The 60,828-nt window shown below is 28.3% G+C and overlaps 9 protein-coding genes across 9 annotated transcripts in view; 6 read left to right on the forward strand and 3 right to left on the reverse strand.

Moving 5' to 3' along the window:
• The first annotated feature begins 6,671 nt into the window (after positions 1 to 6,671).
• LOC105364141 (proline-rich protein PRCC) lies at positions 6,672 to 8,496 on the forward strand. The gene is made up of 3 exons (XM_011502005.1): positions 6,672 to 7,283; positions 7,387 to 7,443; positions 7,527 to 8,496. The coding sequence occupies exons 1-3, from the start codon at positions 6,912 to 6,914 to the stop codon at positions 8,391 to 8,393; spliced, it is 1,296 nt and encodes a 431-aa protein (XP_011500307.1). The 5' UTR covers positions 6,672 to 6,911; the 3' UTR covers positions 8,394 to 8,496.
• A 991-nt stretch (positions 8,497 to 9,487) lies between these two features.
• On the reverse strand, positions 9,488 to 10,774 carry LOC105364142 (uncharacterized). The gene is made up of 2 exons (XM_011502006.1): positions 10,634 to 10,774; positions 9,488 to 10,256 (listed from the first exon to the last, which is right to left on the reverse strand). Exons 1-2 carry the CDS (start codon positions 10,649 to 10,651, stop codon positions 9,498 to 9,500), a joined length of 777 nt encoding a protein of 258 aa, XP_011500308.1. The 5' UTR covers positions 10,652 to 10,774; the 3' UTR covers positions 9,488 to 9,497.
• Positions 10,775 to 10,841: 67 nt separating this feature from the next.
• wuho (tRNA (guanine-N(7)-)-methyltransferase non-catalytic subunit wuho) lies at positions 10,842 to 12,205 on the forward strand. Its single transcript, XM_011502008.1, has one exon. The coding sequence runs from the start codon at positions 10,984 to 10,986 to the stop codon at positions 12,139 to 12,141; it is 1,158 nt and encodes a 385-aa protein (XP_011500310.1). The 5' UTR covers positions 10,842 to 10,983; the 3' UTR covers positions 12,142 to 12,205.
• On the reverse strand, positions 12,189 to 14,795 carry Rpt4 (Regulatory particle triple-A ATPase 4). The gene is made up of 7 exons (XM_011502007.1): positions 14,644 to 14,795; positions 14,334 to 14,413; positions 14,201 to 14,240; positions 13,981 to 14,117; positions 13,077 to 13,449; positions 12,705 to 12,968; positions 12,189 to 12,439 (listed from the first exon to the last, which is right to left on the reverse strand). The coding sequence occupies exons 1-7, from the start codon at positions 14,738 to 14,740 to the stop codon at positions 12,249 to 12,251; spliced, it is 1,182 nt and encodes a 393-aa protein (XP_011500309.1). The 5' UTR covers positions 14,741 to 14,795; the 3' UTR covers positions 12,189 to 12,248.
• Positions 14,796 to 17,466: 2,671 nt separating this feature from the next.
• Positions 17,467 to 19,941, forward strand: LOC105364145 (uridine diphosphate glucose pyrophosphatase-like). Its single transcript, XM_011502009.1, has 3 exons — positions 17,467 to 17,959; positions 19,528 to 19,601; positions 19,716 to 19,941. The coding sequence occupies exons 1-3, from the start codon at positions 17,511 to 17,513 to the stop codon at positions 19,889 to 19,891; spliced, it is 699 nt and encodes a 232-aa protein (XP_011500311.1). The 5' UTR covers positions 17,467 to 17,510; the 3' UTR covers positions 19,892 to 19,941.
• Positions 19,942 to 21,257: 1,316 nt separating this feature from the next.
• On the forward strand, positions 21,258 to 23,007 carry RpLP1 (ribosomal protein LP1). The gene is made up of 4 exons (XM_011502010.1): positions 21,258 to 21,501; positions 22,189 to 22,339; positions 22,642 to 22,740; positions 22,927 to 23,007. Exons 1-4 carry the CDS (start codon positions 21,430 to 21,432, stop codon positions 22,938 to 22,940), a joined length of 336 nt encoding a protein of 111 aa, XP_011500312.1. The 5' UTR covers positions 21,258 to 21,429; the 3' UTR covers positions 22,941 to 23,007.
• Positions 23,008 to 23,464: 457 nt separating this feature from the next.
• Positions 23,465 to 34,104, reverse strand: LOC105364148 (synaptotagmin-5). The gene is made up of 6 exons (XM_011502011.1): positions 33,918 to 34,104; positions 30,993 to 31,162; positions 27,246 to 27,544; positions 25,356 to 25,476; positions 24,485 to 24,834; positions 23,465 to 23,964 (listed from the first exon to the last, which is right to left on the reverse strand). Exons 1-6 carry the CDS (start codon positions 34,061 to 34,063, stop codon positions 23,653 to 23,655), a joined length of 1,398 nt encoding a protein of 465 aa, XP_011500313.1. The 5' UTR covers positions 34,064 to 34,104; the 3' UTR covers positions 23,465 to 23,652.
• Positions 34,105 to 57,454: 23,350 nt separating this feature from the next.
• On the forward strand, positions 57,455 to 59,458 carry bonsai (28S ribosomal protein S15, mitochondrial). Its single transcript, XM_011502125.1, has 4 exons — positions 57,455 to 57,725; positions 58,092 to 58,225; positions 58,883 to 59,078; positions 59,174 to 59,458. Exons 1-4 carry the CDS (start codon positions 57,505 to 57,507, stop codon positions 59,418 to 59,420), a joined length of 798 nt encoding a protein of 265 aa, XP_011500427.1. The 5' UTR covers positions 57,455 to 57,504; the 3' UTR covers positions 59,421 to 59,458.
• Positions 59,459 to 59,958: 500 nt separating this feature from the next.
• Positions 59,959 to 60,828, forward strand: part of LOC105364149 (uncharacterized) — a 3,074-nt gene continuing 2,204 nt past the window's right edge. Inside the window, exon 1 of the mRNA XM_011502012.1 lies at positions 59,959 to 60,075. Within this exon, the coding sequence (XP_011500314.1) occupies positions 60,058 to 60,075 (18 nt within the window). The 5' untranslated portion in view covers positions 59,959 to 60,057. The remainder of the gene's footprint in view (positions 60,076 to 60,828) is intronic.

Below are 60,828 nucleotides of genomic sequence, written 5' to 3' on the forward strand. Positions count from 1 at the left end.
AGGGATCAAAAAAAGAATGAGGAGACGTTGGTGCGGGAGTGAGAGAATACCTCGAATCCAGTGGGTGGAGCGAAAGTGTATGTAGGAAAGACGGGATAACCCGATGCGCGCGCATGAAATTTCCAGCCGAGTTGGAAATCGGCGGCAATTCTGCGATTCGTGCACAGTCCGTCCGTCTCGAAAAGCTTGCTCTTTTACGCAATTTTGCGCGCTTATTAAAGTTTGCTCGCAAATGAAACGAAGCCCATATAACCTACCTAATTTAGCGAGTAGCGTTTTCGAGTGGTGACGGGCTGTACACCGCTTAGCACCGCTTCGTCCACTCTCTCTCTCTCTCTCTCTCTCTCTCTCTCTCTCTTGTGTGTGTGCGCGCGCGCGGGTGTGTGTTTGTGTGTGAGTGAGAGTGAGAGTGAGAGAGAGAGAGAGAGAGAGAGAGAGAGAGAGAAGCGTGAGTGGGAGCGAGTGAGAAGGTCGTCGGAAGGTGGAGGGTCGGAGAGGAGGGTGGGGGTGGACCAAGGAGGCACGGCTCTATTGACAGCGGTTATTGCCTAACTGCGTACGCCATCCACCTAATATGCGACCGCAACCCTGGGATTTCCGCATAGCGCGGCCCAGGCCAACACGAATAAAACCGGCAAATACACTCGCGAATCTTTAATCCGCGCCTACTACCCCTTTCTCGTTTTTGCTTTATTTCGTTGGCAGAAGGTACGCCCTTACTCCCACTTATTGAGGTTTAAATGTGCGCGCGGGCACTTCTTTTTTATTTCCAACAGATGCATATTCTGTTATATTCGATTCCGTTCTATCCCTTTCGCTCGTTGAACTTGTGGCTCGATGTGTCCTTCTCTTTCGTCTCCTTTATACTTTGTTTATTCGTGTTATGTGCATTGGGTGCACTCGTAGAATATTTATTCGGCGTTAAGAATGCGCAAAATTGAGGTGATCGAGAAAATGCCGAATATTCCATATTTCATTATCGAAACGGCCGTGATGCATACCTTAATCATTGAATAAATTAAATCTTGATATTTAATTATTGTACAGCCTATATTGTAAGTACAAGGTACTTTATCGAATGATGTCATTGGCATTTAAATACTATATCCGTCGTTGAAATTACATCTGTCCATATAAAAATATCCATTGTATTTTCAACAAGATAATTCCACGCGTTCATTATTCTTAATGATTTAATTTTCTACGTTAAATTAAGATTTAATTAAAGGTGGACTAAATTTTAATCGTATGCATGAAATTCTATGTGGCTTGAGTATTATTATGGTAATAATTTGATACAATTTCCAAAAAGTTCCAAACGATTTTTTTTTTAAATTAACCTTGATGGTCTTACAGTGCCTTAATATTAATTGCTTTAAGCATTGAAATAAATATCTTTTGCATGAAGATTTTTACAAATTATTGTTATTTTTATCATTATGTGTTTAGAAAGTAAAATAAAAATGTATTGACATACAATAGCTTATGCGATATAATGCACAATTGTACGAATAAACTGGAATTACTTTTGTCCTCGGTATTCAATTATAATTCTTATATTTATTTCATTCAGTCACAAATCTATAGGATATTTTCTTTAAACTTCTTATAATAATTCATGAAAATTTAAAAACTGAACTTTAAACTAATTTTCATCGCTACTTAATATTCGTTATGTATTGGTAAATTATTAGCTCATCTAACATATTCTTCGCGTGCAAATACATTTCACATAGAATATTTTTCTCATTGATAAATTTAAAAATAACAATCATATTAATTACAAATGTTTGTTAAAAATTATTTATTTAGAAAATTAAATTACTTTTTTCGGCATGCTTTCATTATAAAAGAAAGTAAGTTTAGCAAATGGAAAATTTAATAGATGAAATAATAAGATAAGATGAAATAATAAGATTTAAAACAAAACAAAAAACAAAACAAAAAGAAAAGAGAGTATTAGGATAGTTTGTGCATATATAAATACAATTTCTTTCTAATGGTATCGATAAACTTGTTTGAATAAAATAAGTAATCGTAGCTGGATAAACCAAGTATAAAACTAACTTAACTATGACTGGACTACATATGAGACAATTATATTTATATTTTCATTAAATTAAGTTTCGTCAATTAACCATGAATAATATAATATTAAGAAGATACGCAAAGAAAATTTAGAAAGTTTATTAATATGTGTTTTGATGATTAAATTTTGATTTTTAAATAAATTTTATTTAAAAAAAAAATCATACTACACATAATTGGAAACTTAAATATTACTATTTTATCAATGTAATTTTCAAATTTGGTATTTCATCTTGGACTATTGTGACTATCAAGCTTTTATTAACATTTAAAATTGTTCTTTTAACATCCTTTATTTTATTATTATTATTATTTTATTGCGCAAATTGACCTTTGGAAGGGGGGGGGGGCAATTTTCAATTATTGTACAATAAATACAATGCTCGATTAAAATATGCGAAAGTAAATAAGTAAATACATAAATTCACAATTCTGAGCTAAGGTTCGATGGTTGAATTTGAGCTCTTGGTAATAAAGTGATAAGCTCCCAACTAAATGTTCTAAATTAATTAATAATCACAAACGACTGTTTCACGCCAGTGATGAAAACGGTCGCAGAACGACGTGGTCGATCCAACGCTGGAAACCGCTGGAACCAGGAACCGGGGAAACTCGGCCTACATGTCGACGCGCGCCGTCGAATCGTCAATGAAAAAAGACAAAAAAAAAAAAAAAAAAAAAAAAAAAAAAAAAAAAAAAAAAAAAAAAAAAAAAAAAAAAGACTATGCAGACGAATAGAAGAAAAAGAAAGTAAAGGAAGAAAAAAAGTTGGGCGCTCCGACGTGGAGTTGGTTGAGAGTCCGTAATACATAGGGCGAGGCAGGCGCGAGTGAAAGAAGCGGATTCGACGAGCCGTCCTATAGCGTGTGGAGATGGCGGTGGGATTAGTTGGCTCGGTGCAATTTACTTGTACACGTCGTGCACACACGAGCCTAGGCGCGACGCTGGGTCCGCGGGGGCGCGGGACTGGGGCGAGAAGCAGAAAGGACTCGACGTGCAACGGCAAAGCTGCGGCCGCATTCGAAACTCCGTTAACTCTTCGAATATTAGCTCGTCGAGCGAGATTGACTACATTGTGCACCGTCGAGAATGATGACATCACTATTAAACTCCCGTCGGCTTACGGAAATTGATTAAACTATCAAATTAGCAGCGCCAATATCGAGGCAAACGCGGGCCCCACGACGTCACCAAAGTCTCAATCTCGCGACGTAATATTAGCATCGTCGAGCGAGCGCCGTGGGCTCGCGACGTTTGAATGTGAAGTCGGCGATATGCGCGTGACGAGTGTCGAAGGGCCTCTCCGCCCTCAGTCCCGCCCGCGATGTTTAACGACACGTGGGACCGAATGAGAAGGAGAATCGGATACGGAGACGCGCACCACAGAAACGAGAATTCGCGCTATCGCGAAACTATCTGCCGAGCGCCAGCGGCTAATGCAAATAAATATTGGAAGGGACGTATTTCGATGCTGAGCGTGGCTCGCTGAATGATAATCCACTAATGCGAGCTAAATTTTCCAAGGACTCGAGCACCTTGGTAATCAGCGCAACGACTCGTAAGGACTCTAGAGCCGAGGACGATGTTGACAACGACGACAATCGACGTATTATTGCCCCGTGTCGTATAGTGCGACACTCACGATGGAAATTGCACGTGACGCGTCGAACGGTTTATTAAAATCGTGTCTGCCTGGAACAATTAAATGAAACTCCAAGAATAACAATAAAAATCATAGTGTTCGGCGGGTTAGTAAATTTACGGAAGAGATTCGTAAAAGGGAGCAAAATTAATGAGTCGGGGAACGTGAAAATTGTCGAATTTTCTGAACGGATGTTAGGATTTTTAAGAGCTAAATTAAGAGATAAATAAGTAGTGACAGGGAATGTGGAAATAAGAGGAGCGAGTATAAGAGACGATAGGAAAATAAGAAAATGTGGGTTACGGGAAGTAGCTGACCGTTTACGTTTAAGAGTGAATGTCACCTAGGAGTAAATGCCCAGATTGTCGTTGGAAAATGGCTTTTACGTAAGCAGCATACTAGTAGTATCCTACTGGTTCTTTTCTTCCTACCGTCACTTTTCAGTCGCACATACAACACGCCCAACAATATGCCAAGCAGTGCACGACCTATCAATTGTCGAGTAAGGCGCGAGTGGGAATGCCGTGTGTCTACATTGAGAAAAATCGCTGGCGAAGTATCGGATATCGGAAGCGAGATTTTTTAAGTCGTGGGATCGATAATTACGCTTTACCGGGGCGCACGGGAGCCCCGTGGAAGACGCGGAATACACGATCGAGGTATTTAGCGGCACCTTAGACGCGGCCCGCTCCATTATGAGCATTTTCAATTCCGTCTGATTTAATTCCGCGAGATTTGAATTTAATTATTTACCCGTTTCGGTGCCCTTTGATGCGCGGCTCCCAAAGCGGATGTTCATTGAAAGCGTCCGTACCGAGAGTCTCTTTATTTTCGGTGCGTCTACATTTTTTGACTTCACTTTTTATTCTTTATAGTCCAAAGGGTTGTAATAATGCCGGCTCTGTTAAGCTTTCACACACTGCTCGATGATCTTTTATTAAGAGGCCTGAATCTCTTTTTTATCTTGAAATGAATAATAATTTATTATTAGTAGGATATTTTTTTGTTTTTTTTGTTTTTCTCTTTCTCTCTCTCTCTCTCTCTCTCTCTCTCTCTCTCACTCTCTCTTTTTCCCTATGATTTTGTTTTTGTTTTTGCTGCTGTTTTTTGTTTAATGGTAATCAATTAGCCTTTGTCGTTAAATAATTAGACTCGCACGACTTATGTAATTGCGCTATTAAATCGTTCGTTTAAACGTGCTATAAACACTTATCGTGCCGACCTTTATTAAGATTCATTTTTTACACTTTTAAAAATTTAATATTAATGCATTTTTGCTCATTTGACAAATCGATTTGGAGATACATGTTTACATTATAAAAGGATTTATATCAAATGGTAAAGCTTATTGAGAATACCAAGTTTTATATTTTCATCGCATATTGCGTCATTTTATCTATCATTATTGGAAATTAAAAATAAATTACAGCTAAAAGAATCAAAAAGAGCAAATAATTTACAAATAAACGTGAATTTATTTTAATATTAATAAAATAAATGTTTGGCGATTTAAAAAAAAAAAAAAAAAAAAAAAAAAAAATATATATATTTATATATAACGTAATTGAAAATCTGTCGGTCCGATAATACTGTCGATAGTACTTATACATAAAATAGCATTAAATATTTTCAGAAATTTATTAAACATTTAGTGAATATTTTTCATAGCGCATTACAATTGTCAGATTAAAAAATTATTAGATTTAAAAAATATAAAATTCTGTAATTTGAATAGATTATTAACAGTCGGTTTGAAAAACGTTAGTTTAAAAACTTTTACTAGGTTGAGAAATTAATAAGTGTAAGAGTCTTTATAATATCATAGGCAGAATATAATAAAATTAAATATAAAATTGTTTGAATCGTTGAATTAGTGTTAGTGCGCCGCTCTAATTATTTAACAATGAAATCAGCCTTTTCCATTTTCTTTAAATGCTTTACGCAATAGGGGGAAGAATGAAAATTTAGAAGGTATGCTTTTTATAATTAAAGATTTTTAATAAACTTTGTAATCAAATTGAAAGTTTTACAAATCGACATAATAGTAAATTTTATAAAACATTTCAATTAACTGTTTGTAAAATGATATTATTATTTTATTAAGAGCATTTCGGTAAATTCATATAGAATTAGAAATACACTATAAGGAAATTAATATAAGCCGAATAAATATATTTTTTATTTGAAATCGGGGAAGCAGCTACGTAAAATTCATTTTTTCTTTTAAATAAAAATCCTATTTTATGAATGTATGTATGTCATATATATATATATATATATATATATATATATATATATATATATATATGTATGTATGTGTGTGTGCGTGTGCGTGTGTACATTCATAAAATAGGATTATTAAATTAAATCTTTTCCAATAAAATCATTTTTCATAAAATTTTTAATCTAAATTTAATTTATAATATACTTTTATTATTATTATTCACCTTCATTCGCTTCGAATATGATGTACCAAGTTTTTATCATTACTATTATTTTTTAATCATTTAGGATAATCAACTTTTACATATTAAAGTTGATAAATTTTTCACTTTTTTGGTGTCTTTTGTGATTTTACTGAACTTATTTATTTATTTTTATTTTCTATTTTTCATCCCGATGAATGCAGCGATAAGAGTCGACGATATAACACGTGAATTATGGCTATTATTATGTCTTAATGTTTCGCAATGTTTCGCAATGTTCAACTATTGTCGTAAAATGTAGCAATAGATATTTATTTACCTTTGACGTTTAATAACTTTTTATATTAAATAGATCAAAATTGATACATTTTATCATTTTTAAAATGGACAGTGTTACCAATAATAAGCCAAATTTTTTTTACAAATTAGATGCAAAGAGTAGGAGTGCGTCCGTTAGTAATCGCGTGTTAAATTTTCAAATAGCCGGACAGTTTATTTGCCATTTTAATCGAAAGAAAGAAGCCTTTAGGCTCGGTCGAGTGTCACCATCTAAACTTAAATTTTTGCAATCCTTATATCGTGTTGATGCCTTTTATGGTTTAACACGTAATCTATATTATCGACAATATAAAACGTAACCTAAAATATTGTAATATAAACAGAATTGAAAAAAACATTGTGATCGTTTGAAAAGTTGAGATTAAATTAAAATATTTTTGTCGGCTAATAATAGATTATTAATAAATATAATTAAAATGAGCCTCGTAGCTTATGGAAGTAGCGATGAAAGTGATAATGAGGAAGAAACTAGCGAGCAACCTCAAGTGGAAAGAAAAACTCAAAGTGCAGCTATTCAAAATGTAAATAAAACAAGTAAATTGCAATTACCCGTTCCAAAATTAGAAGAACCACATGAGTTAGAGGGTGAAAGTACAAATAATCATAAAGAACAGACATTGAATTTTGATGTAATACCAAAACCAAAATTAATCGAAGAAAATATCGAGATAAATCTACAGGAAATCGATAATGCACCAATGCCGAAAAAAATTGATTATGGACTTATCGAAAAGCCGCCCAAAAAGAAAAAAGGTCCTATAAAAATATCGATTCCATCTCTATCTGATGTAAGATTATAATAATTTTCCAATATAAATGTATAGAATTGGAATAGAAATCAATAATTATTACTTAATTATCATATATTTTAATTTTGATTTTTAATTTTAGTTTAAGGATGTTGACGAAGAATGTGAGCAAAACCATATGAAAAAGCAAACTTCACAGGTAATTCACATTTTTCAACGTTTCTTAAAAATTGTTTATATTAAAATTTTCACCCAATTGCAATCTTTCATAATTTGTTTTAGAAAACATCAGGACTTATTAATTTGTTACCGCCACCAAAAAGTTCGTTAGTTACTATGAAAACAAATGTCATGGTACCTCATGCATTAACCAAAAAGCCAATTGAAATAAAAAAACCCATTCAAACAAATGTGCCAAGCATTCAGCCAAAAAAAATGAATAATAAATCAATTGCTCAAAAGAAAGCCGAGTCCTCGAAGCTTATGTCTGTATTTAATTATACGTCGGATTCGGAAGATGAAGATAACGAAGTATCTTCATCTGGAATAGACTTTTTTTCCCTGTCTGCTCCTACAAGTATTCCTGATGAAATTTTACCAACTTCTGTTAGAAATGAAATCGATGCTATTACAGCCTTACCTTCTTCAAACGAATCTAATCGTGTTGAAGAGAATTCACTTAACGAAGCAAATAAAACAAATAAAGGATTAACTAGCAATATTATGAATCTTCCAAAAGAAGAAATACTTTTAAAAAATAAGGCAGAAGTTGGTCCAAAATTACCTATTCCTGAACAGGAATATAACGTTGATTCAGAAGGGAACGTAGCTTTTGATGAAAAAGCAATTGAATATTTATGTGGTAAAAGGGGAGTGAAGCGAAAAAATGAATTTGATAATGTAGACATCATTGAAATTAGTGGCGAAGACATAAAACCAGACGAGAGGGAGTGGATGATTAAAGCGCTTACGGATGAAGCTGCCCAAAGGCCTGTGTCTGTTGGCGCTGGCCCTAGTGGGCAATCAAAGAAGAAACATCAAATCACATATTTGGCTCATCAAGCTAAAGCCATGGAGTTAGAATTAAAAAATCAGTGGGCACAAAACAAAGCCAGTCGACAGCAGACACGATCAAAATATGGCTTTTAGCATCTATATAAGAAAAGTGGCAATTGCGTGATTGTTATGAATACGTGAAAGGTTTTATGATACAAGATTCACGTTTGTGAAAAGTTATACTAACGAATGATAAAGAATTTCTATATATAAGTATTTAATATTTATTGATATTATTACTTTTTAAATGAAATTTACTGTATTACTACATTATTTAATTTTTTTTAATGATTACTGACAATGTAGTAATACTGAGAATTATGTTACTGCATTACTATGTAATGCTAATGATTATTATGACAGTTATGTTATATATTTATTGTAGGGAAGAAAATATTCAGTTTACTAGTTTCATTACGATCTTGTTGTAGTAAATGCAATATTTTATGAATTTGTGTAAATAACTATAAATATTAGGGATGTAACTTTTTTTAAATACATATTGATATGCTATAAATTTATATAGAATTTATTAAATTTACTTTTTATTTCTTATGTAAAGTTACTTTTTGATTTGAGTAAAATGAATTTCCTATGTTTTAGGCAAATCATTTTTCTCATATGCTAAAATAACCAAAATGCATGTAAAGTATTAATATTTATTCCATATTGGTACTTTATTATTTTTAAAACAATTATGTATGTTATTTCAAATCTTTTTCACTTTATTAACATAATTAGCATTTATAATATTAGCTTTATTTCCAAGAATCGGTATTTTGGATGTGGTCATCTTAGTCGAAGTTTATATTTATATTTCAATAACTCTTTCTAAAAATTTATAAATATCAATTCAGTTTATTTAATGAATATAGAAATTGATTCATTTATATCTTGTACTTGCTTATATAACACTTGTCAAGCAACAAAAATATCATAAAGTAATACAAGAAATAATTATTCAGCAAATTATTAGGAATTTACTGTTCAATTAACATCAACTAAATTTAAGAAAACGCTGTGTTACTTTGCATTTTTCATTCCCAAGAATATTAATACAAAATGATTAGCTAGTTATATTTGAAAATATCAGTAAATAAAAATGAATTATTCAATTTGATAATAAATCATTTATAAAATATAGCCATATCGTATGAAGCATTTATTATAAAAATTATTAGATATAATTTTTATTCATTAATTGTTCATTTTATCGAATATTAAAGTTTTAATTTCTTTAAGCTCTTCTGACTTGCTTTCTAACATATTTTTTGCTTGTATTAAATTAGGTGGTAAATCACCATATCGTTCTAAAGTGAGGTTTAATTGATTGAGTTCGTTCATTTTATCCATCAAGAGCAATGATTTTTGCAATGTTTTATCTAATCCAAATTCCTGAATTTGTAAATTATCCAACTCTAGCTCTAACTTTTTAATGGCGCCTTTATAATCGTAAAGTTTATTCGACCACACTATTCTGTCTGATTCCGCATTTTCTTCATTAGACATTTTCAGCCTTAATAATTCTTCGATAGGTTCAATTTCTGATCTTATTTGAATCAATTTTTCTTGCAAATTATTGTATTTAGCAAATGCTGTATTGTACCTTGCTTTGAACAGCCTCTCTTCACGATTTTTCATTTTATTTTCAATGCTTCTTTTTTCTAAACACAATTTCAATGCCATCTCATCGATTGAAGGTAATCCTTCGGATTTAAGAATAGTAGCAGCTAAATATATTTCTTCTTTTATGTCATTTGGAAGCGATTTTATGTCAAATTTAAATGTATCGAGTAATTCTAAAATCTCATTTCCAAGGGTTGAATTTTCAGCATTTACGTTAGAAACTGCATCGACTAAAATCTTTCGCATTGAATTTGCTTTCGCTGTATTTTCTGGATCATTATTTGGGCTGGAGCCAGACATTATTGAAGAAATACTTAGATTACTATCGGTCTGTCACAAAAATTAAAGCTCATGAACCATAAAATAATAATGATTATTATCAATATGATTACAATAATATTCACTGTAAATAATATAAAATAGTATACATTTTTATAATATATTTATCTTATTAAATGTAGATATTGAAGGTTAAATTTTTAATACTTCAATTGTATAGTGTGTATTAAAAAATTTAGAGAAAAACATTATTACGCTTTCGAATAATAATTCGATTATTATATTCAATAACATAGATTTACTGTCACGTTATTATTTATAATTGAAATTATTTTTTAAAAATATATCGCAATTATGAACGAACTACATAAAATAACAAGTTTTTGGTTTTGCACAACTCGATCAACTAAAATAAATGTCTAATTTACCCTTTTAATAGAATCCATGCTTTAATAAAATAATGAAATAGAGGACTTGAGAAACTTTATAAGCAAAAATAGAAAATGTTTCTTATCGGTTAATTTTTGTTTTCAAAACACTTGTGAACAGTCACGCAGGGGGCGCAACATGCGGACAACTAAAAATGTGACAGCTAACCTGCTGTACACAAATGTGCATATGCAAAATGAAAATAAAATGGTGAAAGCACGTGGTTTTGAATAGCTCAATAAGGCAATACAGTTTTCTGTTTTCTAGTTAATTAATGACCTTGTAAATAGTACATTAGCCGGTATATTAAGAGGAACTAGATTGATGTTCTGAATGACTAGCATTAAACATGAGCTTTTCAATTCGCAATTCTCATGTCGTTTTATGCAACAATGATAGTGTTTTAATTTATAACCTAGATAGCCAAATTAGAAATATCATTGCTTTACCTAAACTTGAAAGTAAAAATGAAATTCGAGCTCATAACAGGGAAGAAATCGAAACGTTTCATATACTAATATGTGTGGAATTTTCCAATGATGGACAATATTTTTTAGTTTGTGCCAATCGTAAACAGTTATGTTTGTTTAAAACAGAGACCTTAGAACTTATTTCGAATCGAAAGATGCAGAGAGCAGCGAGTAAAGTTAGATTTCTTCCAAACAATGATATTGTTGTAGCTGACAAATCCGGGGATGCTTATTTATTTTCAACCTCAAAACCAAATGAAAATGGCCAATTACTGCTCGGTCATTTATCGATGCTGCTAGATATTTTAGTGACAGATGATCAAAAATTTATAATCTCGGCAGATAGGGATGAGAAAATTAGAGTTTCCATGTTTCCTAATAGTTATAATATATTATCTTATTGTTTAGGTCATAAAGACTTTGTTACCAATATTGCTGTTGTTCCTCATAATAAAAGTATTCTCGCGTCTAGTGGAGGAGATGGGACTTTAATGTTTTGGGATTTCAAGACTGGAAAGGAATTATTAACTGTTTATTTCCATGAAAAATTATCCCAAAGCGATTTACTTAAAGTAAATGAAACTTTAAAAAAACACAATTTAGAGGAAGGTGTGACAGTTTCACCAGTGAAGCACTTAAAATTACTACAACTCAACGAAGAAAATTCCATTATTTTAATTACTTTTTATTGCAGTAATGCAATGCTAGTTTATAGAATATCTGCAGAAGAAAATAACTTAAATGTAAAATATTTGTCATTAGTTACGTTAGAACAGGAGCCTTTAGAGTGTCAGTATCATAAAAATAATTTATGGATTTTAATGGATAAAAAAATTGAAATTTACAAATTTAATGGAGAAACATTGATCATTGATTCTAATTTAAATATGCAAATTCAAACATTAAATGAACTTTGGAGTACACATTACCAAGGATTAAATCAAACTTTGTTACCAATACTATACAAGAGAAAATTCGATAATTTACAAGAATACCAGGAAAGGAAAAAATTAAGATTAGTTAAAAAAGATGCCTAATCTTGAGAAGATATTTTTTTTTATTACCGAATACAAATATTTATTAATATAAATCATGTTATCCACGTAAATTTTTATAATAAAAATACAATGAAATAGTTTTATTTTTACACTGGTTTATAATCCAATTTTGATTCCAATTTCTTATTATCTGATACTTTTCTAACAGCTTTCATAAAATCTTCCTGTATAACATATTCACGTTCTAAGCGAATTGCAAATAGTCCAGCTTCCGTGCAAACATTTCTTAAATCTGCACCATTGAAGCCATCGGAAAGTTTCACAACAGCTTCATAATCTATCGCAAAATTAAAGTATAAATATTACTATTTCATAGGAATCGATTGATAGTAAAAACTTTAGGTGAATATTTACTTAATATTCCAATTAAATATCTCATTATTTACAATAAAAATAATTCGAATTATACAGTTTCATCGACTAATAAATAACAAATATTCTTTTATCTACATTTCAAAATAGTTCACGAGTCAAATTTAAACGTTAATTAATACTATTTTATTACACCCGCATCAATTTTATAAAATTAAATAGAAGTATACCTATTTCTCCATGTTTGGCAATAGGATTAGCATGGATTTTTAAAATTTCCAATCTAGCTTGTTCATTAGGTAATGGAATTTCAATTTTTCTATCTAATCTTCCAGGTCGTAATAAAGCTGGATCTAATGTATCTGGTCTATTCGTAGCCATTATCATTTTGACTTGTCCTAACGAATCAAAACCATCCATTTGATTCAGTAATTCCATTAAAGTTCTTTGAATTTCACGATCTGCACTTGTTCCTTCGGAAAATCTACGACCCCCTATCATAAGATTTTAAAAATATAATAGTAAAAAATTATTAAAACGCCTTATTTTTCGTGTAACATAAAAGAAAGTGTAAAAAGTATATCAAGGGAAAATTTACTAACCAATAGCATCAATTTCGTCCATAAATATTATACAAGGTTGATGATCACGGGCATAATTAAACATTTCTCTGATTAATCTAGCAGATTCACCTATATATTTATCTACAATTGCACTGGATACAACTTTCAAAAAGTTTGCATCCAATTGACTCGCTACGGCTCTAGCGAGTAAAGTTTTTCCAGTTCCTGGTGGTCCGTACAACAAACAGCCCTTAGGTGGTGTAATCCCTACCCTCTGGAACAGTTCAGGATTTAATAAGGGCAGTTCAATAACTTCTCTAAGTTCACGAATTTGTTCACTTAAACCACCAATTTCTGAATAAGTAACGTCACCCGGATCTTCGTGAGACATATTGTAAACTAATGGATCCACCTAAAACAAACAAAATGAGAATTATTTATTTAATATTTAAATTATTTATTACATTACAATGCCCTTTGTTTAACGAATATGAATCTTAATAATAATAAATAATGAAGTGTATATAATCTTAGTAATAAAAACAATTTAATTTAGTCCATTAATGGATATCGCGTTGTTTTTGTACATCAACACTGGCATAAATATAGTTATATGTTTGTATATGACATATTTAGAGAGACAGAATTAAGTAATTTATAGCATTACCATAATAATTTAAAATAAATATTTATTTACTTTGATAAGGAGTGCAAAATATTAAATGTATAAAATATAAGTAGATGTAAAAAACAAAGTTATATTATAATTATGATGTTTAAATTTTATTTAAAAACTTCAAAGAAAAATATAAGAATATTTAAACTCGATAGAATTATGAATAATAGAATGATTTTGTTTTATAGATTTTTTTTAATTTTAAATACAAACAAATTATATTATTTATGCAATACGTGGATTATAAATCTAACCAAAAATACTCACTTCACGAGGTAAATATCGCATAATTGTAAGAGTCGTCATGTCAAGAGCGACTCTTGTTCCAGATTTGAGTTTATTTTTATCTAATTGACGCCGACAACCGACAACATACCGTGGACCATTTGTTGCCTTGACTATAACTGTAATGAAATAATTTTGTGATTTCCTATATAATAATAATACAGCTATTTTCAAATTTATCTATCAATTTTATTGTACATACATTTTTCTTCTGTGAGTTGCTTCAAAACTTCACCAACAATCTAAATATTATAATTAAATAAATATTATAGAGAATTTGAAAACTGCTTGAGAATTAATTGAAAATGTAATACATTCGGAATAAAATTGCATACCTGACCGACACTTTGCAAAGCTTTTAAATCATTTTCAGACTTGTCATATTGTTTGGTTAGATCTTTTAAATGATCTCGCACTAAAATATAAAAAGCACTTTAAATATAAATATTTTGTTTTCTTTCGATGTTATAAATAATTTCAACCAGAATATAATTTATGAAAATGATAGTAATTTGACTGCACAGTAATATCATGAAATTGAGTAAATAATTCAAATAACATAACCTCCAAAATAAAGGTTGGAGTAAATATTGTAAAACGCCATTTGTAAAAGTATATTAAATAATAGTACTGAAAAGTACTTACTCTCCTTCAGGCGAGATTCAACTTCTTTATGCTCAAAAAGCTTTTTTCTATAATCTTGGAGAGTTTTTTCTCTTACAGCATCTACGGCAGCCGCCATTTTCGCTTATTTTGCTGTATAATCGTTAAGCATTGAATGTAGCAATTTTAAAGATTCATGAAAACTAAAATTTCCAACTGTTCAATAACTAATTGTTACACTCTGGCTAATAAATTATATTTTATGTGTATATTTAAAATATATTTATATATGACGATTATTGCATTGAAAACGTGTTGATATATCAAATAAAATGAATAGGAATATTGAACACTGTAAGTAAATTAAATTATGCAAGTAATTATATAAAATTTATGCCAATAGCTCTTTATCAATATATCTAATACAATACATTGTAAGAAAATATTTTATTTGTAAAAATATATTTATTTAAAAGTATTTAAATATTATAAAAAAATCTTACAAATATTGCATTAATAAAATATAAAATATTACATATATATAATTAGCGTAATAATTGACAGTTAACTTGAGATTAGAATGTATTTAATTGTTGGAAATTATATTTTTATTGCATTACGTGTTATAATTGTAAATCATATGTACGTATTATATTTTATTATACAAATTTAGATTGTATTATATCATTACTATCACAATAATACATTGAATTATATTTACTGATGAAATCTTAAAAATTATTCTCACTAATTTTAATTTATTTCTAAAAATTGGAACGATACTCAACGTAGCTTGTCAATTAAAAATATTTCATCTATTACTCTGCTTTCTGAACAGTACTTGAAGTATTCATCATTCGATAAAACATTTATGTATGCACGCACATACAGAATATATGTATATATATATATATATATATATATATATATATATATATATATATATATATATTATCTATTTAATTTTATTTATAATTGAAATTAACGATTAATATTAAGTTAAAACGAAATCGTTTCATTTTAAGTGTATATATATATATATATATATATATATATATATATATATATATACATATATTCTGTATGTGCGTGCATACATAAATGTTTTATCATCACATAATATACATTTTATATAAGCAATTTACTTTTACTTAATGTTTAAAAAATGTTAAGATTTTATGTATCTATATTAAGTAAAACAAATATAAATTCGTAATTTTTGACAAATTTCAAATATTTTAAAAGTAATTTTATATAATAGTCTATAAACTGTTTATTGTTATTTGAATGTTCATAACTTTAATTAGTTTTTTTTACTTATCATTATGTTTCATTCATTAGCATAAATTATTGTAAACCTACAATTTTACATTTTATATTTGAATATATTTTGATAAAATGTTTTATTTATAAATTTATATTTTAAAAATGTTTACTTTTCATAAACGTAAGAGAAATTTATTTTACTTTTATTCGTTGCAATTAAATTTGTAAGTATTAAAAAAATTTTCATATCCTCGATTCTATTGGGTTAATTACTTTATTTTTCTTCATATAAGATAGTCCTAAACTATAAATACATATATAATAAAAGGATGAAAATATATGTCTCGCAATGCTTTAATAATTAATATTTAAAAACAATTGTTTTAATTAATTTAATTGGAAAGCAATGAACAAAGCTTTAAATTATTTTAAAATTAAGCGATTGATGGGATTATGGAACCTTATTAATAAAAGTTATGATTCATTTTTAAATTACATAATTTTAATGTTTAACCAAATAATATTTTCTTAATTTCATCATTTTGCATAACTTCTTACATTTTAATGAAAATATATGTTATTCGGTTGACAATTATTTAGCTCATTTTTCCATTTTATGTTTGAATGATCTAAGAATAAATCACATTAAAATTTACATTGAACAGATATTGTTATATTTACTCACATATCCACTCATGGAAATTTAAAGCTATTATTAAGAATCTATATAAGCAAAATTGGCATATTTTAATTAAATATGGTATATAATGAAAAAAAAAATTGATATATTAAAATAAAATATATAGAAAAACAAATTAATACTCCTTGAAAATTTAATAGTTCAATTTCATATATTATAAATAATGTTATAGTTAGTATTTTGCATTTATTTTGCATTTATTTGCATTTACATTTCAATGATAATTAATTGTCGTTTCTTAGTAATCTTCGTTGGAAAATAATAATAAATTTATTATTTCAATGTAATTAAACTAAGTTTCATCGATCATCCGCGTTAAAAAGGAACGTCGATGAAAATATATTAAGGTAATTTTGGAGGTTGGTGAAAGGACATTTGGGATAAAAGCCACTGTGTCTTTATTTACCATAGGATATTTATAGCCGAAGCCTCGGAGACTAAAAATAAAGAATCGCAAGATTATTCGATTTACATTATTCGTAATTGTCCCTTGAACCTCTTTACTTCGTTTGCACCTGCATATTCAATGACGATTTGTAATTACGCATATACGTATAAAATTTACCGTCGTAATATAATTCAACATCATATTCAGATCAAAATAAACTATTGGCTATTCTGCTTTACACGAAAATTTATATTGGAAAAACAGATTTTTCTTATATTTAAAATTGTAAAATTATGCCCGCTTATGTCGCTCCTTCACCGTTCATTCGTCTTCCTACCATACAAATAAACAAGTGGTACTGGCGGTTGGCATTTCGGTAATCAATGCAGTTTGATAAAAATCGTGAGTTTACGCGTGCGTTAATTTCATTAGTCTCTTGCATTATTATGTAAAAATGCGACGGAGCGACTGAGATTAGTCGGATATCGCAAGGGTGAGCAGGAGAATTGGATTATCATTTTGAAAGAATTTTAGCATATTTTCACGGCATATGAGATGGCAAATAAGCCACTGGAAGAAAAAAATCGCGAAATTCGTAAGCGCATAGTAAATTTAACCGACGTACGTTTCGCTCCGTTGAGCAACTCCATGTATTTACAGCCACTTCGAATGCATTACATTCAAGATGGTAAAAAAAAGATTTGGGATTTTATGAAGGCATACGATAGCGTGGTGATACTCATATTTAATAGGAGCCGTAAGAAACTCGTCTTCGTAAAGCAATTTCGACCTGCTTCGTATTGTGCTTGCATACCGATAAATAAAAGGCGAGGAAAAGTTGTTGACCTCCAACAATATCCGCCAACACTTGGTTTGACTATCGAACTTTGTTGTGGCGCAGTTGACAAAGACAAATCTTTGATAGAAATCGCTCGAGATGAAGTGAGAGAAGAGTGCGGATATGAAGTACCTCTTTCAACTTTAAACAAAATTGTTAATTATACGTACGTTGAATTAATATTTATTTACTTCGGATAAGCCAAAGGATAAGACACTTTTTACGATTGTTATGGATTATAAATCGAGAACGCGTGCCACTTTAAGTTCAAGGCACATTGCACGTCGGTAACACGGGCTAACACTTGTACAGTATGCATGTATGCATTTTTACAATGTATAATGTACGTAAAAAATGTTTGAAAAAGAAAAAAAAGTTATTTAAAGTCACTTTTTTTGCATGTAATTTTGAATAATAAATATATTATTGCAAAAAGTACTCTCGCTATGATTAATATGGCTTTTTGCAATTATATAATTTTTTTATTTAGATATATCATTTTTTTTTATATTTATGAAAGGTTATCGACACATTTATTACGTCTGAATTCATGTTATTCGTATTAAAATTTTGTGAAAAATTAAAATCTGTAAAATTCTATTCTTTTCCTATAAATAATTATTTTACAGAGTATAATTTTAATATAATAGATTAAGATTAAAAAACATTTGTGTTTAACATTGAGTATATGTAAATGCGTGAATTGATAATCATTATTTGATATTGAAACTTGAAACTAGTCTAAGCGAGAGATTTTTAATTTATTTTCTACAATAATGGCACTGTTCTTAATTGATATTGTACATATTAATATTTATTACCAAGACATTATAAGAATGTTAGATAATTTTATAAATATACAATGATTTAAAGCTTCGTTCTTATCATGATGTTATTATTTGGATATAATTGTGATTGTAAGTTCAAAAGATAAATGCCTTTTGACCTGTTTCATTTAAATTAAATGATTAGATTTAATATATTGCTCCGTTAAACTTAATTTCCATAGGTAATACATTGTTTATATCAAATAACTCTATAATAATTTGTACATTAAATATTTATTTTAAATTAATTTAATATCTGTTTATAGTGCATCTATTATTTTTATATTGTACGTAGCTTATACTGTCTAGCAATTAAATTTATTAGATTATACTGTCTAATCAGTTTGAAGATAACAAGTAAGTATTATATCAAATGTTCGATGGAATTTTCAATTTTCAAAATAACCCACATTAGATAGTTATAAAATTATAGAAGATAGTATAGCCAAAAAATCTGATAATTATGATTTATTTATTAATGATTAATCTTTTATTAAGAATCGTAAAAGGGACAATAATTATTTTAATAATTTGAATAAGTAAGCATATATTTTTGTATTTGCAAGTAAAATTTATTATAAAACACGTGAAAAATTAGTCAATTCCTTTACAATTTATATCGAGCGCATTTTTAATAACATTTTGTATTGATATTTTATACATTTTCTAATAGATATAAAGTAATAATTAATTACAGTTATCGAGTATTAAGTTTGAGTCCCATAGTTATTAGATAGTTAATTATAATATTGTTATAGCATTGATAATGAAATATTGGTAAATGGGTAAATATGATTCCTAAATGATTCGATTATGTATAAAATAATGTACAACGATATTAATTAGACATTGTTGGTTTATATCGGTATATAAAATATTTACTTATCTAAGCTATTTATTTTTATAGGTTTGTAGGATCAACAACAAGTAAAGAAACCCTATTCTATGCAGAAGTTACAGATGAAATGAATATTCATAGCGGTAAGTTATATATTTAAAAATGTTCAAAATATTTGTATCGATGTAAAAATAACTTTTATATAATCATGTATTTTTAAATACATGTTTTTACAATAAAGACAATATTAATTTCAGAAGAAGCACAATCAAAAGGCGAATTGATCGAGGTTATTGAAATGAGTATCAATGAAGTAAATAATTATATTACTTCTGATGAAGTTGAAAGTCCTCCGAGCTTACTTAATGCTGTTTATTGGTTCTTAATAAATAAGAAGCATCTTTATTCTAAAGCTGAAAAAAGCAGATTATAATGGATGTCTTTTTTACAAAAGACATATTGTTTTAAATATATAAAATGTGTGTAATAATCTTAATTCGACAAAGCTCAGATTCATAAGAATACTTGTAATTGTGATAAAAATTAAAATTTATTTAATATGATATCAATAATAAGGCAATATTTTTCAATATTCGCTTTCGATTCTATTTATTCTATGAGTTTCAGTTTTCTTTTGATTTATAAGAAAGCTGATCAATCGTATGATAAAGAATATGCAACGAGTACTATATATTTTGTTCACAAACCATATTTAATATATATTTAATTTTGTTTCCTATAATATGTTTCATAGATTTTATTATAAAAGATTTTACATATTTAATTTTACCCTTATGTCAGAATAGTTAATTTTGAATATTATAAGAGGCTTGTAATAATTCAAATTTGAAATTTTGCGTTGAAATGACTACGAAAACCAATGAAAAATATTTTCATATATTTTATGTGCGTACACGACAGTCTATCTATTACATAATTTTTTAGTAATTAGTAATGGTTCATCTAATTATTAAATTACTATAGAAATGATAAAAATTATAATTTATAAATAAATATTTCAAGAAGTTTTAAATATTAGTTTTAAAACAAACTATTTTTAGAAAATACAATTAATAATAAAAATGAGATTTCTGACATTTTTACGGATAAGTTAATTTTAAAATTAAATTAAAATCGATGATTTGTTATTTATGTTCTGTGAAATGTTAAAAGTTTTTCAAATTTACTTCACTTAATATTAACGATAACTTTTCGAGTTGCGAGCACGAGAATTTGCATAAATCTTTGGATTTAATATTTTGAATTAAAGTAAGTATATTAACGATGTTATTGAATAAAAATTATAGTCTGTGTAATAATACTATTATTATTGTTTAATTCACAATTTGTGATTCTGATTTCATGAAGCGATTATTGGAGCTAATGAATTGATAGATGGTTAATGGATTTTTTGGAAAGCTGAGTCAAATATTTTGCGCTCTAAGTCAATAGTAATAGTTCGTTTACTGAATTCATTAATGAATCGTTAATTTCTTCTCGCTAACTGTGTTGTTGCACCAAGTTCACACATTCTTTATTATTATGTCATTGTGCCAACATAATAATACAATTAATTGATTAACTAATTCACTGGATTATCCTTACGAATTTTACTTTATAGCGAACGTTTACTTTATAATTAATATTATTCGTATCTTTGCGTATCTTTAAATGTCGTCTGCTCATCACACTTGCAATGCCAGTGTGAAAATCAAATGCTCCATTGGCCCGCCATTGACCATAAAACGTTAAAGAAATTTCAGTTGCCAAGCAGCCAATGAGAGCGGATCGTTTCAATATATCACGTGGCTTCCGGAATGCTCGGCTTCCACGCCTCTTTTCGTCTTTGGAGTTGATGTTCGACACGAGAATTCGGTGCTTGTTCTCATTTTTGAGCTAAGGCCGTATCGGCGACTTGCACAGTTTTATAAATTCATCAAGCATTTATTTTAGAAAAATAAGATACTTAAGATGACTAACAAAGCCGACTTAGCATGCGTTTATTCCGCACTTATCCTCATCGACGATGATATCGCTGTTACAGTGAGTAACCTCTTTGCTTTATTTTGCCCATAATTTATTATATCATACACTTTGTGCCTTTCAAGAAGATCAACAATTTTCATTTCCAATTTTATATTTTTCACGATCAATTTTCGAAAATCTTTATTTATGCGTTTTTAATTGCTCAATATTTGAGAATTATTGTTGAAAGTTGTGTTTACACGTTTCGTTCTTGGAACGAATGATTCTTTATTATCTATATAAGCCTTAAACCGATATAACTAATGTATTTTGTAAAGTTATTTTTAAGCAAAAATTTGAAAGATTTTTCAATTAATTTTTTTATTTATAGCCGTATGTAATATTTCTTGAGCAATATTCAATATTGATATAAGCGTTATGCACGGTGATGGTAGAATATGTTTCATTAAATAGTTCGGTAATTGTAGTAACGGCTTAATGTTAGGGAGTTATTGAGTTTACCAAGTTATTTTGAAAGTTAAAGCATTCGAGGTAGAAGAAAATTCTGAAATTTTCCGAAATTTTTGCGTTAAATATTTCATAACCTCATTACTCTCCCAAGCGTTGCAAACTTTTCATAAAAACAAACAGTCAAGATTAAAATTAAATTTCTTCTATTTTTAAAAATATTCTTTTAATCTTTATAATTAAGATAATTAATTGTAATAAAATAGTTGAAATATAATGAAATATAATTGATTGAAGGGCGAAAAGATCCAGACTATATTAAAGGCAGCGTCGGTGGATGTTGAACCTTACTGGCCTGGTCTTTTTGCGAAGGCTTTAGAGGGTATCAATGTCAAGGACTTAATTACCAGGATAGGTTCTGGAGTCGGTGCTGCACCAGCTGGCAATGGTAATCATTTTTTTTTTTTCTATATTAATATAAGATTGTGCGATTTTTTATCCCCAATTTCATCCACCGTATTAGTACTTTGCTTAACTAAAACGGTCAGCATTGGTGGAGAAATTAATGTAAAGGAGAATCAATTGAGCTAGAGAATTTGTTAATCGAAGCTGAGATTTTCTTTATCGACAAATATGAAATAACTTCAAATAACCTTGTTGTCGAATGACACATTATTAAACGAATTGTATGTAAAATACTTGTATAATGTAATGTGATAACAAACGTTCTAAAATTATATTTTCTCTTAGCACCTGCTGCTGCAGTTGCTGCCACCGAAGCACCTGCTGCTAAAGAGGAAAAGAAGAAGGAAGAGCCTGAAGAAGAATCAGATGATGATATGGGCTTCGGTAAGATTTCAATATATTTTATTTTAGTTTAAATATTCTTTAACATACAATGATTAGTCAAGCATGTATTAGCTACTGAAATGAAATTATGAAGATGCATTTTTAAATGAGATGGTATAAAAAATATAATTTACGCTTGCGTAGACGGAAGTTAATTTATTAATAAATACTATTTTTCTGTTACAGGTCTGTTTGACTAAATCGGCATTCGTGGCTTCATTTTTTTTTTTTTTTTTTTTTTGTACAATTGTTTGTACAAAATAAATAATTAAAGAAAAAACGAGAAAAAAAAAAAAGAATAAAAAGAAAACTGAAAAATCTATACTCGTTGTTGCCTAATTTTTTATTTCATCGCCTACAATTATCAACACAATGCAATCGTCACAACTTCCAATTTTATAACCATTCTATATATATTTTTTTTATTTGTACTCGACTAGTCTAAAATTACATTAATACAATCAATAAGATCTTTTGGTTAAAAAAAATATTTCCCCCTTCACATAAAATTTGCCTTTATTTGATATATAATTAACTGTTTTAATAATTCCTCTTGTCTTTAACATATTTTTTATTTTTTATATAAGTCGCGTGTTGCGCCCTACTTTCTTGCTTTGTCCCATCGAGTCCGTTATTACCAGCCCTTCTTTATTGCATTTTACTCGGAAAACGAACTTCATCTGGCAGAAGTAACGTTCGTTCGCTATGAAAATCTCCCAAAAAAAAAAAAAAAAAAAATTATATCGTTGCTCGAACATAACCCTGTGTGAGAAAAGTTTCCGCTTAAGGGGCGAAACGTGCCATTGTTACGTGAACATAATCTTACGGTCGATCGGTCAAAGCAGCGAATGAAATTGATTTCCCCAGCCGTGACAAAAGGCTTTGCCCTTCTAACTACGGACAAACGGAATCTTAAGCGGATTTGGGTTGCTCTGGTATTTCGCCAGAGAACCTGTCGGGCTCGGAAAGTGGCAACCATTGAGCGGAGGCACCGGCACCGGCTAGTACGCGATGGAAGAGCTCCCGCTGGCGCATCTCCGAGACCTCACAGTGAGCCAACAGCTCACCGTTCCCCATAAATATGGAAAAGTCGATGCTGCAGAGGGCGAGGACGTCGGACGAGAGGTCGAAGTTCAGGCTCTCGCTCCAGATCGGACTGGTACCTTCGCGGCGAATGCTCGTCTTCTTCTTCTTCAGGCTCTTGTTATCTCGACTGATGTTTACCTGTAACATAAGTCCGATCGAGTGAGCGTCTTAATTGGAGCCTGTCCACTTTTGCCATTAGTTAATAAATTAATTAAAACGTGCACTATAATTAGGATTTTTATTAGGCTTCGAGTAAATTTTATCGAATTCTGACATTATATTGCTTATAACGAAAGCCTAAATGCAAATACGAATGATTTCAATTAGTGGTTAAAGTAAAGTAGGCCGTTATTATTCAATCTTTCATTCATAAATAATTTTTAATTATTTCAACTATAATCGCAATAGCCAATTTTTTGATTTCTAACATTCCTTGCTTTATTAATTTCTGAGAAGAATCAGTAAATGAAGTATTCCCTAGTATTAATTTCACTTTTACGTAGACCCATACACTTACTTTGTTACATCCAAAATCGAAACGATTTCCTACACTAATTTAACACTCGGATTACAATTGCTAATTATAATATTCTCTGTTCAAAGTGCGCGTAACATTTAAAATTTAAAATAGTTAAATTTTCGTTATTTATTAATATACCTGAACGTAGGGTTTAAATACTGTTGTCCCGTAATCATCATTGATCGGCAAATTTCTAGCTCTTATGACAATGACGGTAAGCCTTTCAGCTGTCGGCTGATAAGAAAGCGAAACCATTAATTCACCAAGTGGCGGCGCCTTGAATCGTCCCTCGGCTCCATAACGAAGAACGGACTTTGTAACGATTCTCTGCTCGAGTCCGAGATCAGTAACTGTGGATAACGGAATTTGTACGTATCCTAGACCTCGATGCTTCGTCGAGGCGTCAAAGTCATACAATAAAATCTCCAGGGTACGCTCGGTTAGCAAACAAGTGGAAGGTACTTGGAAGATAAACTCTTCGTCAAATTCTGTAAAATGGAAGATTTTATTGTTTAGGCTTGGCGATTAGTGGTATTTAAGGCAATGTTTCACCGGCAGTCATTGATAATGAGAACGCTCATTTGATTTAATTTTCTTAAAGCGATTGAAGGCGAGTTGTACTTTTACGTCAATGCTATTGAATGGCGCAGGACTTGGAGCGACTTATTCAATTGTATTATAATATTAATGAAGTTTTAAGGAATTTATGAATTATCCTTGAGCTTTTAAATACCCCTGTAGTTTTCACAAGTTTTTCAAGCTCGCGAATAGAGTAAGAATTCCAGAGATCATTAATGATATAAGTGATGAATATTTCATCCAAGTGACAGATTTCATTTAGATATAAGGTACCCAGCGGTACATTAATTTTTCGGTGAAAAAAGTCCTTATTCTCGTATATCGCTACATATATATTAGTTATATTGGTCCAGAATGCAATTGCGAAGTTGCAAATGACGTAAGCTCTGAGGGGTGAAAAAGCGCTTATCCAAACTATCCAACTTCTTACCTGGATTTAAAGTTTGTTTGTGTATTCGTGTTTGCTTAACTGTACTGCGATCTGGGAGGAGGCGTATTTTAGCATACGGATCAGCAGTTTCGCTCAGATCGCGTGCGCGAAGGTCGCGTGCCTGTAAAAAGTATTTCAGACTAATATAAACTATATATAAAATATGCTAAAAATCAATGAACGGATATGCGAAAATGTAGGAATATGAAAGAGTATGCTTAATCAAGCGAATGTTTGACTGTCATTGTTACAGCAAGATTATAATTTAAAATAACTTGGCAATTATTTAATTATTTAGGAAAGTTCATGTATTTTACGAACGTGCAACGTTTAAATAAGATTATCGATGAAAGTACTTTCAACCATTAGTGTCATAATTTATAAAATTCGCATTATCATTTAACTACTAAATTTATGATTTTTATTTATTATATCGAATTTATGTATCATGTTTATTATCTTTTCCTTCTTTTTCAACAAGAATAAGGTATATAAAGATATAATTTTATAAACATATCTGATTGTATATTTTTATAACTTTCGATTGTTAAAGAAATACGGGAGCGAGCAATATTTTACAACTGTCAAATACAACATATTATTCTGCCATGTCATTAAATCCTGATTTCATTCTATATTTCTACATGAATCTTTAAGTTTTATTTTAAAAACAACTCGAGATCTATGCTTGGTGCGCCATTTTCTGTAAAGCCACTTATGATGAAACTCATTTACTTGAAAATGTTCTACGCATTTGCTTCATGTCTCTTTATATTATATAAGCTCTATGTATACTTAAAATAAGAATACTATAAGAAAATAGAAATTGAAAATTTTCATTTCAAATCTAATAGGAAGATTCTTTCTACTTCTAATACGGTAGCACATTCTGCATATATTTGACGATGAATAGTTTGTTTTATTTAACAATAATTGTTCGCACGTAAAATCTCTAATTAATGGTTAATGTAAGAATTCAAATTAAAGTTTGCTTCTAATTTTACACTTTTATTATTAAAATGATAAATTACATTGAGTTAAACGTTTAAAATATTTTTGAAATATGACATTAAAATATGCAATAATAGTCCTCTGTACTCTAATTTACGCCTCAACTATTTAGAAAAGTATAATTATAATAGCCATTGATTAAAATATTTAAAGCTTAAGAAAGAACATTTAATAATAGTTCAAGCATATGGTTTAAAGCTTTTCTTACACGGTTTGTCTTATTTTTTCCATGGAGCAAGAGACTTTTTTATAGCAAGTGCTTAATAATATAATATCATAGCTCTCGGGTCTTTAACAAATCAAATTTATATTAACAAACGTTCCGTTCCTTAAATTATATCGAACGAAGATCGTGTAACGATGTAAGATATCTTCTCAAATGGACAATTCACCGTTCAATTAAATTGTCCGTATTATATAAAGATTTATCATTTTCCTTTCAAGCAACAAGAAAAACAAAACAAAACAATTACAATAAAGTTGGAAAGAAACTCAAAATTAATGAAATATTCAATAAATAATTAACTAATAGACGTATACTTTTAACAAAGAAAAAACATATATTATATTAAAGACGTTGAACAATTTGATTAAAAAGTTTGCTCAGAATGCAATGATATTTTAGCGTGATTTGCTTACTAATTACATTACTCTAACAGTTAACATTTCGTCTGGGGTTCAAGCCTTTGACAAAGGCATTATTAGTCTACAAAATTAATGCACTTTATCGAAATTTAATTACATTTTCGCGTATGTTTTACGACATCTTTGACTCCTTTAAATAATAAAAATAGTCCTCGGCAAAACTGTCAGACTCGCTGAAAAAGCATACGTTATACCTGGCGCGAGTAAGCGTAAGATTGGGATTCGCGGTCGTACCTGGACGAGCCTGACGGTGAGGAGACCCGCAGGCGCGTCATGAGTGATGCCGAGCTGGAGTTCGCCTCGGGTCTCATTGGCCGATCTCGGACAGGAGAGGTCGTCACTGTCGGTGCTGCTGAGCCGCGCCTGGGAGCTCGTGTCCGAGCCGCTATAGGAGGCGCGCGGTAGACTCCGCAGAATCACCATGCGCTCGTCGCTGGCCACAAGGGCGCCGCCGCTCGGCAATGGGGGCGCCAGGGGACTCATCGACGACGTCGTCGCCTCGTCGCAGCTGCACTCGGAGAGGTGGCGGCCAACTGCGAATAGATGAGCAGAGGGTGTGACATCTGGGAGTTTCAACGAGCAGCGAGACGATCGGGTGTATAAGTGCTAACGCGCTTATATCCGACATTTTTAAATGTTATTAATGGTTCGAATGATCTCTAGATCGTTACGTTTTAGCGAGACACGTGCGCATTCACCTGACATGTTCTTATCGGGGAACTTGGCGTCCACCGAACCCAAGAAACAAGGAAGGGAAAACAGATATTTTATTGGAGCTGTTTGATATAACAATTTTGTTAATTTTGTTATTTAACTTTCTTGACGTTGCGGACTCGATTAATCATACTAGTAACGACGTCTCTTAAGGCCCGCAACTATGATACCCTCGACAATGTTGAAAATCAATTTTTAAAGCCGATTATAAATTTCGATATTATCTCTGATTCATAATTATTTATTACCAAGGAATCGCTAAAATATTGTTAGGTCGTCTTTTATAAGCTGACAAAGATATTAAATCACTTATGAAAATCCCGTGATTATGCAATAGCCTGGCCGATACAATTGCATTGGACCGTAGTCATTGACAAACGTAGATCTACCATTATTTTGAAATCAAACTCATATTATTTCAATGGGACAAAACTACTAGATATTGTCAAGACATTAAAAAATAAATACTCTTTATAACGTTATATATTTATATAACATATAAATAGCAATAGTTAATTGTTTAAAATTGATTCATTAATTATTAATATCGTTGCGCTCTTCTTCAATGTAATAATTTAATACGTAACTCATGTGAAACTGACAATAATCGTATTCTATTATATCACTTTTTTAATCAGCATAATTTTCAGTTCTGCTGATTGATATGCAATAAAACGTATGTAAATTACATTTTTATCCTTGGTTTTTCTCGAACCTTTAAAACAAGGATAATTTTCATGTTTCGCATTAATGTTAATATTATTTTCAGAATAATTTAGTTTGAAAATGATATTAAAAATATAAATTTCTGTTCAAGGTTTGTATCTTACAAGGAAATAATTTAAAAAGTTTTCTTATTTTCGTTATTTGTAAATTACAAAAAACTCTCAAATAACACCAACGTGGGATTAACAATTTAATTAAATTTTAAAAGTTTCTAACACAATCACACGAACGCGTAGATGTAATATAAAATTATATCAAAATAATTGGTAAACCATTTTTTATTCAATTTACCACCAGTCACTTTTACAATACAAAATAATTATTTCCTATTGGTTCAACTTCAATTATAGATGTCATTCTTTTTCCAACTCCTATAATTAATAGTACTCCATTCATTTTTACCAAGAGCAATAAAAATATTAAATTTTTTTATATTATTTTCAATTCTTAAATAAAATTATTTGACGTATGATTGTCAATGATGCAGCTAATGATATTAAAAATTCGATGAATCTAAATCAATAATTCACTCTCGCAGTTCAATCAACGGGTTAAATAAAAAGACAAAAATTGTAAAGAGATATATAAACAATATTTACTACAATAAATGAAAGTGAATTTTTTTTTTTTAATTTCAAATCTTAAAGTTTATTCAAAACATAAAGTTTATTACTACAAAATTATAAATGCTCAGTATGAGTATGGTAAGAGCTAAATGTTTTTATTTCATTAAGTAAAATGTTAAAATTATCTTCCTCATGTTTCCTACACACATGTATTTAAGATACAAATTAATATTAGTTGTAGTATATAAAAAAATTTAGTTATAATTTTTTGTATATAAAATAGCTTAAATAGTTGTGTATTCAAAAACATATCAGCGGATTTAAATTAAGAGTGAGATGCTTCAGGCTTTTTAGAGTATATAGTTATATCAGTTGCATATTATACTAAAAAAAAAAAAAAAAAAAAAAAAAAAAAAAAAAAAGTATAAAAAAGTATTTAAAAATTTAATTTACAATTTGTGCTTAATCGACGTAAATTGCTAATATTTAAAAACTTTTGTAAAAATCATTTCTATCATAAAAATAACATTTAGCAATCTACGATAGATTATTTTAGAATAACACACTCTGCAAATAAAGATGTTATAAAAAGTTTTCTCATGAGAAAGTTTTCAAATCGTAACTTTCGGTTCAGAATTTTTAATATTGCAAACGCTAATGTATATTATATTATAGGCGGCTGTAAATTTTATAACAAATATCGTAACTGCATAATATAATATTTTAATTGAAAAACAATAGAGAAATATTATATCTTAGTTTGTTAGTTATGTAACATACTACCACCCATACTAAATTGTAAACTTTTATATTTTAAAATCTATATTAAAGCGGCTGTTTTTACGTTTTTTGTAATTATGTCATCTCGTGGATTTAAAAGTTTTTACATTATTAATCGTTAGTACAGAATATATTGTTAATTATCAGATTTTCTATCCATATAACAAAAATTTTATGTATATTAAAATTACATGTAAGAAATTTCTTATCTTGTTCACAGGATTAAACAAACGTATAATAATTTTATATAGTTAATTGTTAAAACTTTAATGAAGTATCCGATAATAATAGAGCCTCGTATATATAAAAGCTTTTATATCAATAATATACATAATTGTATTTATTATTCATTATTAATATAGTTGTAATTTGTACTTTATGTTGGATAATTCAAATAATAATTTCACGAATATTTATAATAATTACAAAATTAAAAAATTTTATTTGATATTAGGATATGAAATTAGCTTTAAATTTCTTTTAAATTTATTTACAATAAAGTATAACACAAAAATACCATAAGAGAATATGATTTAAATAAAAAGTTATATAATGTAGATAAATATTGATGAATATAAGCACTGTTTATATTCATACTCAAACCTATCAGACATTTCATCAAGTTTTTTTAATCGGAAAAGTTTTATCAGAAAGATCTTTTTTTTTTTTTTTTTTTTGTAACTTATAAATATACACTAAAAACTAGTTTATAATAATCGTATGAACAATACAATTTATGGTCATCAAATTTTTCTCTATTTTCTGTCGAATGTAAGATGCAATTGTTCTTAATATTAATGTACTTTGTCACGTGTATCCTTCTCATAAATTTCCAACTATCGATGATTCAGGGATATATGAATACAATACGAATGATACTTCATCATCAATTTCATTCGATATTAACGTAATGTTGATAAATGAATAATAAATAATAACACTGTGTGAAATGAAAATTTTGTTATCATTAATTAAAACTTCCATTTATGCTCATATCGTAAGTTATTAAGGTTTTAAATTTTGACAAATGTCATATTCTTTTATTTATCGATACAATTTTATCGATACAAGAAGCTTGCAAGCTTTTGGTCCCTGGTCATCGATGAAAAACATTAAACGGAGGCAATTTATACAAAGAAAGTGAGCTAAGTTGAATCCACTTTGAGGAAAAATCAGTGCCGTCGGCGTCGCTTACCTTCGCGTGTCTCGATCACGCGGTTATTGAAAATACCATCCCGAGGCAACTGCCAATCATCGCTGCCACTAGATTGTTTTCCTAGGATGCCGATATTAGGCTGCAGGTTGGTCAGCCCCCTTAGTGATTTTTCCGCTTCCTCGGCTCTGTCCAGAAGGTCTCTTTCAAACCTACGAACATGAATTCAAAAGACTTAATTACACGTGCGATACGTCGTGCCTTTAATGCATGTGAAAACGTGCGAGAGGAATTAGAAAAAAGCTACTGGAGAGGATAAAATTATTATCTGACTCAAACCTTAACTGTTTTTGTCAATTCAGCTTCTGTATTAGATAGAAATTTGAAAGAAGTAATATCTCAATTGCAGATATTTAAAGAATAATATCAGGTTGATTGTTGTAATGGCGCCACTGAATTGAATCATTGTAATTGGGAAAAAGTATATTTAAATTAAAATCTAATATTTTTCTCGCTGACAAAACAACTTGTTTACCGAATGACTTTTATCCCGATTATTTAATATAAATTAAATCTGCCTTTATGACATTTAGAGAATAATGTCGAATTTATTGAAGTAAATTATTTAACACTAAAGCTACAATGAAATGGCCAGAAGAATTAATGTTTATACAAACTGCAATGCCATTAATGTTCTCAAGTATTATTATTTTTAATAATTACGCGTTCATGTCATCTCAGAAAGCACGTTTATTTGTATTTCACTTCAAAAATCTAAACATACGTAATTATATAAAATTTTTACTACGATTTATTCCTTTACAGATAATTAAATAGTTTCATATGAGAATTAAATTTTAAGTTCTATTTCACGATTCCATGATGTTTGCTTCTCCATGTTCTTTTTATTAACTTCAATGTATTTGTTTACCTTACTAGCAATAAAAAATATGCTTGAAAAAAGGTTTTACTCGTATTAATATGCTGAAATACTGAAAATAATTATTGCGAAATATTTAAATATATAATAATTTCATTGTATTGCCAGAGTGATACGTTAGCGCAAAATATATTTTCTTCAAACTTGATAATAAATGTGTATGTTCATATTTATATTGAGTACTGTAACGAATAAATATTGCAATTTAACTAGTAATTAGAAATCAAATAAATAGCTAGTAGATATATCGTTTTAAATTGAAAATTATTTTAATATCTCTGAGATGAATTGACTGTGATATAATATATATATATATATATCATACGGATTATTATTCAGTAATACAAGATTATTTAAACTCAGGATATATTTAACTAATTAATTATTATTTCATCAATAAAGTATTATTCAGTAATACAAGATTACTTAAACTCGGAATATATTTGATCCATAAAACGCAGCTGCCGTTTTTCTTGATTATTTTACTCATAAATTTGAAATTATTTTTTAAAACATTTATTACTTTTGACAAGTTCATCAAGCAAAAATTGTTTCAAATTCATTATTCATGCAAAATACTAATATTTATCGTTATTCAACATTATCATTTTAAGTTGTCTAAAAAAGCGCAACAGCTGTAATTGATGAAGATAAAAAAGTTAGAGAGAGAGACAAGAAAATATATTTATTCGATAAATACAATTTTTTAATTTTTTAGAAAAATATTTTTGAGTGAAAAAAATGTAATAAATTTCCTTTATTTACGAGATAAAATTTGTAATAAAAATTATAATAAAATTACGAATATTTTTTAATCTATTTTTGAAATTGTTACTATTTTAATATTGTATTATTCTCATCATCATAATTCATCGCTTTATTATAATTGTAATAATATATTATTGTAATAACCTAAATTATTACAATAATCGAATATGTATTTTGTCTTTATATATATTTCAACACTATAATTTATCATACGGAAAAATAAAAGATAAATAAACAAGGTTTAGGTTATATGATTTTTAGAGGTAATTATTATCGATAATAAAAAGTGTAAGTAAAATATAACTAACTTATAATTAATAAAGATTGAGTTATAAATAATAAATAATAAATTATTATACAGAAGCTTTAATATTTTTTAATTAAATCGTATGATTCTGAAACAATTTTACATTAAATTCTTTTCATGTTTAAATTGAATGGAATATCGTAAAAGAGTGCTTACAACTTTTAATATTTTATTAAAATTAATTTTTATTAAAATAAAATTTTGTATTAACAATGATATATACAATATTTTAAAATTTTTTCAGCTTATATTTAGAAAAAGGCTGAATTTAATATTAATTATTTTACCTACTTAAATATTCATACTCATACGAAGCATTTTTATGCCACAATGAAAAAATATTAAAATCGAATAAAATATGATCCACATTAAAAGTAAGACGACACTTACATTTTTATGACATCGTGAAAATTTAAAATTTTGTATTTATATATTATAAAGCCATTTCTTCGGATATTTAAATTAATAGTCAAAGGAGAGTTTTTTATATTTATTTCAGGATCACATTGGTAACCCAGGATTAATTGAATTTCGTAGAATCGTTGGAAGAAAATGTAAATATAAGCAAAGCCTTAATTTTTCTTGCCGTTCATTGTAATCAGGAGTTTACATAAAAATTGTAAATCACCAGAATCTAATTACAAAGTAGTTAAAGTATTTATTTTGCTTGTGTTTAACGTTAATATTCATTGCACTCGTATTTCCCCCTGTCACATTATTTTCATTCGCTTAGCTTAACGCTGTCTTTTATTATTCAACAGAGCTACTTAATCTTTAATGCATGCTTTTAAGAAACTCAATCACTTTGCACTGTGTGGGACGAGAAGTGGATGGAATCAAGCTCCGTTCATCTATCGGAGAGCTAAACTTATCGGAGAGGAAAGTAGATAAAATTGATTTAAGGGCGTCGTATTGTTATTTCTAAGCTGTGAGCCTTGATGTCAGGACGTACCAGTTGAGGTGAACACGCCGTCGTCGCGCACATAGTGCGTAAACCACGACGGCCGATACGGCGCCCGCCGTCGCCCCTATGGCGCCCAGGATGGCGACGATCTCGGGCCCGTGGGGGTCCATGCTTGGACTCCCTCCTCCGCCCATCGGCCTCCTTTTTCGCGCGAGTTGAAGTTTTTTTTCACTCACGGGTCACTACCCGGACTCACATCCTCGGCTCCATCACCCCTTCTGTGAACATGCAAGCGATTGACTATTTGAGGTCCAAATAACAAATTTGTTCACTAGTCGTATCACTACGGCTAGTTTGCAGAATATCCGTCGGATTTAATTTGCTAGGAACGATTCTACATGTAACTTTTTCAAAGCTTCTTATATTTGCCGACTATAGAATTTTGCGCAATAATTGCTTCATATTTGATTGCGGTAACTGCGCTTATGTATTTCAGAGGATTTTTATTTTTAATATATTATGCATTAGGTCTTAGTTTTTTTATTATTGTTTTTTTTTTTTTTTTACAATAAGGTCGATTTTTAAATCTTCTATTGTATCGTATATTGTAATTGATATATTTTCAAATGGCATGTAAGTTTCAATATTTTTCTCAATACCTTACTTATTAATGTTGACGCAAATGTAAAAGACTATATATCTATATATATATATATACTAATTAATTCTCTTAAAATAATTTTTTTTTTTTTTTTTTTTTTTTAAGTAAATAGGACTTTCATTAATACATATTCCATAAAAAATTGATCTTTCTGAAATTAATGATAACTAACAGAATAATGATAACTAACTTAGAGAACTTTATTTTATATTTCTACATGTAATAATTTTTTAAATCTTTTTAAATATTTCCATGTATAATTAAACTTCATTTTTCTAGTCAATAAGATAGGGAACTTTTTCTTTACTTTTTTTCTGCTAATTCAATTTTTATTTTAATGTTAAATTTTTATTTTATTCACTAATTATTATGAATTACATAATATATTCCTTAATTTTTAAAATTTTTTAATTTTTTAATTTTCAAATTACATAATCAATACGTATAATATAACACAAATCGTAATTATTAACCAAAAACACATATAAATAAAATATAGAAATTGAATTTATTACTTTAATAAAACATTTCGTCTTTAATTTTACCTTAGCTGAGAGAATATTTAGTATCGATAGTTAATGCATGCATTAACGTATTGATCGTAAATTTATAAACGCGTATAATTTAAGAAAATACCTCTTTTGATGCAAATTTATGGATATTCGTAATACCATAATTATATTAACTAAATTAAACCTGGAATAGAAATGATAACGTTCAATTTTCTAAATTATGGAGTTTTTAGCAGTACGAGGGCTTTTATAGTTGTGCATCCAATTTATGTACGCGATGCTTATGTAATTTGAAATAACTTTATTTATAGTATCGGCAGCTTCTGCGTACCTTCATCGATTAGAAGTTTTGTGCACGAGAAAATTGAACGATTATTTGTCATTTAAAAAAAGCACATAAATAAAATAAAAATATTTTATACGTTTGTAAATTAATATATATTTCAACATTACTTTACTTATATTGGTAATAGTATTTATATAATGTGATGACATAATTATAGAAATTGCTTTAAAATATGTAATAATAAAAACAATGCCATTAAATAAATAAATAAATTAAAATTACTTTAAATAATCTTTAAAACAAAGTATATGTTTTTGAACAATTTCTCTTCTATATCAATACTGATGATATTTGAAAAATAATGATAATCATAGTAATATAGAATGTATGTTGTTATCACTTTAATATTAATGGATGGAGAAAATATTATTCAACGGGGAAAAAATGTAGCCTCTATTTTGACTAAAACATTCGTTTAAATGAACATAAGGATCAGATTTTATATAAACATCGAAAAGAAGATATAATCAATAGTCTTTCCTTTTATTATTAATTAAATTCCTTAGTTATTTGATTAATTAAATCGCCCTATAGAAGTCGTAATAGTTGCAGCAACAAATGAATGTCTTACGTATTCTCATTGTACTTTTAATTAAAATAAATCTAATTCTGAACATTTTAATAGTATAATAATAAATAATTCTAATTTTAATTATTACTAGTGTAAGCTTATAAATGCTATATATAAAGTTTTATACAAAATACTTATTCAAGTAAACAATTCTAAGGAGCGAATATCTTTCTTCCAGACAGAATAAAGTAGAATGAAATTTCAAGTTGACAAAGAGGATAAAGAATAAAATACGGATCTCATTTACGGGCAATAAAAAATAAAGGAGGCTAGAGAAAAAAAGCAATACAGAAGATGAAAAAATGTCACATTTTTGTCTGAGATTGAACGAATCGATACTTCGAAAGAGATTTTTGTGTGTAATCGACAGACATAAGTTAAGCTTACTTTCTTAGCATATTATTACGCGTATAAATAAAGTCTTATTGATTTTTTTGATCTACTAAAACATCTAATTATTTATTATTAGAGAATTTTACTTTTGAAAATACGGTTGCGTATATTAGATGTGCTTAATTATGGAAATAAACAAAAGGCCAAGAAGTTGTCGCAATAACATATATTTATTTTCCATATATCTATCTAGTTATATTTATGTATATATCCATACGTATGTGTGCTATGCGCGCATGTATGTGAGAATTTAAATTTTTCATTCGTTGTCTAATTATAATATAAGCAACTTAATGATCTATAAATATATATATATATATATGTATATATGTATATATGTATGCTTAAATTTTGGACCATATTTATCATAAAAAATGCTTACACACATTGTGTTTAATATCATAATAAATTTGTCATCATAATAAATCTAATAATAAAAATCATCATAAGAAATATATGATAATCATAATAAAATCTACTATAAACTTGATGTTATTCTCAACAAGTTTTAATAATATATAATACAATAAAATAAATTTTATTCTCAATCTCGATTTCTATTAAAACATATTAATTTTTTCCTGATTATATAAAAGGATTATATTATTATTTTATTATCTCATTTATTTGTGTGGATAACAAATTAAAATATTAGTACTATATAAAAGTACTCTATTTTGTTGTAAAAATCATTATAATAAAATTCTAAATTCTAAATTTATATATATAAGAAATTTCAATTATTTGTTTGATATATTCATTTACATATTTGAAAACTAATTTTCTGTATTTTAATCTTTTTTTTTCTAAGATAAAATTTATGAGGCTTTAAAGATTTCTTATACTTTTAATAGTTGTAAAAATTTTATCAACATTGATTTTAAAAAGTTTCATCTCTAATAAAAATAATTATCTCACTATCAAGTATTTCATCCGATCGTGCTCGTATCATATTGCAAAATCAAACACTTACATTACGTTATATATCCATATGTATATATATATATATATGTGTGTGTGTGTGTGTGTGTGTGTGTGTGTGATACTATATCTGTCAAGTACTTTCAATTTCGCTAAGGTCGAATTATCAAAGTTATTCGGTTAATTAAGAAAAAAATGTTATTTAAAATAACGATTTCTTTCAAATTAAATACATTTTTTTTATAGTATTACATTATGTTAATTAAAATTTTGTTTACATTTGGTAAAATAAGAAATAAAAATTGAAATATTTGAAATATTTTTTTATGATTTAAATAACATATATCATTAAATACTAATATTTTAAATATTAGTGATTTAATACATAACATTTAATACATAATTGTATCATTAATGTTACCCTTAATAAATTAATTAGTTATTTATAAATCTATGACAATATTGAATGTACTTGTCATCTATCACTCTGTAGAAGTAAAAACGATAATATTATATGATATTATTCATTTATATATGATATTATATAAAATTACTCATTAGAAATATAGAAAAAATATAATTAATAGTGGTTAATGGGCTTTATTTTCTAATTCGAAAAATAATTAAACAGTCAAATATAAAATTATGAAATTTCATCAAAAACAGAAAAAATGGATTGTGACGAAAAAAAAAAATGTCATGAAAAACAAATAAATTTATTATACATTGAAAAAATAAAATCTTTGTATATAAAATGTTTATTTTAAATGTTGAAATAACGAAATTAGCGAAAATAAAATGTTTAAATCATGTATATTAGAAATGGTTACACAACAAATTTTACATAATACGTTTATTTTTAATCAGTTTTCAATATTAAAAATATTCAATATACAATATTATAAAATATTTAAACAAATATTAAACTCATTTGTCTTAACATATATTAATTATATAAATTTAATAAATATAGTTACAATTTAATTAAAAATACCATATCTTTGAACCATTCTAATACATTGTTGGATTTATTAAAGATGAAAATTCTAGTAAGTCATATTATATTAAAATTTTCAAAGAGTGTAGAGCTGGAAAATAGTTATATGTTAATAGCGGCCTCAATAAACATGATAATTTAAATTATAAATTTCTCAAAAGATAAATAATTTGAAATTTTGTAAATAACAAGTCACTGTGAAATACTTAACTGTGTAGAATTTCATTGACGTAATTCCGTTTACAGAGTATGTAGTTTCTTACCCATGCATACATACATACATGCATACATACATATATTCATACGGGTACATATATATTATACAAATAGGATTATTATGATTAGTTTATTGGAAAAATTACAATAATTTTTTCTAGTAAAGTATATTAATAACGATGAGAAGCAGTAAAGTATTAATTAATCAATTTTCTAGCTACTTAGTTAAAATTTTTTCCGATTCTTAATTTATATTTCTTGTTTAACTGTGTGAAATATTTTCGATAAAAATGTTATGAATATCTAAATCTTATATCTTTCATATAGGAATTCACCTTGGCGTAAGCGCTTTTTTATGAGAATTTGACCATAAAACTTCAACAATAAAAGTGATCGACACAGTTAAATATATATTTTGATATCAATGAAATTGATGTGTAGAGTAATGCTTAAAATTATTTATACAATTTAACTTGTAATTGGATAATAAATACACAAATTATGAAAATATATTAGATATACCCGTGTTAATATATCGTCATACATTATAAAAAAGATATTCTAAATATTTTCTATATATTAAGAAAAATTTAGATTTAAAAAATTATGAGTTGTACAATTCTTCTTTCATTTATTCGAACCAAACACTTATTATACCTATGCACAGGATAATTGGCGAATATTCTGATACATACCTAAGACTTATTTATTGCAATTTTAAGTTAAATATAATGAAAGATACATATGTATCGATTACTTTATATGTGGTATTCCATAAAAATTATTGGTTTGACGCAAGTTTCATTCGATAGAGTCAAAGCAACGTATTGAAATAATACGAATGTTGGCCATAAGTTATTACTAATATTACTATGTGTAATTCGGCGTAAGTGATAAAGCGATCACGGAAGCAAATATCGAGTCAACGATCTAGTATATAATTCATAAAGCTCATCAAGATTCAACAATAAATTTCTAATTAAAACACGTGTTGCAGAGCGACCAACCGCATTGCAGAAGAATCGAGGCTCGAAGGCAACGACATCTCGGACAGATATTTTTTATAGTCGCCACTGGCATTAACGAATTATTTGTCACGGGTAAGAGAAAACCGATGCTCGTGGACGTCGCTGAATGTTTCAAGACATCGTTGGCTGCAGGCTCTCGGGCAAATCCATTAGATGCGCCCTGTGGAGGGAGGATTTTCTCGAGCCGGTTAAGCGTCTCCTACCGGGGAAGTCCGCCAAGCGCCAAGAATGGTTGGAGGGATGAGGCGAAGCATCCAACCGGGGACGCCTAATGAATATAAGCGCCTGCGTCCTTTCGGAAATTCCCCTTTCCGTGGACTCGAGTGCACGTATTTTGCGCGCTCGTTTATATCTCGGTACGACTCGTGAGAGGAATTCACCGATGTCGAGGACGAAGATGGCGCGCGATAGTTTTGCTCTACGCGGGAATTTAGTTTCATCCATTACGATAACTGAATGATCCCCTTCTCGAAAGTCGTTTTAATATCAAGGCGAAGCTACTTTTCTAGGTGAGATGCTTGAACTGCATCGTTCTATCGCCTTTAATCCTTGAAATAGAGGGTTAAAAATATGTTATTGACATTACGCTTTTCGTTATGGCTAGATGATTATGTCAAGAAACGTTATTTTTATGCCCTAATTTCATTCCAAAGCTCTAACGCCTGGCGCGTCATTAAAATTATTCTGTCGTCAGATTTCTATTGGGAACAAAATATGTCAATTTGTTAAAGTGATCTATACATATGAAAGAAGTAAGACGAGTAATATTTGCAATAATCCGATTCATCGTCATAATTCTCATATAAAGCGGCTCACAAGATCACAGAATGCATTTCTTTGAAATAACGTAGTTTAATATTTTGTAATGTAAAGTACTACATATTGTACTGATAAATCTTAAATATATTTTTATTATTAAAGATTTAAATTCTCATTTATAGATCTGTACATTTTTTTTTTTTTTTTTAACAAACATATGGAGAAAATAAATATTTACAATTTTTTAACTTTTTAATTCGTATAATCAATGTCATTTTCTAAGATATAATAAAAATTTTTAATAATTTTTATGAGATTATGAAATAATTTTATATAGTATTTACAAACATAAGGATAAACTTGAGAATAAATTGTTATAGCCGAGTATTCATGCATTGTATAACTATTTACTACGTTAATGTTCAAATTAAACGAATAATTTTGTAAAATATCTAATATATATATATATATATATATATATATATACACATATATGAAATCCGTTTTTATACGATATTTGTGGCTTTATCGACTTCAAGTATCTTTACCATAAATCAAAAGTATAATAAAAATATTTTAAAAATATTTAAATCCTCTATCTCTGGGGATCGGAAGGTTGCGAAGATCATGCTCGTAAAGTATATTGCAGTCTATACAGTTAGTCGAATGTCTGACTTGATCCGGAGTCTTACTACACGCACAGTATAGATATATCAAAGGACTATGGCTCGTAAAGTTACATTGCAATAGCTGTGCAGGTTTTAAAAATACCGGTATTAAAAATATAGTAATAATAATTTTTCATAAATATTTATAAGAGAATTTCTAATTTCAAATAAGAAAATATTTTAAAATTGAAAAATAACGTTAGATTTTACATGCAATATTTTCTTTACTACTAATACAGAAGCGCATTATTTATTCTAAATACATAAGTATCGTGAATGAAATCGAGTTCATTAGTATCTTATTTCATATTTACTTTTTCTCTAACAAAGAATTGCTTCGCTTTCTACGAATAATGTAAAGCAAAAAATACCTATATTTCTAAATAATAATTAAATACTAATGAAAAGTGTACGATCGAAAAAATTTTACGTTTAAAAAATTAAAATTCAATTTTTAAATTATTTCCAGTTCACTTTTATCATCTTAATGCCAAGAATTAAGCTTTAGAATATTATTCGTAATATATTTAAGCTTATTTGACCTACATTCGGTAAAAAAAAGAAAGAAAAATGCAATTGTTTAACTTCTATTGGATATATTATTTTATTTTTCGTTTTTAATGAAAGTGCATGGGGCCATTTATTAAAATATTTCAAGTTAAAACATATATATATATATATACATTTTTTCCTCTTTAAGTCTTTAAAATTATTCTATCTTATATTAAATTTGTATCCATTTCAATTTATATTCATTTAAAATGTAGAAATAATAAATACTCAAGTTTCTAAAACATCTAATTCTAAAAAATTCTAAAACATTTATAATTTTATTATATATTAACGAGTTTATAGATAATATATTAAAACCGAATTACTTTAATGCTCAAAATGAAAATACAATATGTATATCAATTAAAACGTGATCGTTACATTAACAAATATTAATAGTAAAATTATTATTTATTTATATTATTTACTATTGATATTAGTAATACTAATATAAATATTGTAGGATGTGCACAAAATTGGAGGGCGAAAGGAGTAATATTGTGATTAAAGGTGACTACACATACCTATGGTCTATTAAACAAACGTGTCTTCGACAAATATCTACAAAAATATAAAGTTAGAATATAAAAATGAGTCCTTCAAACTCTTTTTTCTTTTACTTTTCTTCCAAAATTGTGTTAAGCTGTCATCTTGGTTATATTTGAATTTATGTAAAATATTTCCTAATTTTTCCAATTTTAATCAAATATTAAATGTTTAAAATTATTCAAATGTACAAACTATTATATAATTCTTTATCAAGAATGCATATTGAAAATAATTTATTAATTAAAGAATCCTATATTTATATTAAATTAAGTCTAAGGCAATATTATGTTATTAAATGAAGAATTTGAAAAATGTTATGATGATTAAATACAAATTTTCTATGTATAAATATTAAGTTTATACTTTTATAATATATCTGGTATTTTAAATAATAAAGATTTTATATTTTAATCGATATTAGATATATATATATATATATATATATATATATAGCTATATTACTCGGATTTATTATTTTTGTCATACTTATAAATATTTTAGGAAATCCGAAGGACAAAGTAAAGTTTTTATAAAAACAATTAATAACATAATCTGCAATAACATGATAATTATTAACAACAGACTGATATTTAATGACATGAGGTAAAACAAGTAATTAGAATACGCCAGAAAAGAATATTACCATCTATGCGTGACTTCAAATGTTCAACAAATTATCTTCGCAAGATCTAATGATATGTATATCAATTATCTATATGAATTTTCCATGTTCTTTACAAACTAAATGATTTGTCAATATTTTGTGATATTGTATTATTTCAATAAAAGTTTAGACATGGAATGCCAGTAATCATTATTGAAGTTAATAAAAAATGATAATAACGTTTAAGCAAGCACATAAACCATAGAAATATTAAAATTGCGCGCAATAATTAGTTCAAATTCGCGCGTAAAAATAATAATACGTAACAATCGTACAATACTCACGTCACGACTAAAATATTATTTAATTCTATTGCAACCTACGTAGCACAATATAAAATCATTTTTATTACAACCTTCAAGTTTATAATTAATGAAATTAAGATGTTGATAATTAATGAAACGAATGAGTACACACGCACACGTGACAAAACATATGTATTTTATAAAATGTTGCTAATTTAAATTTAACTTTAATTTTAATTTAATTTTAATTTTAATTTAAGTTGCAACTTTTATAATAAAACAACTTAATGTATGATTCTTTGTGAACAATTAAATATAAAATTTCTTGTAATTTATGTAATACTGGCCCTTGGAATATACTTCACTCATACAAACATAACATATTATCATAATATCGAATATTGAATATAAATTATTATCGTTATAATATTATAATTAATGTACTATCTTCATGAAGTGATTATTGCGAACGTAGTATATTTTTACATTTAAAATCATCAATTTTTATTATATCAAGATTGTAAAATTTATTCTCAATTTTTTTTTTTTTTAATATATATGTCTAAAATAAGAAAAGGAGTAATTAATAATTAAGTGATTAATGTTGGATAGATAACTATTACAAATACACTAATTCATTGTAATTTTACTCTGTTTTGAAATTGAAATTGTAAATAAATTGAAAGGTCAAACTGACTAATTAAGCAAAAGTTCACTTTAGAGTAGTTAAAGTGTGCAAGAGAGGAGAAAAAAGCCTAAGCGTTGCTTGTAAATTACCAATGTAAAGAAAAAAAGAAAGAACATGTAGTAGTTGAGTGTAATCGAATTACATAAGCCGTTTTGGTAGTAAATTCTTTTAATATATTAATATTTATACTGATTAATATTTATACTGTCAGTAATACTGACATTTAATATTCAAAAAAATAATGCAAATAATATATATTATTCGACAATAGCATTGTTATACAATAGATGATAAATAGGAATGTCGACGATGTTATGATATCATTAATCGTAATAATATTAATATCATTAAAAGAAATACTTTCTATATTTATTGGAATGCTTAAAATATTTGCGAACATTATTGCAAGTACAATGTTGATGTTTATGTTGAAGTTGAATGTAACTTTATTGTCAAATTGATTTAACGATACCCTATTCGGGAGAGCGAATAGAATTCGGAATTGCATCATAACCATATATAGATATTTATTTTGAATGTAAATATTATAAAACTGGAAAACAAAGTTTAATTACTGATAAGAAAGTTCGTTAGGGACATGTAATTTGCCTAACGTACTCTAAAGTATTAATTATGTTTCATTTTTAATCACAGTTCTAAGCGATGCCTTTAAATGACACGTTTGCCTTATCGTAAAATATCAAATCGATATTGTATCGTTATTATAGGGATTTTGTATTTGCTCGTGTGCTAGAGTGGAAAATCAGCTTAACGCGGTGTCATAAGCATACTGCAACATAAATTACATCAATTCCATATGAACCAAAATTCATGGTAAAAGAAAACCAAATGGCCAGTCATACTAAACCGTAACGGACAGTTCGTCAAAACGACTATTTTCCACTCGTCGCTGATATATCCTCGGTGAAAATTTTCCCAGCCTATACAGTAATATTCCACGAGTAAGAGGAAAAGTAAGTGGAAAGGCAACAATAATCACCGATGCCGGGCTCGGCATTATCCCCATCGCGCAAGCGCACAATCCGCACGCACACGAACGCGCCTTATGCATGTGTCGAAGACGCTGGAAAAGAGTTCCCCTTCATCATTCCCTCTCGCTCATTCACCCGTCCTCCGTGTCCTTTGTGATTCGACTTCCAATCCCCGTCATTCCCCCTGCCGTAACCGAGGCACGAAATTATTGTTAAAGGTCAGCAAGGGTCGATCACTCGATCAAAAACAACTAATGCGCGTCTCTCTGTTCCCCTCGTCAACAATTAATAATTATTATCTCGCTAGCTGCGCATTCGTCGTGATCCTTCGTTCGCGATTTTGGTGACGCAGGTACTGACAGCGGATGCGTCGGGAGGGGGGTGGTGGTGGTGGTGGTGGTGGTGGTGGTGGTGGTAGTGGAGGGACTGCGGTTATCGGTTGGCTAGGACGGGGGATGGAAAGGGGATTGAGTGGGGGAGGTGTGTGGGTGGACGGTGGTGGTGGAACGGTATTAAGGTGCGCACACATTTGGTCAACAATTGGTCGTGGGGTGATAGCGATGGTTGATGGTACGGTGAAGGAAGGCGAGGGAGCGGGAGTCAAAGCCAGGAGGCGACTTATTATCATCCTGACGGGGCACGAACCTCCATCAGCAGCAGGATATAAAGGACTCGAGAACTAGGAGCTTTCACGGCTCTCTCGCCTTTGGACTTTGGCTCGTGGCTGGCTCGGCTCTTATCATCGACTCGACTCAACATCGACGATAAGCTTACATTAGCGTTCGATCGAGGCCGATGACGAGCATCGGACGTTGGTTAGTGTGGACCGTGCGGGGGCCATAAACAGCGCGAAGTCAAGGGAGGTTGGGTCGTTGGGGAGGATCGCTTGAGAGCTTCGCGCCTTCGAGCGGCGCGGGAAAAGCGGCCGGTGATTGCCGGAGAGACATCCATCCGCGATGTCCGAGGAGTCCGCCGCCATTTTCCAGGAGGAATTTCGGCGCGCAACTGTGTAATGGAGAAAGCAACAAACCTCGTGGTAGCGTCGACTGGGCGACGACGGTATGGATAGGCGGCGGCCGCGCGTTCCACATTCAAATCCCAGCGACGCACGCGCTGCGCGGCCACACGGTGCTGCTACACGAAGGGGTTGCGCGGCTTTATATATCGATCTCGGGCCTGGACCGGCCACCACGGGGCTGCGTCTCGGCCGAGAGGAAGGTGGAGACTGACTCGGGTGTCCCGTACCGAGCCGCCCGTCGGCCTCCTCCGTCACCCACTCACCATGCGCAGAAGGGCCCGCGTCAAGGTCAGCGAGCCTCGCGCCACAGGTGGACGCCGCCCACCCCACCACCGCCTCCGCCTGCCACACGATGCTCGGCCCCTGCCCCGGCGACGACGTAGACGCGGAGATCTGGGGAAGGCTTATCGATCGTCTCAGGGATTCTCCGCTCGCCCTTTGTGGGGGATTCACGCTCCTTTACATTTTTCAATTTGTCGCTGAAGCTTGATTATTTCTCCTCGACTAATCAATCGGTCCGGGCGTGGGGTTTGCGAGAGGAATACGGACTCTCGGTCGCTCCTTGGGCTCGGCGGCGTTGCGGAACAAACAGTCGGGGCTGGGATTTCTTTACGGCACTTGTCCGTATCCCTTCGCCGACGACGGGTAGGGCAGTCGGCAATTACGTTAATACTTAAGCGATTCTTTGGTCGAGTGAGCGAGAGTCGAGTACACTCGCGCGTTTACCTTTTCATTGCTTTTTCAGCTTTTCCCGTCTTTATTGTTGATTTCGGCGCTGACCTTTATGCACTTGAAGAATTTACAAAAGTGGAAGCGCTTTTTCAACAGAACGCTACGAAGCTTTCGGCTATTTTAATCAGAGACGCTGTTTACCAGCTTCGACAAGAATCACAAGTAAATGCCATTTTATCAATTGGCAGCAACAATTTAAGCCGTAGAAATATTTCACGAAATTCTTATAAATTGTTACGAATGGCTCACTCAAATCGTTCCTATCACACTCTACACATTATATACGCCGTACGTGCAAAATAATTAAGATAAGTATTTTTAATTATCCGATTTGTCGAATTTTGATTGCGTGGCTGTTGAATACCGGAATTTCGATCCAAGTAATATTCAATCTTTACGAGGTCATTTAGCTGCTAAAAATATTAAATTAAAAAATCTTCATAAATAAAGACAGGTAGATAGATATAAGGTAAGTTAAATTAGCTTCAAAGCTTCGGGTGTGCAACGGGCCTTAGACTACACATACCCGATAAACTCATCTATAAAAGATAATAAATAACTTATTTAATATACATTAAATTGCTTATTTAATCGTGAAACTTCTTCGATAATACGCGTACAATATTTAATTCCACAACTGGCAACTAAGATATTTTACGACAAGAAGTCAATCATTGGCTAATTTAAGATCCCATATAGCGCGATGATTGTAATAACCGACACACGTGTATTGGAAATCGTATGCTTAGGGATATTAGTACTTTGGGCCGTAAGTGCGCATGCGATGAATCGTAATTTAATAATAATAATAATGTATGGTTGTGGCGAAGGGTGTTTGTATGCATCAGTGCGGCTATGTTGCGCCATAGATGGCGTTAGCATGGGCGTTAATTTTCCGTTACGCCTGCTATTAGGAGAATGGTAAGTGACGTTTCCGGCACCTTGATGTCGCCGATTTTATTTTTATATGTCCCGATAAGACATCGATCATTTAATATAATTATCAACACTTTGCTGACACTTTCGAATGCTTATTGAAAGATCATTTTGTGGAAAGAGAGATAGAGAGAGAGAGAGAGAGAGAGAGAGAGATAAGAAAAATAGAAAAAATGGTTAAATGGCAAGATGTGTAAGTATTATCTTATCTCTGTACATCGTTCACTTTTTATTCAAATATTCTACTACGTTTGTTGCTTCTCAATTACGAGATATGCTTAATCGATAATGAAGGAATATACTTTACTTCAGTATCATTTTAATAACAATAATTTAAATAATTATAATATTTGCCAATAACATAAATTCTTTTGTTTAATTACAAATTTAATACATGTAAAAGATAAATACAGCCATTAAAGCATAAAATGCATAATGTAAGAGGCGCATAAATGACAAATTATTATTTTTATAACGCCACTAAGTCTACAAAATTTTTCTTTTTAAAATTTGTACCCTTTTAATTATTAAATTATACACATTTGTTAAACACATTATTTAACTTAAAAAAAAAAAAAAATAAAATAAGTTTCTACGAAATATAATAAACAGGCATACAATAGAAAGTAAATGAAGTACAGTGGAGATTTTGTCTAATTTGTAAATTAAGAAAAACTGTTTGTGTGCAAGACAAAACACAAAACAATAATTAAAAGTAATTTGATTATTCTTTTGCAAATGAGATTAAAAATTTACTCTCTACTTACTTAGGATATTTAGAGACTTTAATTAACATTTTACCGTAAAATAGTTTGTAATAAATTATTTATACAAGGAAAGCAATATGTTTAATAATATACATTATAAATTCGTTGATTAAACATTGTTTAAAAATTCATTATATTTAACCAGGTAATGTAAATTTTTATAAACGTTCATATTTTTATAAATAATTAATAAGTGATTGAGGCTGAAGGTAGTGAAATGCTAATATTCACAAATTTAATTAGCTTGAATACAATAATTGAGTTTTAACTGTGTAACTTTATATATATATATATATATCATTTTTATTAAATTATATGCCAAAATATTAGCCCTTCATCCAGCACGAAGCTGAATACACTCGATGCATAACCAGATTTGAATAATCAACAGTTTCATTATGTTTTTATATTAATAAACTGAAGAAAAAAAAATTAGATGAAAATTTCTCTTGCAAATATACTGTACTTTGTTTTCACATTAAAGCTAACTAAAACCTTGTAATAAAATCTAACTAAATTTAACTTGCAATGACTTTTTTCAATGCTATTTATTATTTCCAAGAAGAAGAAAAAAATGTCAAAACTGCAAAAGTTTTATATAAGGAAATAAAAAATTAGAGACCTACTTTCTGACGTAGAACGTGAAAAGACTCGTCAAAATTCAAGCCGTTAAAGTGAAAGAGCAATCACCCCTGGTTTTAGGTTCACAATCAATATTTTATACATACAGGCTGAGAGTAAAACCTACTCCTTTATTAATGATCTTATTTACGAAAATACGTTTCGTATATATGTGCATGCATATACAGTAACGGAGCCGTATTCGTTTCGTAAATTCGAACTCAACTAATAAATAATAAATTATTCTTTAATAAATCAATATTATACGCATTTATTATTTTTCTAAAGGAACGTGAAAAAAGATTCAAGTTCACATAAAATATATATTTTTCAAATTTATTTGACAAATAATGATGACGTGTTTTTTTAATTGGTAGTCCTATTCTTTAAATCCTTACAACAAAATGTACGCACTAATATTATAATAATCTTCTGACATAATCACGTAGCGAATTAAGAGTCATTGTTATGCAAGAGGAGAGACATGGATTCGTTATATTACGAACTATTATAAACCTCATATAATAAAAAATAGAGCAAAATATTGAAATTATAATTAGTTATATATTTATACATTTTTATTACTTATATTTATTTTTATGTTTGATTTTCATTGAATTGATTTTATTTCATTGATTTATTGATTTATAATACAATATGAACCAAAACTTTTAGTAATCAATATTTTCCCAATTTTTCTATTGTTTGTTGAGCGACGTAAAATCATTTATAAATATTTTATACCTTATTTAGTTGCAGTTATTTAATGCAATTAATTTTATAAAATTATTCAATTAATTTTTTTTACTTTTCTCACTTTAGATTCTGAGAAATTTCTATAATCATTTTGTCGGTTAAATAATTGAAATAATTTACGTTTCTTTCATACCTCTATAGTAAACATTTTATATAACATTATTTTTATTTCTTGTTTTACATTTATTTTATATTAAAAATCTAAGTCTGTATAAATAAGTTAAAAATTTAGAAATTACGTTTCACGGTCTGTTATTAACAAAAATTGTCAGTAGAATTTTTACATTTTATATAACGCTTTCTAAGATAAATGAAACGGATTTGTTTAATTATTAAATTATCACGTCCCCAGTCACACACGCATACATATAAAATTAATATTTAAAGACATAAAATGAAATGCGTCTATTTTGAAAAATCCTTTTCTTTCTGTTCTGATTAGTACTGTGTAAGAATTATGAATTTTATTCTTAAATACTTTTTTCTATTTTCTCTTGTAGGCATTTGTCTTGCAGCTTATTTTTCTCTATACACTTGTTTCGGTCATGTTATTTTAGCCTCATCCTTCTTTACTACCTGGTTTCATTTACTTTTTTGTAATTTTGCGGGACATGCATGGCGCTAAAGATAGCACTTGTCACGTTTTACGACGAAGCGTCGAAGACGATAAAATATGCAAATTATCTTTAAATTAAATAGAATATTTACAGCAATATGTTTCAAAACAATAAAACAATATTAATAAAAATAAACACCTATTGTGTTAAACGATTGATACAACAAATGAAAATATAATAATTTATAGTTTCATCCGTGTTAAAGCTTTTTCTATTGGGACGATATATAATAAGATGAGTTTATATAATATTAATTTGTTTTATATATATATATATCTAAAATTATTTCTTAATGCTAAAGTTTCTCCGTGTCATTTTTTTTTTTTCTTTTTTTAGTATTTCAAGCTGAATGAAGTGAAAAAGTACTTCGAGTTTGGTAAAAATGATGCATGGTTATTAAAATAATTGTCACACACTTTTTCCTCTCCTTGCCATCAACATAAATTTATAAAAGCTTTGCCACATTTCTTACGTTCCTTACACTTTATACTAAAACATAACATAGATGTGGGTCAAGAAAATGAATTCTTCGCTTTGCGAACTTCCAGTTGCTGCGCAGAGCCTACGGAAGAAGTACCAAGCGCTGTTGGATGGCGCGAGGGGCGGGAGGGGGAAATCCTTTAAGACGTCACTCTGGCCGACTCTCCCTCGAGACTCGCAGATTCTCGGACGTGCTCATCGCCTCATTAATCGCCCCTCCTGACAGAGTTACAACCATTGGCGTGGCATTAGTGGGATTTATTTCTACGGACTCGTATGGATCGACGGCGAGGGAAAAGAACGTGTTCGCGCAAGGGCAAGAGTGATGTCGAGAGGATTGGGTTTCAGTTGGACTCGGACTCGATAGGGGATAAGGAAGAAGAAAGGGGAACGAAATTATTCGATTTTACCGTACTCCTTATAAATACTAATCAGTCGATATTGCCTTAACTTATTAAAGGGTGCGTATGTGTAAGAGTATAGCTTACTATTTGCTTTATGCACGATAGTACCAGTATATGTTGATGACTATACAAAAGAAAATCAGAATTTTACCCTCAATAACATTGGACTAATCTACTTTTTCTATCGTGTTTATGTAATAAAGAAAAGAAGAATACACAAATAAAAACCAGAAGAATTATTGAATGTTCTTTCCTCCTAAGCCTTTAATTCGAATTCTTGAATGTCACTCACATTTACCGGATAAGTTATTGCCTATTTTGAAAATTGACATTCAAGTAGATTGAAAAATTAAATTTCCCTTTTCACAGGAAATTAAGCAGGGAATAGAGCAAGTACATTATGACACCAATGGGCTTTGAATTATAATAATACGAATAGAAATATGTAATATTACAATAGGAATTAACTTTATCTATAAAGAAAATGTACGAAAAAGTTGATGAAATAAAGGCAAAGATAAATGTTAATATAATTAATAACAAATATATTTGTATTTATTATCTAAATTTTTTTAGATTAGATTTTTAAATTAGAAAGATTAGATTTGTTGAGTAGAGAGCTGTCAATTAAATGGGTCATTTGCTGAAAAAATTTGAATTCTATTTAATTCTACTTAATGAGAGGAAAAATATATTTGAATTGGAAAAGCGTAATCTGGACATACAGAGAGATAAATATCTTTGATAAATGCCTTTGATTTCGAGATTCCGACAAGCCTGATCTAACTTGACAAAGTAGACTATATAAATACTCAAAGGAAAAATAGAAGAAAATAAAAACAATCATAAAATTTATAATAGTTCATGAAAAAATTCATGAAAAAGGTTCATCAACAAAATACAAGGGTTAAAAATTCAGTATTTTTAATTTAGAAAATGTAAAATATATGAGAGCGAAATAAAGTAACTAAATAATTATATTATCTGAGTATGTTACTTTCAGAAAATTTTATTGATATATTTATTACAATATAGTTAAATAATAAAACTTTATATGAGAAGTTAATAAAGTTTTCTATATTTTGTACTTAAAACTTTTTCTAAACTGATATTAGAGATTTAAATTATATATTACTATAAAAATATGAGACTGTGGTCGAAATGTGAACATAATAATTTACTTGATATTGTTATTATGATTATTAGTAATTGAGAAAAAAAGATGAAAAAATTGCGTTCAAATGGTTATACTGTCTTTATTAATATTTTGTTTCAAATAATTTGTCTCTCTTTGATGAAATCTGTGATATAGTATAAAAGAAAAAGTTTTCTTTTCATCATTTGTTAATTACATAAGTAATTAAATAAAATCATTGTGTATCTATCTGGACGATTTATTTATTATTTTATTTCTATCGCTTTACATTTATATAGACAATTGATTCAATACATACTATTTTTACTAATATAAATTTGTTTATCTGTATTATTTATTTTATTTATATATTTAAAATAAATAGCCGTATGCAATATATTGTGTAATTTTGAAAAAAGATATTTATACGTGCGTTAATAAAATTATATCGAACTAACAAATACATTAAATTTACGGTATTCCCATATACTGTCCCCATAATTGAAAATATCATCATAAGAAATAACAAATCATATTTTGTTTGTTAATAAAAGAAAAAATAAATAATATATCTCGAGTAAAATTCTTATAAGAGTAATAATTTTACTAGAATCAGTGAAATTCGTTATAAACAGGAATAACAATGCCGAAATACCTATTAGAATTATGAAAAATAAAAAATGAAAATGTTAATTATAATTTAGAGAGAGAAATATTAAAATTAAAAACTTTCAATGTAAATAACGTCTAAAATAATAACGAAGGAAATTTAAAAATAAATCTTCAAATCATAATATATATATATATATATATATATAGCAAAAAGGACTTTTTTATCTTAATATAACAATTAGAAATGTGTATTTTGAAGAGTAATATATATATATATATATATATATATATATATATATATATATAATGAAATTCACAAAAAATTATTCAACAAAATTAAATTCAAGCGAAATAAAGTGATTCCATTATTAGTTTATGTCTAATTATATGATTCGCTCGATGATAATAATACAAATATAATCGGAACTATTATATAATACAAATAACATCAATCTAGAAAAACTCATACATAATATGGAATATAATAATAACATAAGAAACATATCATAAATTAATGTATAATGTTATTAAATATATTCATTACAAATAAATAATTACTAAATATATAATAAAAAATAATATTAATATTAAATAGATTAAAAATAATGGAGCGTAGAGAACAATTAATTGAAGTGATCAGAGTACGGTATATGAAACATTTCTTAAATAAGAAAATTTTTGGGAAATTAATATAATGTACCGGTCATTTGCATGAGCTGTATTAACTATTATCAACTTTTCTTTATAACACTTCTCCGTTCATTATGACTATACATTATGAATCTAAAGAAAAATAATTTCACAAATATTTTCTTCTATATCGTTTATAATTATATTGACGAATGAATATGAGAATTATATTTGTATCATTCGGATGAATATGTTTCAACAGATAATATGAGAAACGATTATAAGATAATATTATAACGATTTTATACGAAGTAGTTAATGAATTATCGGTAGCAAGTGGAATTCTCAAAATTATGGGAGAAATCAACTTGAACACGCAGGATATCATAGAGCCACATAAAATCCTAGTGAAGTCAAAAACTCTATCCCACGCATATATATGGCATATCTATTTAAAGAGAATCATACATTATAGTCACTTAATAGGGACCGTTATTTATGCATAAATATAATTATTTATAAAAGTATCAGTTGCGGTAAAACATTGTTAAGAATCAAAATATGTAATGTCGAACCGTAATTTTTAAAGAATTGTAATGGTAAAAGTATGCAACGAAATTTTCTTTTAAATAATAAATTAATGAATATATTGAATCGAAGAGGCATTGAATATCAAAGTTAACAATGAAGGATCTTGAAAAGACCAAAAAGAAGTAAAGCTTTTAAATTCTAGAAATTCTTAAATTCTAAATACAATTTTATCAAAATTTATTATTTTAACCAAGATAAGAAGAGCATATGAATAATTATATAAAGTATCATGATCATCATAATATATACTTATAAAATTAATTTTAATAATAAACAAATATATGGCACATAAATTTCGTAAAGATTATTTGTTTCTTTTTTGACAAAGATTTGAAAATCTTATCGTTTAAATATATTTGATTAATAACTGTAAATAAATATCATTCAGTGCTGTCTAATGTAAAATTTCCACTTACCATATCCATATAAAACCTAAAATATATTGAAAAATAACGGCGCATAAGTAATACGGTAAGCTTAGTTTGTAGCTGATACTCCATAAAAAATAAGATTCGCAATGTATTTTTCTTAAGGCTTCAATATAAAAACGTTAATTTAGGAATCAGGAATGCTGAAGATCTACGAACGATATATAATGACGTTTAGAATTACTCATTGGAAAATGTTTTGCGTTATGAAAGATTATTCGGATGTGGATTATAATGGTATATCCTGCGAGGATGAATTGCAAATATCTAATTATTTTTATCCCTATAGTCTGTATGATTAATTAATCGAATATAATATACGTGCAATGATTAATATTAGCTTTTAAATTGCTAAAATAATGTATCCCTTTAAATAATTTATTTATTATGTGAAGTATTTATATTTTGTGCACATACGCGTATTATAAAGATAATTATATTTTTTTTTTTATAAATTATAATTTGCATTATAATTTATTTGATCAAAGTAACTGTATTAATTATATATTTCATGACAATGTTTTGGCATTCAACTAAATTAAATTTCCAAATATACCAAAGTATAATTCGATATTACGGATTATATAGCTTCAAATGAAAAGGAGTTTAAAAATCAATTTTTTACTTTTATTGCTTATAAAATAAAAGCATATGAAAAGCATGAAGGAGTTAATGACAATTCTTTTGATGTTAATCAATACTTATAAGGTTATCAATTATTTAATCTAATGTTTATAAAACATTATTTGCAATATTTATATTTCAATTTATTTTTGGACGAATCATAAATCTAAGTTTACAAAGTTAACTACTTTAATTAATTGTATGTCGCTCTAATTAAGCATTGTTGCTGGATATATGGAAGGAATGCGGGTCTAATGAAGCGCAGCTGCTGCGTAGTCACTGTCGCCGTCACTCTAATGACGAAGTAAGCGATGCTTATAAAGCTCGCGACATACATGCAGTGTATATCAAACAAGCACGAGAACGAGCGAGACAGCGACATTATATATCTGTAATTTATGATTCAACTATTTTTATGAAATCTAAAAAAAATCTATTGATTATGAGATCATGCTCAACATTGGAATGAAAATTTATATCCAGTTTTTTCAAGCGCTAGTTTACGTGAATAATGAAAATGGATGAATGGAAAAAAAAATGTTTAATGTTATTCCTGTAATAGAAAAGAGACTAACGTTTTTACGTTTTACGTTTCACGTTTCACGTTTCTCTCTCATTATTGTACAGCGTTTTTTTTTACATTAGAGTACGAGCATATGTGTGTGTGTGTGTGTGAGAGAGAGAGAGAGAGAGAGAGCGAAAACAGTGGAAACAGTGGAAACAGTGGAGAGAGTGGAGAGAGTGAGAAATGATTCGTGAGGATGGAGGTGTATTCATTTTGCACATATTCATCAATTATTAATTTTTCTTATATTATTTATAGTAGTATTATACAGTAGTATTATATTATAACATTATTTATACAATTATTTTATTGGATGATCAATATAAGAAACTAATAGATATATACATATATAAACACTAAGTTACGCTCATATTACATAGTGTAGATTCACTTCGTTCACGGAATGATAGTTTGATGAACAATATAATGCGTAAAGGAAAATAATTGCATATCATGAAAATTTTGGATCTTTACATTGTACTGCTGATTTTTCTTTTACAGAAGGTTTGAGTCAATTAATCAAATTCAAATTGAGTAACGAACATGGTACAGGCATGACCAAGTGTGTATTTCTAACACAAAGAACTTCAATTCAATAATTTAATAATTTCAGATAAAGATACTACAGGTATGTGAGTTCGTATATCCTTTCGAATCCCAATAACGTTTTATAATACGCTAATTTAGCTTCGTAAATTAAATTTTTTATATGCATTCTTGGCATTTCGGCATGTGTATTCATTACAACTAAATAAAGTGAGTTTTCACATTAATAATTCACGATTTGTCTATAAAATAGAAATCGTTCACATTTGAACGGCATGTTTGGAACTGAAATTTTAAAAATTATAGTTAATCTTGTGTTATATTTTTACCATCAAACTTGTACACCACATATGTTATATTAAATCTTTCCCTCTAAATAAAGTTCTATTAATTTGAAGCCATTTAGATTTGGACATTAAAAAGTGATTAAAAAGAAACAATAAGACGATAGAATTAAATTTTATTCTTTAATATATTTTTTTTTTTACAATTTTTTCAAATTTTTCATTACTGTATGTAACATTATCAATTTTCTTTTATTACGCGTTAATTATATTGAAAACTGCTTTTATTAATGAAAGTCGAATAATAAAATAAATCGATAAGTAATATATTTTGCTAAAATTTTACGCAATTTATTTATTTCACGTACTTCAACATACTTATTACAAAAATTACTTTTATGGTAAAATATTACAAATTCATATCCTATAATTTTCTTATAATTTTGTTTTGTATTACACTTTCGATGGTACTATAATAATACTACAGGAATATTACTAAAATATTGGAAGAATGAAATTTAAAATTATTGAGTATACTGACTTATTATTATACAAATGTTTATTTGTTTTTCATACAAATTTTTTAATTCATCTAAAGTTTAGTATACTCATTATTTTTAATTTATATTAGTAATTTGATAATATTTGTAAAGATAATAGATAGTAAGTCAGAGGAAGCATAATTAAATTCTGTCCAAGTAGAATACATTAAAATTCAAATAATTAACGTATTTTAATTGATAGTGGCGCCGGTAGATGGCGTATGGCGAATCGCTTAAGAAGATACAATGAAGACAAGCCATGTGAAAAGAGAGAGAGTGCACGCATGAAAAGTGTCGCTGAAGAAGTTATTGGTCAATGTAAATCAGAATGTGCCTTTAAAATATTGTATGGCGGCTTATAGTTTATAATGATCAATCCAACACGTAATACAGAGTTTTCAGTTTTTATAGAGTTTTAACCTCAGAGAATTATAAATAAGAAAGCAAAACATTTTTTATAATACATAATTTTAAGATTATTGTATTGAGTGAAATGAAGAATAAATGTAAAAGAAATCTATTAGTGTCTTGAACTAATTTTTATTTCAGTTTTATTCTTTAATAATATTTTAAGCTTAAAAGAAAATGAATATAATACGCAGACAATTTAAGAATCTATCCATTATCAGCAAAAATTTAATACAAAATACATATTGTACCAAATATCCGACATTACCAGAGAAATGGGTAATGCCAATAAAAATATGTAGTGTTGAGCCACAGAAGAGCGGCGATGGTGGGATAGATTATAAAATTGCTGAAACAGATTATATTCAACACTTTGATAAATCAAAGGAATTGCAGAAGTAAACTAATATTTCTTACATTTTTTAAATTAACTTTAAATGCAATGGATTGCGAGAGTTTTGCGATATAATATATTATATTACTCTTAAAGTTTAACAAAGACAATAATAGTTTAATGTGTAATGATTGTCTACTTTAGAAAAATCATTAATTGTAATATATTTACGAAAGTATATAATTCATTAAATTCAAACATATTTTTAATTGTATAGAAATTTATAATTCAATACGTGTAATTTATTTATTATTATATATTTTATATTTATTATATTTTTTTATTAGATTTTTTAATAAGTTATTATATATTTTAACCTTTATGTTTAAAAATAATAGAAATTTTATTAACGATATTAAATTTTTTACAGCTGTAATGAGATTTTAAACAAATTATGTAGTGTCAAATATAATCGTAAAAAAGAATTAGTTCATGTTAGAAGAATCAAAGCTCTTGAATTAGTACAACGTCATAAGCTGGATAGAGGCTCCATGGAATCTAGAAGTATGTAAATATTTTAATTTAAAAATTCTATGATTTCTCAATTATAAATTGATAACATTCTTTTTGATTTTAAAAGTTTTTGTTGTATTATTATAGACAAGTTATGAATTACTTTAATTATTTTATATTGAGTATTGGCATATTGGAATATAAATATAATGATTGATCATTAAGTTTGATTCGTTTAAATGAATATATTATATTATATGTTTTTAAATACCGTTATGAGTATTAATTAAAAATGAACGTACGACTTTATGACTTAAATAGAAATTTATGTTTGAAAAGAAAAATATTATTAAAAGATAATCATTTGTTTTTCTTTTTTAATTTATTTTTATTCGTATCAAAGATCGTTCAAATTATATATCAAATTATGTTCACACTTGAAATTTAAATACTGATTAATTGAATTTCTTCAATCAATATTTATTGATATTGATATAATATTGATAAAATTAACTTCCCTTTTCATAAAATAATCAGAGCATGCGCTCTAATATTGTAATTACAAGAATTCTTAATACTTAAAGTACTAACGTTCTGTCCACAATCATAAATCCTATTATTGTCTTTTAAGCAAAAATGTTGTTACAAATTTCTTCATTCTAAAATTTGTAATATTTCATTTATATTAATTTGATTAATTTTTTATAGTTGCTGCAGCAACTGTTGAAATTCATCGATTACAAGAGCATTATAATATATGTAAAAAAGATATACAATCAAAAGTTTTTTTGAAAGAATTGATTGAAAAGAGAAGAAAGTGGTTAAAAAAATTGAGACTCATTGATTATTCTCGTTTTGAATTTTTACTTGAAAAACTTAATCTTACCTATCATCCACCTCTTGAGTACGTATTTAAATTTTTAAAAACAATTTTGTGAAGTTAATTTAATTCATTACAAAATAAATATTTTAATTAAAAAAATCTATTGTTTATTTTAGACAAGATATAAGGTTAACGGTTAAATATTCAACCAAAAAACTTCATGAAAAACGATGTGATCAAATAATTCAACAGAAACTTGATACGTATAAAGCAGAATTACAAGGTCAACAGAAGGATTTTTTCAAAGAGAAAGCAGAAAAACTTGCATTTATAAGGAAAGAAGAAATTGAATGTGGTATAGTTCCAACAATTACTGAGTTACAAATTAAAGAAGCCGAAGCTAAAGCTGCTTCATTTGTATAATAAAATTTTATGAAAATGAGTTGCTATAAAGATTTATGTTTAAATTATCTTTAAGCTTATTTATCATATAACTAGTTTAAATAATAATAATATATATCAACGCTAATAAAGTACTTCCTTGAAAAACGTGTATTTCGTTTTCATTTATAGTAATGTTAAAAAAAACATGTGAATTTCCTGTTAAACAAGTAATGCTTCTTTCTTTATAGCAAATAAATACTCTTATTACACAAGTAAAAATAGTATCGAAAGAAAGAAATTCTGTTTAAATTGCCTTTTTGCAAATTTCAGGATAATAACAATGTATAAGAACTTTATAATAGTTATTTATTATTATTTATTGATATTTTTATATATAAATATGTATAAGCAAACAGCGTATACGCAAATATACATATATATATATATGTATGCGTATATACTTAAGTGCACTTAAGGTATACATATATTTAAAATAATAGTTATAATAAACAACATTACATGTAACATATAATTAATCGGTATCATGAATTAAGAATTGAAAGTGATTGCTAGTGGTATATAAAGAATCCCCGCTTGTAAAATGTCTCATATTCAATTTGCGTCGTAAGGTCTTCAGAGCTGTAGAAATCGGGAAAAGTGATATTCCATTTTCAATATGATGTCAAAGTCATTGGTGAGAAATAATTTATTGTTAAATAATATTTAAGGTTTCAGAAAAAATAATAAATATTAGAATTAGAAGGTAGTAATAAATTATGAAGTATAATTTTGTTAATCCGATTGGAAGTCAATGTGAAAATAATCAATTAATGGAATGGCAAATTCCTCATAAAAGCTTGTGCCAGTGATATCATTTAAATTGAAATATTTTCGGTTTATATATATATTTAGGTATACCTTATAAAGAGATATATCCTTATAGAGGTAACATTTAACTTCATTGTTTAGAAAATACTTTAAAAATTTAGGAAAAAATATAAATAATAGGAGCACACTTTTGAATCAGTAGAATATTAAATTATAAATTGAAATTATAATAAAATATGTATGTGTAAACATTTTTTATTCAAAGATAATATTATTAAAAGAAATTTTTTTTATGTTATTAAATGTATAAATATTGAATATTTTTATTTCTTTGAATAATATTCAAACTTTGTTGTCAATTTTTCAAAAAATTCAACAAATAATTATAAGTGCTAAACAATTTTCACGTCTTTTATTTTAATAATGAATTTAAATAATATAATCGTTATTGTTGGACTTGTAATTTCATATTAATTAAGAAGCGTATGTTTATAATAATAAATAATTTGCCAGTAGATTTTGTTTTGCACTTTCACAAAAATTGATGCCAATACACCAAACAATAAACGAATACATTACTACTGTATCCTGGTTAATAATTACTTAGTAAGGAAGAATA

Source organism: Ceratosolen solmsi, unplaced genomic scaffold (genome assembly GCF_000503995.2).
Source record: "Ceratosolen solmsi marchali unplaced genomic scaffold, CerSol_1.0 scaffold43, whole genome shotgun sequence".
In the NCBI taxonomy this organism is placed as follows: Eukaryota; Metazoa; Arthropoda; class Insecta; order Hymenoptera; family Agaonidae; genus Ceratosolen; species Ceratosolen solmsi.

Excerpts from the sequence above, each read along its gene's own strand:
- RpLP1 (XM_011502010.1), top strand. The coding sequence starts at position 21,430 with ATGACTAACAAAGCCGACTTAGCATGCGTTTATTCCGCACTTATCCTC. Across the intron at positions 21,502-22,188 it reads ACGATGATATCGCTGTTACA|GGCGAAAAGATCCAGACTAT; the intron begins GTGAGTAACCTC and ends AATTGATTGAAG. Across the intron at positions 22,340-22,641 it reads TGCTGCACCAGCTGGCAATG|CACCTGCTGCTGCAGTTGCT; the intron begins GTAATCATTTTT and ends ATTTTCTCTTAG.
- bonsai (XM_011502125.1), top strand. The coding sequence starts at position 57,505 with ATGAATATAATACGCAGACAATTTAAGAATCTATCCATTATCAGCAAA. Across the intron at positions 58,226-58,882 it reads AGGCTCCATGGAATCTAGAA|TTGCTGCAGCAACTGTTGAA; the intron begins GTATGTAAATAT and ends AATTTTTTATAG. Across the intron at positions 59,079-59,173 it reads ACCTATCATCCACCTCTTGA|ACAAGATATAAGGTTAACGG; the intron begins GTACGTATTTAA and ends TGTTTATTTTAG.
- Rpt4 (XM_011502007.1), bottom strand. The coding sequence starts at position 14,740 with ATGGCGGCTGCCGTAGATGCTGTAAGAGAAAAAACTCTCCAAGATTAT. Across the intron at positions 14,118-14,200 it reads GCAACTCACAGAAGAAAAAT|TTATAGTCAAGGCAACAAAT; the intron begins GTATGTACAATA and ends ATTTCATTACAG. Across the intron at positions 12,440-12,704 it reads TGCCAAACATGGAGAAATAG|ATTATGAAGCTGTTGTGAAA; the intron begins GTATACTTCTAT and ends ATTTTGCGATAG.
- LOC105364148 (XM_011502011.1), bottom strand. The coding sequence starts at position 34,063 with ATGGGCGGAGGAGGGAGTCCAAGCATGGACCCCCACGGGCCCGAGATC. Across the intron at positions 31,163-33,917 it reads CGGCGTGTTCACCTCAACTG|GTTTGAAAGAGACCTTCTGG; the intron begins GTACGTCCTGAC and ends TCATGTTCGTAG. Across the intron at positions 24,835-25,355 it reads CAAACAAACTTTAAATCCAG|AATTTGACGAAGAGTTTATC; the intron begins GTAAGAAGTTGG and ends TCCATTTTACAG.
- wuho (XM_011502008.1), top strand. The coding sequence starts at position 10,984 with ATGAGCTTTTCAATTCGCAATTCTCATGTCGTTTTATGCAACAATGAT.
- LOC105364145 (XM_011502009.1), top strand. The coding sequence starts at position 17,511 with ATGGCAAATAAGCCACTGGAAGAAAAAAATCGCGAAATTCGTAAGCGC. Across the intron at positions 17,960-19,527 it reads AACAAAATTGTTAATTATAC|GTTTGTAGGATCAACAACAA; the intron begins GTACGTTGAATT and ends TTATTTTTATAG. Across the intron at positions 19,602-19,715 it reads TGAAATGAATATTCATAGCG|AAGAAGCACAATCAAAAGGC; the intron begins GTAAGTTATATA and ends TATTAATTTCAG.
- LOC105364141 (XM_011502005.1), top strand. The coding sequence starts at position 6,912 with ATGAGCCTCGTAGCTTATGGAAGTAGCGATGAAAGTGATAATGAGGAA. Across the intron at positions 7,284-7,386 it reads CGATTCCATCTCTATCTGAT|TTTAAGGATGTTGACGAAGA; the intron begins GTAAGATTATAA and ends TTTTAATTTTAG. Across the intron at positions 7,444-7,526 it reads TGAAAAAGCAAACTTCACAG|AAAACATCAGGACTTATTAA; the intron begins GTAATTCACATT and ends AATTTGTTTTAG.